The 70,776-nt window shown below is 38.0% G+C and overlaps 6 protein-coding genes and 4 pseudogenes across 10 annotated transcripts in view; 3 read left to right on the top strand and 7 right to left on the bottom strand.

The window, feature by feature from the left end:
- The window catches only part of LOC143576944 (spermine synthase-like), a 2,904-nt gene extending 1,797 nt beyond the window's left edge, over positions 1-1,107 (top strand). Inside the window, exons 7-10 of the mRNA XM_077060916.1 lie at positions 196-267; positions 381-576; positions 698-827; positions 947-1,107. Coding sequence (XP_076917031.1) covers positions 196-267; positions 381-576; positions 698-827; positions 947-1,006 — 458 coding nt within the window. The 3' untranslated portion in view covers positions 1,007-1,107. The remainder of the gene's footprint in view (positions 1-195; positions 268-380; positions 577-697; positions 828-946) is intronic.
- Positions 1,108-1,588: 481 nt separating this feature from the next.
- LOC143576943 (plastidial pyruvate kinase 4, chloroplastic-like) lies at positions 1,589-4,390 on the bottom strand (annotated as a pseudogene). The gene is made up of 3 exons (XR_013143028.1): positions 3,982-4,390; positions 1,878-3,484; positions 1,589-1,806 (listed from the first exon to the last, which is right to left on the bottom strand). The product of XR_013143028.1 is annotated as a plastidial pyruvate kinase 4, chloroplastic-like (transcript).
- Positions 4,391-9,541: 5,151 nt separating this feature from the next.
- Positions 9,542-15,037, bottom strand: LOC143576953 (cyclic nucleotide-gated ion channel 1-like; annotated as a pseudogene). The gene is made up of 7 exons (XR_013143029.1): positions 15,017-15,037; positions 11,564-12,115; positions 11,252-11,464; positions 10,849-11,150; positions 10,650-10,761; positions 10,316-10,552; positions 9,542-10,240 (listed from the first exon to the last, which is right to left on the bottom strand). The product of XR_013143029.1 is annotated as a cyclic nucleotide-gated ion channel 1-like (transcript).
- A 2,331-nt stretch (positions 15,038-17,368) lies between these two features.
- LOC143576954 (putative trehalose-phosphate phosphatase 6) lies at positions 17,369-19,006 on the top strand (annotated as a pseudogene).
- Positions 19,007-19,351: 345 nt separating this feature from the next.
- LOC143576955 (ATP-dependent zinc metalloprotease FTSH 11, chloroplastic/mitochondrial-like) lies at positions 19,352-25,071 on the bottom strand (annotated as a pseudogene). Its single transcript, XR_013143030.1, has 18 exons — positions 25,042-25,071; positions 23,969-24,267; positions 23,218-23,371; positions 23,032-23,124; positions 22,832-22,920; positions 22,173-22,296; positions 21,924-22,043; positions 21,752-21,802; positions 21,426-21,487; positions 21,175-21,232; positions 20,956-21,081; positions 20,796-20,876; positions 20,577-20,700; positions 20,317-20,465; positions 19,951-20,232; positions 19,777-19,866; positions 19,652-19,705; positions 19,352-19,534 (listed from the first exon to the last, which is right to left on the bottom strand). The product of XR_013143030.1 is annotated as an ATP-dependent zinc metalloprotease FTSH 11, chloroplastic/mitochondrial-like (transcript).
- Positions 25,072-26,387: 1,316 nt separating this feature from the next.
- On the top strand, positions 26,388-28,499 carry LOC143576945 (syntaxin-61-like). Of its 2 annotated transcripts, XM_077060917.1 has the most exons (7): positions 26,388-26,515; positions 26,810-26,923; positions 27,342-27,455; positions 27,536-27,702; positions 27,840-27,930; positions 28,029-28,094; positions 28,180-28,499. In XM_077060917.1, exons 1-7 carry the CDS (start codon positions 26,462-26,464, stop codon positions 28,288-28,290), a joined length of 717 nt encoding a protein of 238 aa, XP_076917032.1. In that variant the 5' UTR covers positions 26,388-26,461; the 3' UTR covers positions 28,291-28,499. The 2 variants fall into 2 exon arrangements, with proteins under 2 accessions (XP_076917032.1, XP_076917033.1); XM_077060918.1 differs by lacking the exon at positions 26,388-26,515 and having other exon boundaries at positions 27,337-27,455.
- Positions 28,500-29,207: 708 nt separating this feature from the next.
- On the bottom strand, positions 29,208-29,863 carry LOC143576956 (uncharacterized). The gene is made up of 3 exons (XM_077060925.1): positions 29,783-29,863; positions 29,470-29,721; positions 29,208-29,384 (listed from the first exon to the last, which is right to left on the bottom strand). The coding sequence occupies exons 1-3, from the start codon at positions 29,861-29,863 to the stop codon at positions 29,208-29,210; spliced, it is 510 nt and encodes a 169-aa protein (XP_076917040.1).
- A 7,719-nt stretch (positions 29,864-37,582) lies between these two features.
- Positions 37,583-39,510, bottom strand: LOC143576964 (RNA polymerase sigma factor sigE, chloroplastic/mitochondrial-like). The gene is made up of 5 exons (XM_077060931.1): positions 38,803-39,510; positions 38,576-38,722; positions 38,239-38,475; positions 37,899-38,156; positions 37,583-37,795 (listed from the first exon to the last, which is right to left on the bottom strand). The coding sequence occupies exons 1-5, from the start codon at positions 39,508-39,510 to the stop codon at positions 37,598-37,600; spliced, it is 1,548 nt and encodes a 515-aa protein (XP_076917046.1). The 3' UTR covers positions 37,583-37,597.
- An 8,794-nt stretch (positions 39,511-48,304) lies between these two features.
- On the bottom strand, positions 48,305-52,773 carry LOC143576965 (transcription factor SPEECHLESS-like). The gene is made up of 4 exons (XM_077060933.1): positions 52,390-52,773; positions 51,992-52,064; positions 48,447-48,850; positions 48,305-48,370 (listed from the first exon to the last, which is right to left on the bottom strand). The coding sequence occupies exons 1-4, from the start codon at positions 52,771-52,773 to the stop codon at positions 48,305-48,307; spliced, it is 927 nt and encodes a 308-aa protein (XP_076917048.1).
- Positions 52,774-68,146: 15,373 nt separating this feature from the next.
- The window catches only part of LOC143576966 (mitochondrial carrier protein MTM1-like), a 3,178-nt gene continuing 548 nt past the window's right edge, over positions 68,147-70,776 (bottom strand). Inside the window, exons 2-9 of the mRNA XM_077060934.1 lie at positions 70,118-70,207; positions 69,747-69,875; positions 69,596-69,655; positions 69,327-69,497; positions 69,082-69,184; positions 68,736-68,977; positions 68,557-68,615; positions 68,147-68,482 (exon numbers count right to left, since the gene is read on the bottom strand). Coding sequence (XP_076917049.1) covers positions 68,350-68,482; positions 68,557-68,615; positions 68,736-68,977; positions 69,082-69,184; positions 69,327-69,497; positions 69,596-69,655; positions 69,747-69,875; positions 70,118-70,207 — 987 coding nt within the window. The 3' untranslated portion in view covers positions 68,147-68,349. The remainder of the gene's footprint in view (positions 68,483-68,556; positions 68,616-68,735; positions 68,978-69,081; positions 69,185-69,326; positions 69,498-69,595; positions 69,656-69,746; positions 69,876-70,117; positions 70,208-70,776) is intronic.

The following is a 70,776-nucleotide window of genomic DNA, read 5'->3' on the forward strand; positions in this document are numbered from 1 at the left end:
AATTATTTGTCTTTTCTATATTTTGACCACATGCTTTATTCATCCTATTCTATGTTTAATACAACTTTAACTTTGTAATTTCATTATGGTTGATTTAATTATTAAGGATTCACATCCAATTTAAGTAGTGATCTATGTTCAGTGTGTTTTTATTAACATTCATCATTTTAAAATATTGTTTTCTAATTTGGACAGCTCTTGAGTTTATCCGGAACACTCCAAAAGGAAAGTATGATGCCATTATCGTTGATTCGTCTGATCCTGTGGGTATGTTCTGCAAGTTTCCCTAACATTTTCAAGATCTGACCGTGATGGTTTTTTAGATAATCAATACATTGAAAAAACTTTGTGTAGATTTAACTCATGTTCTCTGAATGCAGGTCCTGCTCAAGGGCTTGTGGAAAGGCCATTCTTTGAGATGCTAGCGCGGGCCTTAAGGCCCGGTGGTGTTCTTTGTAACATGGCAGAGAGTATGTGGCTCCACACTCATCTTATTGAGGATATGATCACCACTTGCCGTCACATATTTAAGGGTTCTGTTCATTATGCGTGGACAAGTGTCCCCACGTATCCCAGGTAGTATTCATTTTGTTGAAGATTTTATAATCTGGAAACATAATAAAAAAACAAAAAGCGAATCAAACAAAAGCCGGGATATAAATATAAAGAAAACTCAATGTTGGCATATTTTATGCAGTGGTGTTATTGGATTCATACTGTGCTCAACAGATGGCCTGCCTGTAAACTTCAAGGTTCCTGTAAATCCCATTGAGAAGCTAGAGGGAGCACTCAAGCATCACAGAGAATTAAGATTCTACAACTCTCAGGTAACAATATTTATATTGGTGCACCTATAATAATCATGGACTTGATATACTTGATATATTGATGTATTTAATAAAAAGTTGAAGTACCAAGTACTGATAATATATTAAATGATTTACAGATGCATAGAGCTGCTTTTGCCTTGCCTTCTTTTGTCAAGAGGGAAGTGAATTGTCTTTAAGGTCGTTAGCATTGTGTGACTGTTCCGTGTGAGCAGCTGTTGTGTGAGGTTTGGTTGCTTGTCTTCTGTACATGTTCATGAATCTTTCTTTTGAATTTCTGAATATATAGCGATAAATGTATTTTGTGTGTGTGCGCATGCGTGCACGCGCCGTCTTGCTTTCAGATGTGTGATTGTACACTTAAGAATAACAAATATGATTTAGATTTATGTTATTGAGCATATATTACTTTAATTGTTATTTATACAATAGTAGGTAGAAATTTGTGATACACATTCTAGATGATTTAGATGATGATGATGATGTGCAGTGCATCTTTAAAAAGAGGTTTACAATATTATAACATGGTTAAAGAGGATACAACAGATTATTATGCCTTGAAACTTGAAAGTTGCATAGTGTAACTATTTACCCTTAACATTTGTAATTGTAAAACTCTACAACTGTGAAAACATTAATTTAGGCTTGAAGCTTATGAAAGGTGGAAAAAGAAAAAAGAATAAATAAAACCAATTTAGCATTGTAAAAATATAATTTAGCTATGGTAACACCATACCAAAATGGCTACAGTCATCCATCCTCCACACCAAGAAAAAAAGAACACCAATACAAAATCTAGATAAAGTTTATGTACAGACTAAAATACAATACAATATAATATAATTAAAAGAGGTGGTTGGATAATACAAGTGGTTTTACTTCAGCCTTCACCTTTGTAGAGCTGCTTTTCAATATGGCATCTAAAGTGCCAATGGCTTCCAGAATATGCTTCCCTTTGTTCAACATTATGCAACTTGCCCTGCAGTATGTATAACACACTTCAGTCATGTCTTTTAAACTAAACATATAAAACAAATTCAAATAAACAACCTTCTTCCGCACGCCGCATCTGTTATCTCTGCTCTAGTAGGCACACCAGTCTTCACCAATGACTCGAGTACCTGTGTTGCCCAAATAACCGGGATATGTGCTGCGTTGCATGTTGACAGGATTTGTTCTTGAATATCTGCCAATAACTCCCACCCGCACTCAACTGCAAGATCGCCTCTAGCAATCATGACCCCTAAAGGATTTGGCAGCTTCATTGCCTCTAGAATCATGACAGCCAAGTTTTTAAGCCCGTCTTTAGTTTCAATCTTCAAAACAACCCCCAACTGCTCTAGCTTCCTCTTCTTAAGCTCTTGCTGAAGCACAACAATATCATTCACATTTCGGACGAATGAAATTCCAACCATGTCAGCATGTGTGCCAACAAAGTCAAGATCAACAATATCTTTTGAAGTTAAACCTTCATACTTAATTTTGCTCTCGGGGATGTTAATGGATTTCTCTGGACCGAGTTTAGTGCCACGTGGACCGGCACGAGTAATGGAAACAACTATTTTGAAACACTAGTCCCTTTGATGGCTCCCCATATTTTTCCATCATCAAAAGCAATAGGCTCTCCAGGTTTGACCGAGTCAAACAGATACCCAGACGAACAAGTGACTCTAGGAGTGCCCGTGCCAGCCATTGAAGAAGTTACTTCTTCGTTTGAGCTATCTCGTGTTATCACTAGCAAATCTCCAACTCTTAGTCTAACAAATGTCTCAGTAGGAGGCACATCCACCACACATCCAAATGAAGCCCTTTTTTTGTTCCCTTTGATATGCAATTCCGTTCTGTTCTCAACATAGCATGTCTTTGTACAATCCGCCATGAATCCAACACCGTTAAAAACAGGGAATTTCTTTGAAATCTTGAGCAACCTTTGTTTTCCTCTCGTGTCACTAAATCTAACCACATCGCCAATTTCAAGCTTTGTGAGAAAATCTTGGCCGTCCACATATAGGACCACATCAGGAGATACATGAGGCGGTGGCGGGCCTGCTCCCTTTTGGGCAATCCAAACATGGGCCGGGTTGATCACGTTTCCATGCACGTTCTTCTTAGGAGATATTTTCGTTACACATGGACCGGGTTTCATCTTGCCTGTTCGTAGCTTCGGCCCAGCCAAATCCATGAGAATCCGACATGGCTTCTCCAGCATCTGAGAGTTCATCTTCACTCTTCTGATGATCTCACTCCAAACACTTGGATCACCATGAGCACAGTTAATACGTATGATTGTGGCGCCTTTTTTAAGAACATCGTTAATAAATGTTTCATTGGATATCGCTTCTGTACCAACTGTGACCATGATATGACTTCTTTCATCTTGAAGTGGACCAATGAGCAAGTCCCGGTTGGAATTTGCCTTATTTGTCATCATACTTGTTGTGAACTGACTTTCGTTACCTTTGTCACTACTAACTAACGAGGTGGATTTTAGGTTTTCCAACATCTGGATTCCTGCAGAAAGGCTTGCAATTACATATGGATTGATTGTTTCCAAGTTCAAAAGTCCCACTGAAGATAGGTCATCTTTTATCTGGTCAACATCAAGGCTTTTGAGAACCAAATAGTGTATAAGGTTTGCAGCACTCATCGCATGCCGTCTGCAGATACAAGAACACACTCATATTATTGCATGCCAAAGTTTAGAAAGCCAATGATTAGTAAGGTAGCAGTTAAATCTTGATTTATGCAAAGAATCTCAATTTACTGTAGTTTTTTGCTTCCATGTGACTTGATCAATCATGCTTAACCATAGGGCTGGCAAAAGTGCAAGACAGGTCTTATCATGTTAAACAAGTTACAGACTACGCGCCTAACACTAGTATTAAGCATGAATATGACTCGTTTAACTACTATATATCTCATGTCTATAACACAGTTTTAAGATTAATGTACCAACAAGGATAAATGATGGAGCCTAGCCTCTACTAATTTCAATTATTTAAAAAAAATAAGAATTAAAAAATCACATGGTGTATTTTTTTGATTAACAGGTTTAATCGTGTCTTAAAAAGGTGCCCAATTAACAGGTTTAATCGTGTCTTAAACAGTTAACCGTATGGAATAGCATTATAAAGCAAAATAAATTAATGTAAACCTGTGACACTGTTTTAGTCGAGAAGCATTCCATTGTTCCATTGCTAAAGCATGCATGTGAATAGCTTTTAGTTTATCTAGAAGATTTCCATGGTTTCCCAGAACTTTAGCATGATCTTCACTCGGGTATAATGAAGCAGCAGCGGCTTCCTTTGATGTTTCATTAGCTTTGCGACTGTTCTTTGAGATTGTAAGTGATTGATCATCAGCGTAAGCACCAATGATGCTTTCATGCTCATCATTTCCCTTTCGAATAGCAGATACAATAAGCGTCAATGGAAATACCCGTTTATGTGCCCTTAAACTTTGGAACATCTCACTCCTTGAAACTAGTATTTTGGCATTAAGTCCACATGACAAGTGTAGAGGGTTCTCATTTAAGTTTGAGGGTACCATCAGCAATGCTTCAGTTGTGTTAATGCCCTGCAAATATTGGCCCCAAAACGATCTGTTAATTGCCAAAAAATAACAAGACATTTATGCTGCCATCAAAACTATAAACTGCAAAGAAAGACAAGTACAATTTGATGAAATAATAAAACTTGCAGGATTTAGGATTTAGGATCCGTGAACGGTAATAGTCTCATGCGCAGTAAGTAGATGTATAGAAGAAATATATCTAAGTTAACTTACATAATGCAAGCATGCAATTTCTTAATACAGGAACTTAAATATAAATTCGAGTAGTTCTGCCACAAGCAGGTAAGTGTCAAAAATTAAGAATGGGTCAAACTGGATATTTTTACAAAGTGTTGGTGAGGCAGGTGTCTAATGGGTTATTGATTGAACATGCAAACCAAGAGCAATCTTGTACCATAGCCGCCTTATCTTCATTTACAGTCGTGTGTTGTAGCCTCCTTCTATCACCATCTTCGTCTGCCACCTCCATCCACCGCCTTCTACTGGAGAGAGAGAGAGAGAGAGCGGGGCAAGAAAGTCAGAGACGTTGATTTTGAAAATGGAGTGGCCCGCAATCGATTGAACCAAACAGCCATAGAATCCTATATTTCTATTCGACGAATCACCCAAAAAATTAACATTTTGTTTGTTTTTTGTTTCTTGACCACCATTTGTGTGTGAAGGAGATCATTATTAGGGTTATGATCCTAAGTAGAGTGACAGAGTTGAGTAATATATTTGAAACATGCAACATTACAATTTGCTTTTTATCATATATATATATTTTTTGTAACTAACTATTAATATATTTAATATGTTTTAGTTGTTGATCCCCAAACACGATACCTTTTGAATTTTTTAAGTGTTTAAATTTATGTTAACTTTTTCTTTGAGATCACCCTACACGTTACCTTTGTAACTTATGCTAATTTTTTCTTATTAATTTGAAACTAGCCAGCTTTACCCACATGTTGCGGTGGGGAAGTTCGGTTAGTATCAGTCTGTTATGAAACGGTTATCGTACCAACACACGCAATACCAAGAAGGTTGATGCCTAAACTTTTATATGACAAGATTAAAAAAATTAAAATGCATGTAAGCTAGTTTGAGAACCAATAGGAAGAACTTAAAACTTTTATAACACCCTATAATTTTTTAGTAGTGATCAATTTTAATGGTTACATACACGTTAGCATAAGAATTCAGCCAACCATATATTGAGATACACTTACATAAACCATTCAGACTAACAAAAATTGAATGACACTTTTCGTAAACAATAAGAAACCAGGACCAAGTTATCATCACATCACTGATGCTATGTACTTTTATAACTTGAGGTTTTCATTAGTAGAGATATAAGTACACACACAAACATGCATTTTGACCCGTATTCATTTTGGCCAAAACCCGTTGTGAGTCGAAGTAAAAAAGATCATTTTAGAACAACTTAATCTATCCCAAACTTGTTAGCATGCCGGACCATAGGGATGAGAAATTTTGTAGTTAACCAATACCGATGTTATTTTGTTTTTCATGTCATAGGTATTATTCAATTTGGGTATTTTCATTAATGGTACTAGCGAATTGATAAGCAAAGCAATAAGTTAGATAGAGAGTGTGCTGTGCTGTGCTGTGCTTACATAAATAGAGGCATGGGCATGGTTGGTGAGTGCAGCAGCGAACTTCATCTACAAGATAAGATAGATAAATGGCTCAGCTGAAGGATTTCCAACCTGCTGCTGCTGCTGATAACAGTAATCATTTCAAAGACCCTCATGATTGTACATACATATTCTAGACATTTCATTTCAAGAACAAGAACGTTTTTATGTCTCAAATTGAATCGGGAAAAAATAATAAGAATCGATTAAGAATAATTATAATTATATATCCCAAGAAGAAAAGAACGATCAAGACATATGAAATGAATAAAATAAAAGATTTCACCTTTTTGAATTCTTATTATTATTGATTCAAGATGAAGATGAAGAAGAAGATTTGATGGATGAGAGAAGAGGAGTGTGGCTACCACGAGCCACCCACCCAGATTCTTCCTTTCTTTCTCTGGTCAACCTCACAAACAAACCTAGTACCGTTTTAAACCTAAAGTCATATTTAAATTAATTGACATGGGTGGAAATATATATAAATCGTCTAACAAACACATAATTTAAATAAAAAGATCATTTGTAGTATATTTTTTGGGAAGTCAACGTGATATTTATTACGTACGTAACTTAAATACACAAATAAATGTAATGTAAAATCATATAAACATGAAAAAACATATATATTTCACAATAAATGTGATAACAAATACCTCAAACACATAATATAAAACTTAAGAACTTAACATAAGAAATTATATTGTCAAAGAATATCTGAAACTTATCATGTCAGTCGTCCTTACGAAGCATCATGTTGGAAAATACGTACACGTTATATAAAAGTTACAATATAATTGGATTTAGGCGAATTAGATAAGTATTTATAATGGATCCAAAAAATGCTATCAATTTAAATATACGTTACTGTATTAAAGTGCTATAAATAAATTTTTATCGTTCGAAATGCTAATCAGTGGTTCTTTTGCCGTTGGCACTGTACTTGTATTAAAAAACAAACATTATTATATAGCATTTGAAAGGTAAAATAAAGAACATTAAAATGACTAACTATTTGAATTACTTCACTTATTGGAAAAGGATGATTGAACAAATTAAATTACGTTTCTTTGATTTTGAAGACATCTAATTAATATATTAAAGCAAAATCAATTTGTCAACTTGTCATTTTCCTAGGGTGTCCACCTAATGTTTCATGTCATCCATTTTCCATGCTTATAATTTTCACATAATTAATCAATTAATTTTAATCCTAATGCTAATTAACATTTAAAACAATATATAACACAAGCATTGGTCAAACTTATCATTTAAAGTTTTGAATTCATAACTTAAATTTTTTTAACCAACCTAAATATAAAAAATTTCAATGTTTAGATTACACCAAAACAGAAGGCAAGCGGGCAACAAGCTGCGCCTCTACCCCCTTTTGAATTGCAAAACCGAATCTTCTAAAAACTACATTTGCTGATATACGAGTCATAACATTACTATGCATGACTTGCTGAACATGGGTAAATAACTTCACAGCTTCAAGCACGAGGAAACCAAAAGTGTCAAAAACAAAAGGAATAAATACATGTTGGTTGCCAAGACACGCCTTAACATTTACTTTGACTTTAATACATCTAACTAATATATTAAAGGAAAATCAATTTGTCCGCTTGTTCTTCTCCTAAGGTGTCCACCTAATGTTCTATGTCATCCACTTTGCATGCTTATAATTTTCACATAATTAATCAATTAATTTTAATCCTAATGCTAATTTTCTTACTATACTATTAAAGCAAAAAAAGATATCCACATGGCCTTTAAATAGGATGCCCACATAAGCTTACAAGGTCGTTTCCATCTATAGATTTGCCACATAATTCACTAATTAATATTTTTTAGAATCATAACCTCACTAATTAATGTTTTCTAGAATCATAACCAACTATTTCCTTTCAAATGATTTAAAAACCGATTTTGACTACAATTAATTATTTATAACTAATTTTTGCTACCTTTTTTAATATGACTATTACTTTAGCAATTCAATGATTTTGAATATTTATACAGTTTCTCATTCACCCCATTTATACATATTTTTCCTACATCTTGTGGTTTTACAGAAAACAATGTAAAGAATTCTTATGATAGCTACACACACACACACACACACACACACACACACACATATATATATGACATTTGAAATTTTTTCCACCCGTGTATAACACGTGCCACTATCCTAGTTTGTAATATAATATAACAAGGTTACCATATGAAAATGAGGAACACCATAAATGTTGACAGAAAAAAACGTATATGGCGTGTTGTCTTATTATGTTGATGATTTAATGAAGGATTTTAATACACAAAACATAACAATTTGTAAAACGGGACAACATAGAGTATTAAGTTTAGTCACAATTGTGGCCTTTTCTATTGGATGTTCATAATGTAATTGAAAAAACATGGAAATTATAAACATTACCGGTAAACATAAATAACATACCTTAGTCTACTAGATACGAAGAATAACGGTTAACTTCAAACGACATAGAGGATTATAAAATCGTTAATGTAAAAGTGTCTAACCCATCAGCATTGTGCGTTGAATGTATATGAACAAAATGTGTAAATAGTATTCAACTTTTCACATATAAATTAGGAGTTACTATTTTATTTAATATCATAATCATTAACATTAACGTATTAATTGAATTGTTTACTTTTGAATAATATATTTATTTTTGAATTATTTAATTAGCTAGAAAATTTGAGAAGGCTTAGTATGAATGAAAACTATAGTAATGAACCAAAGGGTAGATGCCACTTGTCCAAAAAGCCTATTGCTTTAATAGTATAGGTAGATTAGCCGTTACACTTAGAACCCGATATATTTTTAATGGATGTTACGATTTGCTTCTATGGTTTGTTTGTAGTTTTTTGTTTCAAATATATCATAGGTTATGCATTACGATTTTTATGCTCATTGTGAAAATTTTTGTTTCATTGCACATGTATTATTCATTGTGTTTTTAAACAGATCCCTTAATAGATATTAACAAGTTAACACGGGTTCATACTTGAAAAAAATGACTCAAATAGTTATTGTGTCGTGTTCGTGTTTAGTATCACATATCATCATGTCTATCGTGCTGTGTCTTACGACAACCTTAAGGTTGTTGGAACATATACTACACCTTTCTTTCTTTCATTTTTACCGTCTTCGGTGGAACTATTCAAAAATAAAAATTAATACAAAAAACTTATCTATTTTTTATTAAACCACCCAAAAAAAAAAAGCATTAAGAAGACATATAAACCACCCAATAAAAAAAAATCATTAAGAAGACATGCGATGTGACAAACATATGTCTATTAACTTGTTCCTGACTCATAGTGCATGCTTAAGTTACACTTCAAGATGTATCTACAGTTTTACAAACGTGTTAATGGTAAAAAAATCACCCGAGATTCTTTTACTACATATGTCCTCCTTGTACAACACAAATAATTATATTAACATAAACCAAACTAATTTCCTTAAACTACTGCAGCAGTAAAATCAGGCTCTGCTGGCTTCTGAAGCATCAACGACGGTAATTTCTCAGGAACTCTCTTCTTCATTGCACCACTTCGCCTCACACGACGAAGCAAATTACCAGCAAACCGTGATGCATACATTGTTGCACCCAAACTAGGTGCATTCTCATCAAATCCACTCAAAGCATTTTGCAGCCTGTTTTCTTCTTCCCGAAGCGAATCTTCCAATTTCTTCCTGCAATGCCGCCTCCATGCAGCCTGTATGAAACAAGCCGCCCATGTCCTCCACTGCTGCGAGTAGAACCTGAACGTGTGGCGTAACTGCTTACTGTGAAGCCTTCTGAACTGAGATGCTACAAATTTTAAATCATCAGCCACCAATGCGAACGCCTCAACTTCTTCAAGTGCTTCAACGGTTCTGGTAGAAGTAGGGAGGTTGGATGATGTATGCGGGTCCAACGCCCATGTAAGAAGCTCCTCACCGCAAAAATCACCAGGTTTCAGATAGTCAGAGTTGAAAAAGCCCGTTCGACCACCGTTGGTTGTTGCAGTTAATAATTTGCCTCGCAATACAAAAAGCATCTCATCGACTGGGTCCCCTTCCCTCACAATGTAGCTGTTCTCTGTGTAAAGAACCAGTTTCAAACGGTCACACATTGCATCCATTAGTTGATCATCCATCTTTTCAAACATGGGCACCTAAAACAACCAACATCGTACTTTATCAAACACTCGGTTATGCAACTTGCAAACAAGGGAATGAAAAGAACTGACCCTTTTTAAAAGTTTCAAACAAAGATGGCGCTTTATATCCCTTCGGAGGTCCTTAGGAAGGTTCCGAATCAAAGTATCCTCGTCAACACCTCGTGTTTCCTGCCATCTATATTGTTCATACCTCCTAATTCGCTCCTTGAGAGATTCCGGAAGCATACGATGGGACATCCACTGCTCTGCATCTCGTCTTTTCACCCTCATTTCCTCCAATCTTATCGTTGTCGACTGCAAGTAAGTCTATAACACACACACACACACACCATTAGGCCATTAAAAAAATACCAGCTTCAAACATTATATAAAAAATATAATCAGAAGTTAGTTACCAACCAACCTGCATATTTCCAATGAGAAATGAGAATAAAACCAAACCGAATATAGATATGAACACTGCAAAGCAAATTTCCCACACATAGGTGCTTGTTTTCAGGTTTTGGCCTAATGAACTGCAAAGTTGACCAACACAACAATATTAGTATTAGTATTAGTATTATCTATGGACTTCAATGTAAAGTCAACCAGTTTTTGCAAACCTCAGATTTTGCAGGCCCCACCAAAAACAGTAAAAGAACTTTTGAGGAAAATCAGTTGTGCTCACAACACCAGATTGAAGTGCAGGAAGAAACATTCCAAAATCATAAGGAGGATTATCCATTTCCACAATAGGGCAACATTTATTCAAATATGCGGCTTTAAGTGACAGATCCTCCATATCATCACAAGAAAACGAAGCAATCAAGCATCCCAATGCACCTGCTGAGGTATTCCTGCACGTCTCTTGCCAGCAACTTGCGAAACGTTCAATAGAAAACAAGTACCAAAAGGCCCCTAACACCTAAACATCATCAAAAACATGTACTATATTGATGATATGTATGCATAAAGGGAAAGACTGGTTATTGGTTAGATATAAATATATATAATGCCACCTTTTACATGACTAGCCAACATGTAAAGAAAGAGATTGAAAGCAGCTCCAGCCCATGCGGTTTCAGTAAGTATGCCAGAAGTTTTCGTGACCTCATTGTACAGAGGATAGATTCGAAGCATCCTCGGGATGTACTGGAGAAGTACAACAAACTTCAACAAGTTTTTTGTGTGCATGGGTTTTGATCCTTTCATCGTCGGTATAATGATCAAAATCACAACCTGAGATAAAATTAGACACAAATGTTTATTTAGTCCTAAAGAGGCTGCTTACCTCCCTTCCTAACATTATTAATCTATATAAGCATAACTAATTCTGACCTGTGGCAATGGAAGAACAGCAAGAATGTCAACTAGAAAGTATGATGCCATATATCTCTTTGCAATCAACCAAGCATCTTCAACCCGAACACCTCTACCAAATACTCTAGAAGAAGGAGCGATAAAACCAGTACGGAACTGAAGTATGATATGAGCTATGTAGAAAATATCCATGAACGAACGCAAAACACTAGCTGTGATCTGCAACCCATGGTCCAAATCCAGGCACTTGGACATGTCATCTTTCAGTATTGGAATATACAAGAATAAAGGTCAACCGAAACAGCAATCACACATGACAACACAAATATTTTGTTCCACTTCTGCAAAAATTTCCCTTGTGGGTTAAGCACTTTCTTCCTGGAACCATGGTCTCTACTTAGAATCCTGTTTAATGAACGAGAACGCGATTGCATTGACCGTTTCAACCTCTCAACCCCTCCAGAACCATGTTCCAAGCCTTTCCGGAACCCACTGGAAACTGAACCTAAGGACGTTCTAAATCTGTTCAGAACCTCCATTGCTGTTTTTCTCTGATTTGCAGTCCTCATACTGGCCACATTATTATAAAGTAATATATGTTAAAGATAACTCACATGTTAGCAAAACTTAAATAGACTAATAATTCAAGTGAAACATTCTACACAAGGGCTAACCTTGCCAACTTTGGGGGAAATGATTAATTCATTGATATGCCAGAAAAGAGTTTAAACTACAACATCAAGCGCTAAACTCGTCAAATAAAAAAGGCACCTTCAACTGACTCAGAATGCTGAAAGTGCACAACGTACCTGAGATGCGCATAAAAAACTCATTTAGATCACCAGAGGTATTCAAAATTTCCCATTAGCATAATAACTAAACAAACGGAAACATCAACAGATACAAAAGCAAGTAGCACATGCAAGAGATAGCATGTATGGCGTATAACATACGTTTGAAGCCATAAACTAAACTGAATATCAATTACACATACAATCTGTGCTTCAACTAAAGCCTACGGATAGAAATGATGATTAGCAAGTTTTGTGTTAATATAAATTATAAAGTTCACATGCCCAAATGTTTATATTCCCAACTAGAACAAAGTTATATCAGTTTTACATATACATGAAATTTATCGTGAAAAAAATAAACAACTTATGTACCCCTAAAAGAGATTAATCTTAAACCGATTCAATTAGCAGTTAATCTGATGAACATAAACAACTTATGTGTTTATGGTTCACTGACTTGATAATTAATACTATGATATAACTGACACAAGAAACTAACTAAGTAGGCATAGATTTAACTAACCATAAACACAGAAACTACTAAAACTAATTATAAAATCACAGAACATAAAAGATCGTACAAGAACAGATGTTGAACAAAGTATATATGATGATGAACGATAAGTGACGTACACACAGAAAGATTAATTTTGAGGGCTTTGTATTGTAATGGGTATGGAAGGTTTTTCGAATTTATGCAGTTTACGACAAGTCACATTAATGCACAATATTGGATAGATTATAGATAACCATATGATACTTTTAAATTATATATAGTTTTGTTTAACAAGTACTTATAACTTAATAGTGAGAGATAAAAACTAACTGTCAATCATTAATTACGCATGTCAAGATGTCAAACTAATTCGTTGGTGTAACATGTCATGATTATAACTAATTTTTCAATAAACACATGTCTTGATGTTTAAGTAATTGGCCGATAAACCTATGTTATGATTATGTGGCCATAACTATATATAGGGACGACAAGACATGTATCGTCATGTTAAATAGATTGTATTGGGACCAATTTAGTCAAGTATGACATCTATTGCAACAAGATGCTTAATAAGTGTACATGTTAATTATTTCTATATAGTCTAATAAAACAATTCATCATGATTAAGCATGTATCGTCATGTTAAACTCGTTCACTACTATACAAAGGACTTTTAGCAATGGCAAAAAAAGTGTCACTAAAAACACACTATGGCATGGACATGAGATAAAATGGTTGATGCTAATACCTATTCGTGGCAAAAATAAACATATGAAAATTTTAGCAACAAGATATACGATTGTTGATTAGTTGCGGTTTTTTTACGACATACATTTAGCAAAGGTTATGTTAGGTGTAGTTAGTTATACTTGGTGATACAAGGTTGATTCATTATGATGAGGCTTATTAGATGATAATAAGTCATGTTAAGTGTTAATGAGTTGACTATGCTTGGTTATACGTCACCTTTTTTTTTAATAACAAAATTTTCACCTAAAATCCTTCAACCCTTGTAACCGAAAGAATTCGAATCAATCACCTCACATTTGAAGGAAGAATACTAGACCACTAGATGAATTCGAATCAATCACCTCACATTTGAAGGAAGAACACTAGACCACTAGATCACAAGGTCATGAGTTATTACGTATTGATGATACATTCCCTAAAATAGATGATAATAAGCACGCTAACTATTAATGAGTATGTACTTGATAACACATTACGCAATCTATAGTATGGGCCTTTTCAACTCAGCATTACTACTGAGACCACCAATTGCACCAAGACCACCCAATATGATCACATGTGAGATTCATATTTAACGTCGCAAGGAAATTTTTATGTGATACCGCATTCAATCTCTCTCTCTCTCTCCCTCTCTCTCTCTCTCTCTCTACACACACACAAACACTAGTATTTAGAACATGTGCTTTTGTGGAGGGGCCATTAAACCGAACAATTCATTGAGGTGAAAACCTTGAACCGCGCACGTGCATTGTAGCATGTTAACTCGTAAAACTAGACTGAAATGTAGAACTTGTATGTTGTTACGCATAGGGCTGTAAACGAACAGAACGAACACGAACAAGGCCTTGTTCATGTCCGTTCGTTAAGAAAATAATGTGTTCATGAACGGTTCACGAACACTTGTCGAACGAGATTTTGTGTTTGTGTTCGTTCATTAAGGAAATTAATGTGTTCACGAACACAAATAAAATCAGCAGAGCCTAGATATTGAGAGCGATGTATTCATCAATGTAAATAATGAAAGCTTGTAAACGAATCGAATGAACACGAACAAGGGCATGTTCGTGTTCGTTCAGTTAACTTTAAAAGACAACGGACACTTAATCGAACAAATATTTATGTTAATGTTTGTCTATTTAAAAAGGGACATTTGTGTTCATTTGTTTAAAATCTAAACGAACATACATGAACAAATGTAAATGAACACAAACAAACATAAACGAACTTAAATGAAAACACTTAAATGAACACAAATTAACAAATATAAAACCTTTAAGCAGACTACCTATCTAGATAATATTTAATTATTTTCTATTAATACATAAATGAACATAATTAAACAGACATGAACAAACTTAAATAAACGAACGTTCATGAACATAAATGAACGAACGGAACATGTGTTCATGTTTGTTCGTTTAATTAAACGAACACAATTTTTTTGTTCATGTTCGTTCGTTTATTAAATAAACGAACTTACTGCCGAACGGTTCACGAAAATTCACCGAACGTTCGGTTCGTTTACAGGCCTAGTTACGCACGATTCCATTTTGAATTCAAGCTACACCAAAACGTAGATAAAAATAAGTATATTACAACGGTATATTCAAATGTTTATAAAACATTATATTTTATAAGTTTTAACAAAATAAACAAAAATGCGTGTGAAATTTGTTAAAACATTAAAAAAACATTTTGTGAGAGAGATTAGATCATCATCATCATATTATGATACACTCATCTTAGACAGCCACGTCATGTTGTTGATCATCTCATCATTACCCATCACATACGTACTTATGATTATAATTATAATATATATAATATTAGCACAAACCAACCTAAAGGCATAAGGTACATTCACTCACCATTTGAACACTTTTATCTCAATTAATATTTGGAAAATGTGTGGATTGAGTCTTAGAAAAGTAGGGGCTCAAAGTTTTTGCTATAAATCTCTCGTGGGCCGGGCTACGTCTGATACGATTCAACTCTTTTTATGTGTTGCAAATCAAGGTTTAACTCAGAATGCTTACAATTAATTTGCTAATTGCGACTAATTTGAAATTTATTATCTATATATATATATGTGGACACCGAACCAGCCAAATACCTAAGTTGTGTTTGTGTAAACTACTTGGAGCGTATCTAGTGTTTTCTAAGAAGAGATATGGACCATTAGATATAAGGTGTTAAGGGTTGACACTTGTTAGAAAACACTAACTTCTTATTTTAATCATACTCGAATTTGGTTTGCTATAACGTGAGGCTTTAAGAAATTAATAATTAATAGGCTGCTCTGGCATTGTATTTCCTTTTCTTTAGGTCCACTAATTATCCCTATTTTCTACCAAACAATTACGGTATTATTGAGTATTGAGCGTCGAGTTATTTAGCTATTTTATTTTGAGTATATATGATTATGTCAAACTGACTGCTATAAACAAATTATCATGTCCGTGTTTGGTGAAATTACAATCAAAATACGACAAAATTTCCAACTAGCTAGACCTGTAAATTTATTGACCTTTATTTTAAGAATACTTATATATTGTTAATATATCAATATATATATTCTGGGTCAGTGACCTTTATTTTATAACAGTGCCACTGAATACCTTACACCTGTTCACCTCAAAACAGTTTAAATATTAAACCATATGCACATAACTTATTGTTTATTACTTCATTATCAGTTTAAGTATTACTTTGTCCCCTTGATCATTTAAAAATAGCAACAGATTATATTCGAGAATATAATATTTTATATTCGCAAGCTAAGTGATCAGCGACAATGACTCAATTCATTTCAGTGCATGAAGTCACACTTATGTTTCTTTATGTTCAATATTGTCTTTGGCAATTATGTTATTTTACTTTGAATACCGAGAGATTCTTAAGGGATACATTTGAACATCTTAAGTGGAAATCATAATTCAATGGACATGGAAAAAAAAAATAAAATAAAATAAAATAAAACTTAAGACTAGAAAGTCTTTTATGTTAAACCGATAGAGATTGAATTACTTAATTTTAAAAGTATTGGTTCCGTACCCAGTTCATCCTGCACTAACATAGTTATTGCTTAGGGAAATTAAATTAACTACTAATTGTTTTAAGTGTCAACTTTTCACAAAGTATTGCGTCGTGCATACTTGTTTTTTAACCTTTTTGAATTATCCGAATTAGATTTCGAGAATATATATCATCATCAGGACACTTTTGTTTGAAAGAGATTCACGAGACACCTGTAAATCCATCATAACACGAAACTTACATAAAATTAACACTCAATTAATCTCATAAAGAAACCATTTCAAATATGTATAATCAAACGATGGGCGGCAGCTATATATGTAATAATTAATGATACTAATGGCACATGCATGACCAACAGTACCATGCATATAATTTGTTCAATTCACAGACCAGACCACCCTAACATACATGATCAATTGATCAGTGTGGGGTCCCCTTTTAGTCAGTCAACCACATCCATACACTTGTAAACAGATATTGATACGTACGTGATCTGTCTTGTGGTTAGTGACAGCAGTTATATGCACCACCATTAACATTAATTCGTTAAACACCAGGGCCCCTTGTATATATGCATGTTGTTTAGAGTTGGAGTTCCTTGCCATATACTTCATTTCTCATATTAGATTGTTAGGTACGTTTGTTGTCTTCTATATTGGGAACTTTAAAAAGAAGGCCAACTTTATTAAATATGTACAAAGACATGATATTTTATTAGATATTTTCTTGTAATTTGTTTAGATGGTGCTAGTGGCCATTGCGGCTAAGGTTTACGAGGCGATGGGCATGCAAAGATGGCTAAAATCTGATTCTGAATCCATGTCCAAAGCTCGACATGATCATGTGGATGAAAACTATATTTCTTGGTTGGTATGTCAATTAATTTCTGTATTGTATATTTGCATTTATCTAATTATGGACTAGCACCTGATATAGATACTTGAATAATTAATATTTTGTTGGGTCTTAAATTGATAGAAAGAACATCCTTCTGCTATAAGCTCCTTTCAACAGATGATTAATGCTTCAAAGGGAAAACAGATAGTTGTTTTCTTGGATTATGATGGCACGTTATCACCCATCGTATGTGATCCTGATCGTGCCTACATGTCTGATCAGGTACTTTGATTAAACTGGTAATTTTTCCATTATAAAAACATATATTTATTCATCTCTTTATCATATATGTTAGTTTGATGTGTATATTAATTAATGGTTTGTGCTATCAACCAGATGCGTGCAGCTGTTCGGGATGTTTCTAAGCACTTTCCGACAGCTATTATCAGCGGCAGGAGTCGTGAAAAGGTATATGAATTGCATAAAATTAAAAGAATGTATAATATTAATGGTGAAACTGAACATGCTCTTTAATTCAGGTTTATAGCTTTGTAAAATTAAGAGAGGTGTACTATTCAGGGAGTCATGGGATGGATACCATGGGACCAGCCCAAACAAACAACTCATATGATGAAAAATATCATCATAAAACCATTGATGAAGAGGTACTTTAATATTTCATTTGCTATGAATTAAAGTGCACAGAAATCCTTTGTCTTACTTCTGATGGCTCAGGGAAACGAGTTCGTCGTCTTCCAACCTGCTAAAGACTTTCTGCCCGCGATTAAAAAGGTACGTACGTATATATGGCTAGCACAAATTCACAAAACACCATTGTTGTCATGTTTCATACAAATGAAATAACAAATAATAAATCGGATGGACAGATGTTAGTTGAAATAACGGAGAGGACGAAAAGCATACGTGGAGTCGTGATCGAGGATAACAGGTTTTGTCTTTCTGTCCATTATCGTCACGTTAAAGATGAGGAATACGAGAGATTAGAAGAGGAAGTGGAGTCGTTGCTTGTAAATTATCCAGAATTTCACATGACGAGTGGCAAAAAGGTGTTGGAAATCCGGCCTTCCATCGACTGGAACAAAGGTCACGCCCTTGAGTATTTACTCCACAACTTGGGGTTTGATAACGTCTTGCCTCTATATCGGAGATGATAGAACCGACGAGGATGCTTTCAAGGTATGCATACATACATACTTCTCTTGCCTATATATATTGTCATGTTTTACTCCCCAACTTGGGGTTAGGTAACGTCTTGCCTATATATCTGAGACGATAGCAATAGCGCCTTGCCTATATGTATCGTTGATTGCTTTTTCAATGAGTTATATAAACCGATGCAAGGTTTGAAGAAATAAGAAGTTAATGTTATTTCAGGCTTTAAGGGAAAGAGGTGAAGGATACCCGATTGTAGTTTCATCTAAACCGAGGAAGACAATGGCCTACCACTCGCTTCACGATCCATCTGAAGTACTCTCTTTCTTGATTCGCTTAGGTAGATGGGGTTCTAACAACGTACATTGATCACGTCCATCCAAGGCCAATGGCATTTGCATTGTGCATATTATTTAATGCTAGTATCCTAGCTAGCCATAAGCATGAAGGACGTTTTTTAAAAGCAGTGCTTCTCGCTAGGAATAGGAGCTGGAGTTTGTAATCTAAGTTATCTAGCCCTGTATATTCCTGTTGGTGTAAGTGTTTTTAATACCATTGTGCAACAAAAATCCTGACTAAAAACATATATAGAAACAAAGTCTACATGTATGAGCAATTGACAAAGGCAATGTTAGTGATATGGTAAGAATTGCAACATCTTTGAATAAATAATTGGTTTTTGTATACAAACACTGTACATAGTCCCTATCCCCATTAATTAAAAATCACAAGAATTACCTGTTTCTGTTATGCCAATACAAGTTCTCCTTCATCTTGTTGCAATACTTCATCAGATATAACCCCTTGCCCTTGTTCAAGAATCCGCTTTATTTCTTCTGCATTTAGTGTCTCGTATTCCAGCAGTGCGTTTGCTAAAGTGTGCAACGACTTCTCATGCTGGAAAACAAAACCAAACTTTTAGACTGCGATTAATATTATATCTATCTATGTAAAGGCTAGAATTAACGAAACTGATCAAAATTAGGACCATAGATGGAACCTTGATACACAAACCTTTTTTAGTAACGATTTCACTCGTTCGTAAGCGTCCTTTAGAAGTTTGACGACCTGTAAAACCATGAAAAGTTCAGTAATGAAAAAAAAAAGATCTTTAATGTATGAGGTTGCTTGAAACATACTTCTGCATCAATGCGCGACTGCATCTCAGACCCTGGTCTCTCTTTAATATGAACTGGACCAATAACATCACTCATACCACAAGATGATACCTTTCATACAGTAAAATATACATGCATAATAAGAATAACATGAATAAAATAAAAAAAGGAAAAAACATGAGATGAGTGAAATACCATATATTGAGCAAGTTCTGTAGCAGACTGAAGATCACTACTAGCACCAGTAGTAATATGGTCACGGCCAAAGATAAGCTCTTCTGCAACCCGTCCACCCATGCAAACATCAAGACGTGCCAATAATTGCTTTTTGCTTATGGATGTCTCATCATTTGACGGAAGCTGAGTAACCATTCCCAAAGCAGACCCACGGGGCATGATTGTTGCCTTATGAATTGGATGTGCGCCATCCGTATTCAAGGCAACTATTGCATGACCACTCTCGTGATAAGCAGTCAGCTGCAATAACCCACCATGTCATTATAAGAACATTAGAACCAAAAGTTAAAACAACATTAAAGAAAAAAAAAACAAAGGAGGTACCTTTTTTGAATCTTCGGATAAGAACATAGTTTTGCGTTCTGTACCCATAATTATTCTGTCCTTTGCAAACTCCAATTGGGCTGCGTTTAGTTTCTCGGCACCTTCAACAGCAGCCTTTATGGCAGCAACATTGACCAAGTTTGCCAAGTCTATTCAAGGGAAAAAAAACAGTTAAGATTCTCAATTAAGTACTAACGAATCAAGCATAAAGAATTTGATAGTAGCATTGTGAGTCAAGTTATTATAATGTAGAAGCATACCTGCCCCATTGAACCCTGGCGTACCACGTGCAATTGCCTTCACATCAACATCATCAGCAAGTGGTTTATCCTACAAATCCAGAATCTCCTGACGACCCTTCACATCTGGATTTTGAACAACAATCTGAAAACAATATCCATCATGTTAGAAAAAGAAAAGGTACATATATCATAACAAAAATAACAAAAGCTTTCATTATAGAATGTTAGCAAACTTACATGCCTATCAAATCTACCAGGTCTTGTTAAAGCTGGATCAAGAATATCAGGCAAATTTGTTGCAGCCATCAAAATAATGCCCTGAATAAAAACAATTTCTATAAGATAGAAAAAAAGGCTAAAGCATATAAAGAAAAGATATTGAGGTCGTTGCATGTACCTCATTTTGTTCAAACCCATCCATTTCCACAAGCAGTTGATGCAGTGTTTTCTTTGTGTGGCCTTCCCACTGCTTCCGAGTCTATCCAACAGCATCTATTTCATCAATAAAAATGATGCAAGGAGCCTGAAATAGTGTGAGCAAAAAACAATATTCGGTAACAATTAAAACATTTAAAGCAACCATCCTGAAGTAGAATTAGATTCAAAAAAGACGAACCTTTTTCTTTGCTGCTTGAAACAGGGATCTCACCCTCCGAGCACCAACTCCAACAAACCTAACATTGGCAAAGAAACATAAAAATATTCAGTATTCAGCAAATAGCCTTTATCCATCTGTAAAAAATAAATTACTGTTTATCAATTTAATACAACTGCTCATGAAACTTGTTATGTTGGACTTCATATTCCAAACTCTCAAATATACAAATCATGAAAAAACTACACACCAAAAAAAATAAAAATACTTACATTTCCTCAAACTCAGAACCTGCTCTGTAGAAAAAAGGAACTCCTGCTTCTCCAGCAATTGCCTTTAACAATCAGAATTTACAATTTGTGAAAAGAAAGTACTTAGAGAGAAAGTGCCAATCTATTAATAACATGCAGATTTATTAGAGAGGCACGCAAGAGAATGATGTGATTGTATCAAATGAGTACACAATTTGCAGATATGCAAATAATATGCCTGGAACTGGAACAGTTTACAAATACAGGCTACGCATAGTGGCATTACCAAATGGTCAAAGTGAATTCTTAAAAATCACCGCAAAAACGAACATCATGTACAAACTGACCTTGGCAAGTAGAGTTTTTCCTGTTCCAGGTGCGCCAGTCAAAAGTATCCCCTGCAAAATGATCCAGTAGAAGGCTTCTTATCACTAAAATACATCAACAAGAGACATATTTTAAAAGCAAAACAATTTTTAACACAAGTATCAAGTTTATATCATATATATATATACAAACCTTTGGTAACTTTCCCCCAAGTCGAGTAAACTTCCCAGGATTCTTTAGGTACTCCACAACTTCCTCAAGCTCTTGTTTCGCATCATCACAACCTTTGACATCCTTAAATGTTTTTACGCTCTGCACAAAACCATTTCATAATAAAGAGGTTACACATTTGTTAGCTTAATAGATGCAAATGTAAAAAAAGGAAAAAAAATCTACTACTAGAAAACATGAAACACAATATAACTGAAGGGATAGATAAACCTTCTCAGGTGCTATTTCTTTGTGTGACTCTTTTGGGGAGTAAGAAGAACTTGAACCAACACCAGAAGCTCCTATACCACCTAAACCTCCAACATACTTTTGAAGTGCAGCAGCACCCATTACCCTGACGAAGGGAAAAACAACTTTACTTCAACAATAATCCAACAGAAAATGAAACAAACTAGCATGCAACATGCTGTTACCAAGAGTATAGGTGGCAAAATGAGCAGATTTAGTAATGGACCAGAAAGGTCCAGACTAAAAATAGGTGGCACTGACCCGACTAACAGTTTTTTGTCCTCCATTGATAATTAGTATAGTAACTATGAATACAGCCTTTTTATAAAATTAATGATCCATTTTTCTTCAGGGAAAGTTGTGAGTAGAGTATGTAAAATTTATGAATACTTTTGTCAAAAATCATTTCAACATGATTATAATGTTTTTCAGCTAACTTTTCAAGGTTTACCCATTTGACCAGCTATCCATAGGCCCGTGCACAAATAAATGAGTTCAAATTGTTGCCAGTAATCAAGAGGTGTCACAATACTAGGAGATAAATAGAATGAGTCTATAGCCACTTCTCATAATCTATTCATTATCTTGAAACACTAAGCAAAACCATAAAAAGGCACAGATAATTGAGGAGAAACTCATACCACATTAAGCCAATAGCAACAGTGAATAAGATTGTTGATATGAGCTCCTGTGCAAAACGTGATGATCTGTTTGATGCTTTAGGATCAACCTACAAACAAGAAAGCCCTAAAGTCAAACAACAATCCCCCTTTATCATAGAAAAACAAGGATAGTGGTCCTGCGGAAACGGGCCGAAATTCATATACAAATGAAGTCTCACCATCATTACATGCAATGGCTGCCTCTCAGATATGCCAGGATTTAAAAATGACTCATCTAAATTTCCTGATGCCCGTTGCTTCAGTTCTTGTAACTGAAAGTAGATTGTAAAGCACACATTATTATGGACCACTTACAATATCTTAATATCATTATAACGGAATGCTTTACAAAAAGAAGTACTTACTAGCGCAGGAAGACCGGAAGGCTTTCCAGATTGCTCATCAGGAAGATAATCAGCAATGGCATTAGTGGCTACCAAAGCTCGAATATATTCTGCAACTCCTCTACTGTCTACTGCATACTGCCTTTGCTCAAAACGCCTTATAACAGACTCCGGGCTGAAAATAAAATTGATGTTGATGATGATAGTAATAATAATAATAATAATATACCTTCTTTTATGACTATCTATTTAGACATAAATGAAAGCATTCAAAAGTCACAAGGCGTCACCAACAGTAAAAGAAAATGTGTACATGTAAAACACCAAGATCACATTATTTCTGAAAAATCGTAAGGTCGGCCTACCTTTTAAAAGATTATCCATCGGTAACATCAAAAGATGACAGAATAATAAAGCATTATACAAAATCTATTTGCTTTATTCAGGTTAGCAGTGTAATGTGCCTTGAAGGAAAGTAAAAAATGATTACAGCAACATGAGTGTTAGGGCATAAGTGATTATAATTATGCTTTTATGGTTATTTGAAAACTAATTGTGAAGACAGATGTAAATTACATGATTGTCCCCAGCTTTAATCAAACAGTCAGTCTAATTATTTGAAGTAGCAATAACTAATCACTTTCAAACAGTAGACAAATACACCTAACATATCATAATCTTTCTCATTCCCAAAAACAGCAAGAAAATATTCAAGTCAATGAATTTATTCTTAAAAAGAATTATTTTTTTTATTTTTGAAGTTCATCATCACCTGTGTTTATTGAGCTCAACCAACAAAGCAGTCTGCTTGGCAGCATCCTTAGGATTCAAGTCAGCTTCAGAAAGCAAGAGCTCTAACCTCTTCTCTTGGCGCCAAAAAGGCCACCCATTGGATAAAAACAAGAGCTTTATTCTGTGAAATCCAGCCTTCATCCTTGCAAGCAATCCCATCAAAAACACAAACAATGGAAAGTTGGCATTTTTCTTGTCAGTTTCATTATTCTGGGCATCCTCCTCTGAATCCGGAAGAAGATTAGAAGAATCAAGATTATTTTGATCCAATGGCCGGTGCTTTATGCGATAACAAAAAGTTGAAGAAGAAAAGGCAGAATTGAAATTGAAAGAGCGAAGTTGTAGGGTTGTTGGGCGATGGAGTAGAGTGGATGCAATTGGGGGTTTACAGATGAGAAAGGCTTGAAGAGCAGACATATTAATTAATTAGGGTTTATTGTTATGAAAGTATTGGTGGAGCTGCAGATTAGTTTTGCCTTGCCGGACGGAAATTATTATTAAATTAAATAAAAGAGAGCCACCCGAAACAGAACCTTATCTCCGATGATATGACTCACCTTGGCGCTCTTGTCTTGTCTTCTGGCTGTTTTCTACTTATCCTACTCTTTTTTCAATTTATATATATATTTTCTTTCTTTCTTTCTTTCGATAGATTCATTATTTGGGAACGAATACGCGCTATGCATATTTTCTTTCACAAATTTACCTCACCACACAACTAGAGCTGCATACATCGATTTAAAACTCTGAACCGGTTTGGGTTAAAACTGGTTCAGTTCGGTTCGGTCAATAAAAGTCAATGGTTATGATCAGTTTCGGTTCTGGTTAAAACCGGTTTCTTGACCTGATTACGATCAGTTTCGGTTCAGGTTTTGATTAGTTTTGTCCGATCTTGGTCGGTTTCGCTTTGGCTAACCGGTTTTGGTAGAGAAAGTTACAAACCGGTTCAGAACCTACGGTTTCAAACTGGTTTCTACATAATCAGTTGAGTTTCGGTTCGTTTTTTGGGTTGGTTCGATTAATCATTTTATTTGCTCACCTCTGCTCACAAACCTCTTGACTAGTTGCATTCAAACCGTGCATTGCATTGAGGGTGTGATAGAAAACCAACCAGTACTAGTTTGAGTTAATCCCTACGATACTAGGATTCACTATAATAAATGATGTGCATAACTTATCTGGTTTAAACATTAGGAAGAAAAAAAAGCAATAACTTAAAATAAAATAACCTTAATTCATGTCACTTTTCTAGCTTGGTAATTATATATAATGAAACAGTTTGTGGCACGACATAGAATTTAACTCTAGGATTAATATATATCACAACCTAAAATAAGTTAGAAAAAACCAAAACACTATATTAGTTATCCTTTTGCTTTTCTTCATAAGATATAAATGTTTTTATATATAATCCTCGAGTATACATATTCGATCTTGTACAAAGGGGTCGAACATTCACATATAGGTCAATCAACCCCTCTTCTTAATAAATCTTCTCCGCAATAGAAGTAGTTCACATTAATGCAACCAAACTAGCTAACCACATAATAAGTAAGTACGTACGACATATAAGTGTACAAAATACCCGGTTCCGAACATGACTCAGAACCGGTTCCTACCCGTACCTGGCCCGTGGGTACGGTCTGGTATTGGGTTTCTCCCCAGACTTGTACAGGAACTCGACCCGCCGGAAACCGGTTCAACCTTTACCCCGATTAAAACCCGACCTAGCCTTACCCGAAACCCAGAAAATCCGGTCAAATATCCAACTATACTCGGAACCGATTTTGACTTTTGTTAACCATACCTAAAATTGGTTCCTAAAATACCCGGTCCGAGTGAACCCAAGGCCCAAAATCCAGTTACAAGGGGCTGTTTGTAATTTAGTTTTTCTCAAGAAACAAAAATTGGATTTCATTTCATTTCATTTCATCATCATCGAAATAATAAATAAATATCAACAAGAAACTGGTAAACAAGCAGATCGGGGAAGAAGAAAAGTCGGCATCGGTATAGATCGATCTGGTAATCGTCTCTCTTCTTATTTTCATTCTTTCTTTGTTGTTTAATTAGGTTATTCTGGAAGGAAGGAATATTAATCCCTATTTATTTCAATCACCTGTTTATTAACATATGCCTAGTGTAATATATTTATTGATTGCCAGCCACTTAGTTTTTCATCATCAATCATATTATTTAGATCTCATACATACTCCTTCTAGCTACAAATTAGGTTTAGTGTCAGTTAGATGGACCTGGCTGCCTTAGTTGAATTGTCATAGATATATATATCTATGCAAATTCTCCCTCAGCAGCTTCATATAAACCACCTACTCATTTCACTTTTGTAAACGACCGTCTAATTGTCTGTGTGTCTGTTTATTCTACTTAGGACTCCAAAGCAGGGATCATCATATCATATCTACAACTGAACACCCCAAAATTGATGATCTCATTCTAGTTTGCTTTAAACATGTCTTCAGCTCAGGATCCATTCTACATCGTAAAGGACGAGATTCAAGACTCTGTAAGTTACAATTTTTTTTTTTTTTTACATTTTTAAGGATAATCTCGCTTTACGCCTACCTGATAATAGATCCCAATTATGTGATTTGGATGCCAACGCCAACCTGTCTTCTTTTGAATATGACTCTTGCACTACTGCTAATAAAACATGAATTTATGTTAATAGGGAAATCCTTTCTGTTGTCTCAATATCTTGTACTAGAATCTGTTTACTTTTGTTTTTGTTGGATGGGCTACTGTCAAGTTAATTGGCAGTCTAATTATCTACCTTTTACTATATTTTTTTTGCTGTTAGATTGATAAGCTGCAAGCTACCTTTCATCAATGGGAACACATCCCTGTGGCAAGTGGTGAGCAATCCCGACTCACAAAAGAACTCCTTTCCAACTGTGAGAGCATTGAATGGCAGGTATGCATCTGAAATGCAATTAACAAATCATGTTTCTTGTTTTCTGAAAATCAATCGAGTGTTTCCATCTGAGTATCTCAAATAACATTAAAAACTTTATTGCGCATTTCAAATTATAGTGTTCTCTTTTCACCTCTTTCTGCACACAAGCTGTAGGGAATCAACTGAAATCAAATGACATTTCTGTAAAAAGTTGTTATACTGGTGTCTTTTGACTTTGAGGTTAATTGGTTGATGCTGAAACTTTAGTATTTACCAAATACCATAATCAGTTAGCTTGTGTATAGGAGATTAGTGGAAGATAGCCATGCTTTATATGGTCATTGTTTTTGAATATTGAATTTTTCATCTAAAAGCTCATGTCTGGTGGATAATTTTGTTTGTCCAGTACTGAAAATTGGTTTTCGTGATAGGGAAGGTGGATGAGCTGGAAAAGGCTATATCTGTAGCAGCCAGAGACCCTTCTTTGTACGGCATCAATGAAGTTGAGCTTGATAAGAGAAGAAAGTGGACTAGTACTGCTCGGGTTCAGGTAAGACACTTTCTTTTTATGAATGCACGTGTTTTATTTTGCAGTTGATATTAATGTCTAATGTCATATAATATAATTAGGTGGGCAATATTAAGAAGACAGTGAGCAGTTCAAACTTTGGTGGGATGCGCCAAGAACTAATGCGAATGCCAAAGAGTCATCAGCAGGATAGGACCACTACATATGCTGCTGTAGATAATGATGATTTCATATCTTCTGAATCAGACAGGCAGATGCTTCTCATCAAGTAATATTCTGTTTCCCTTTTCTTCATTACAGATCCGTTTGAAAAAAAATCGAAAGAAAGCATTCGTTATACTTCACATTAAATAACATTCTTTTCTGTCAATTGACTGATTTTTCCTTGTAATGGCGAACCTCCAGGCGACAAGACGAAGAGCTGGATGAGCTAAGTGCAAGTGTAGAAAGGATCGGATTTGTTGGGCTTACGATACATGATGAACTCATTGCACAGGTGATTGAGATCCTTCTCATATATATCTTTGTATGCATTTACATAATGGATCACTCATAATGAAACACACCAAAATTAAAAATGTTAATACTATGCAGGAAAAAATTATAGAAGAATTGGGTTCAGAGATGGATAGCACTTCTAATCGGCTCGATTTTGTTCAGGTGAGTTTTCTATTATTCAGAAACATTGGTTCCGCTAAATCAATCACATTTTAACGATAGGTTTGCAATTTTTGAATGCCTGCAGAAAAAGGTGGCTGTAGTTATGAAGAAGGCGAGTGCCAAGGGCCAATTTATGATGATTCTGTTTTTGATCGTTCTGTTCATCATTTTATTTGTTTTGGTTTTCTTCACCTAGACTTGACACTATTAGCATGATTCTACAGAGTATGTTGTGTGCTCAATAGACTTTTGGTCGGCACATTTCTTTGTGATATTGATATTGTAAACTCGGAACGCTTGTATTGTATCGGTTGTGCTTTCATTACTTGTACTTGGAATTGGTTTCTGAGGTTTATATTTTGAATACAGAGAGTAATAATTATGTCTTATACTGGCAGAAACTGATAGATGGTTTGTTTTCCATTATGTAAGATACCAATTGTTTTCTGAGTGACAGGCTTGTTTTCTCAACTCTTCACCTTTATGCCATCATCTTTTCGTTAACATTATTATTATGAACACGAAGCACATGTTGATCTGCATTCTCTCTTTATGAAACGCCACTATTAATTATAGAACTTGTCTGGCTTAGAGATCATCTAATCCACTCGATTTTGTTCAGGGAAGCTCTTTAAGCTTTTTATTATTAAGAAGCATTTGTTCAATTAAAACTGTCACATTTTAACTGTTGGATTGCAATTTTTGAACGCCTGCAGAAAAAAGTGCCTGTAGTTATGAGGGCGGCTGGTTCCAAGGGCCAATTTATGATGATTCTGTCCTTGATCGTTCTGTTCATCATTTTATCTGTTTGGGTTTTCTTGGATCTACGCAGTATGATGTCTTATATTGGAAAAAAAAACCAGGGATGTTTTCTTTCAGATTATTTTTGACATTTGTGACAGTTATTGTGTCTTGTATTGTTTGCAATTGCAATCATGCAGTAGTGACTAAAAGTAACTTCAAAATTTCAGTCACTGATCAAACAATTCCTACAATCTACGTGAGATAATGGAAACAAGTCGTCCTAACAGGGACAAGGCCGCACTTGATCATGAATCATGAATGATCAAGTAAGCAAAGAATGGGTTGGTTTGGTTTCGTTTGGTCCGGTAATTACAGAAGAAACCTCTCTTCTGCTTCTAGGACAAGCTGCTCTTGTGCTCCGCCTCGAAGCTTCTCCAAGTTTATTCCTCCCATATGTAACATCATCACCACTTTAACTACATTTGTTAATCCCCCAATCACCAAAAACGAACTCGCTGTCATCCCTATCCATACCCATCTATAGCTCTGCACATACCACATCAAAACCGATGTTAAGCCTCTTTCCTTTTCTTTCTATGTACCTGCAATTAAGAAGTATAAACAAACATACCAACAAGTTAAAACCATGATGTCTATGTCCAACTTGGTCCATAAAATTAACAACTGCTCCCGCCAAAAACAACAAACTGCTCATCAAGAAGGGTATTTGGACACTATGTTGCAATATTTGAACTTTCCCGTCTGCGTGCTCGTAAATCTGGCATGAATTATGTATAGAGCCTACTGCCCATAAGGAAGTGCCAGCAACAAGCAAGTTAAGAACATGCCTCTCAATCTTATCATAACCAAATCCCCTATCTACCTACGCACGAGAAATAAAAATCAGAATCATTTGGTAGAACTAAACAATGCGCAAAGAGTACCTGAATAGGAGTGTAAACGAGCTGAGCCAAGCCCGTGAGTGATTTTTTCAAGCTCGAGATCAGGCTCAACTCATGTATCATTTATTAAATTGTTTACATACATTTCTAATTATTTTTATATATTTAGATAAAAATCTTAACGATAAAATGCATTAGGCTTGTCAAGAGTCTAAGATGCGAGATTGTTTTTTAAAAGATAAAATGTATGCAGTTTGCGGCCAAAGATAAGCGGTTCGTTTCGAGGTTATTATAGCTGAAGGACGAGAAGAAGAAGCGCGGTGAAAAGTAAGAGGCCGCCGAACGCCTGAAGGGCGGGAACGGTGACTTCGACAAAGAGAAGCTGAGTATCGAGGTGCATCAGGCGGAAGCGGTAATGAATGCCGGCGAGATGTGCAATGAGATCATGTATGTTCACTATGACTATCAGCCCTAGTCCTGATTTGGCCTCCTTGGACAACTGCGCCACAAAGCCACACAGCAAAACGATCGTCGAGAACAAGTAAAGTCCGGCGTTCATGTACTCCGATCCCTCCCTTCGCCGCCGTGATCCGTACTTCCGGCTCTCTCGCGCCGTCGCCAGCTTCACCATTATAATAATAATATTATTAATTGATGTTTTTACGAACCGGCAATAGATCGATCTGAAGTGCAGAGAAGATCAGTGAGAGTGCGAAAGAGTCAGAGTCGGGGTTACGTGGCGACTGGTGTCATGCATCTCACACGTGGCACTTGCTGTTGCTTCATTTCTATATCTAGCATAAATCCATACCTCATTCATCCCCATTTCTCTCACAGTAAAAGGAAACCCTCAAAACATATTATTATTATTATTATTATTATTATTATTATTTGACCATATTTATGGGCTTTAAAGTGGGCGCCAAAGCCCCAAACACCATAGAGAGGGCATCTTTGGAGGACGGCATAAGGGTGAAGTAGTAATACGAAGACAAACGGTTTGAGAATTTTGATGGGTCATCCTCTTTTCACTCTCTCTCTCTCATATCACATACATATACGAAGAAGTTTTAAACCACAGCAGGGCGTCGTGGAGAAGGACTTTAAAGTTCTCTTTCTAATTAGGCAATGATGTGGAAGGCCGATGAAGCCCCTCCACAAAGAACGGTCTTATTATTATTATTTAAACAATATTTAGACGAGTTTTTTTGTATTTATATAAACAAATATTTTATCATCTGGTTTTTAATTCTGGTCCAACTTGTTCCGGAATATTATACTATATATTAAAGGAGAAACACTCCTACAGTGTTCCTTTAATCTAATATATAGTATAATTTTGCACCTTAGTCCTTGAATTTTATATTGTTTCAATTTAGTCCTCCCAAGTTTTAAATTATTTTATTTTAGTTTTGATCCATGGCATTTCTTTTTGCTAAACTTTGTTTACTTTTCACTTTAGCATCCCAAAATTTTCATGGTTTAGTATGTAACTTAACATGTGTTTTCCTTCCCTTATAGTTTTTTGTTATTACTTATACATTTAAGTTATTAATTCTTTGGTAATCTTTAGCATACGATATTTTATATGTCATGCCGTTAAATCGAAGTTGTATTCGCAACAAATTATGTAAGTTCCGACGAAAACGGAGTTTTTTTCGCAATAGAATATTTTTTTTGTATTGTAACCACATACCGACTGTCGGTACACATCAATGCCGTAATGAACCGAGCCAATACCAACCAAGTCCTTTTGATAGTTAGATAAACTTTTATTTTGTTGTGCCGAAGTGATATTAAATACGATGTGTTTGCGTATTCATGTTTTAATACGCGAGTCCGTTGTCGAGTTCCCCGCGCAAAGCGCGTCGGGAACACTCTAGTTGCTTATAAGTTAACAAGAGGAGGTGCTGGTGCATATGCAATAGAAATGTGAATGTGAGTTGAGATAGCTCTAAATGATTTGATTATAATGTTATATATTAATATTAACTAGGATTTAGACCCGCCGTAACAGATGTGTAACACTCAGTTTCGACCACTTTTTTATAAGTATAAAGCCCGAAAAAAAACACTTTTGATTACACTCAGTTTCGACCACTTTTTTATAAGTATAAAACCCGCAAAAAAAACACTTGATTGATTCGGAAATATGACCTGTGCATTACACGGGGTAGTGATGAGCTCGGTGGTGACTTAGAAGTGTGACGAAGGAAAGAAACTCTGGTTTTGGTATGGACTTGGTTTTGTATAGGTATTGACAAATTGCATCATAAGTCATTAATGTTAGTTACAAAATGATGTAGAGTTGGTTTGAGTACCAGTTACATAATATTATAGCCCTATGCTGCTTTGTATCAAAAGGCTGAGCATGTTTTCCTGGAGGTGGCTATCTATATACAAAATGTGACTTTAGTTTAGCAGCGTTTTGCGATTTTTGTTGCAGCCTTTGTCTACAGGATCGCTATTGCCTTGTGTTCGAGAAGCAAAAGAATTGTTGACTTATGCTAATCAGTTGCATTGTTTGCGACATTCTCTTATTGCCTTCCGCTGAACCTGTTTAAGAAGTGGTTCGGTTAGAGTGTGCTGGTAATTGTTATTATTTTGGTTTACTGTAGTGTATACATGTTGTAGTTGGAATTTGTCTCTTTAAACCTAATGTTTTGGATCAAGTGTTGCTTTAGGCATCACGTGAGGCGTTTCTATTTCAATGTCAGATATGTACTCTTGATTGTCATCCATGTTTGTAGCCTTGGTGTCAGTATGACTTTTAAAATGAATGGGTCACTACATGTTCAGAAGCAATTCATTTGTGATTCAAATAATGCAACTATGAATTTAAAAAGATATCAACAGTGGATGTGAGTTAAAGCCTAACACCTTGAACCAAAATTTACCCAATAGAAAATTCCCGAACTGTATATGAACTTTGTTATATTAAAAGGAGAATTAGATGCTGTTTACCTGCTAAGGGCTAGCGAAGCTGAAGTAGTGGCGTGGTATGTTGGCGTCAATAAGGGTTGTAAACTTTGCCTTTTTCCCAATTCGTGATATGATGCCTCCTGGTCCACTAGTTGAACCTTCTCGCTATAACGCAGACTTAGTTCGTTCGACCTTGATTATGTTGTCAAGGTATGCTTCCTCGGTTAAGTCAGCTACCTGCAAAAGTAAAGATGGATTTCAAACTTGAAGCCTACAAAAGAAACACCCAAACGATCGATTAAATGACAAAAAAATTACGGAATCATACCAAGGGCAAACACTGATAGCAAAACATGTAGCCTGAAAACAAAAGCTTATTTCTGACGACCAGCGACAGCTCAGCTACCTTTTCACTTTAATAACTTACTCTTAATACGTGGCTATTGACATTCTGCTCAGATATCCGTTTCGGTTGCAACATGTGTTGCCGTTCCAAATAACGAATCGTCATCATAGCGAAACACACAGACCAATTATAATCACTAAAGTACATCCAAGCTTCCATATATGTGCTCAAATCGGTTTCAAACCATCATCATAGCACAATAATCAAAGGTGCAAAACAAACAGACTCGGGTCCGGGGGCATCATATGTTGCCATGTCAGGGTACGATGCATCATAAACCATAGAGAATAAGAAATTAATCAACAAACATTGCCATTCGATTGCCACCACAGACCCCGCGACCAAAAGCCACCGGACTAAAGTTTTGAATATCCACAATTTCTTCATATGACAGATGTCAGAATTCACAATGATGAACAAAGCCCAAGTTATCTTTCATTCCCAAATTTAATAAGTAATTAATCAACCAAAATCCTACCCACAAACACAAAAAGTTAAAAAGGTGTATGGATATATGCAAGCCAAACATGCAGCAAGCATATCTTTGGGTATACAGATTTAAATGTAACACTAAAAGCTCAATTACAACTTCCACCAGCTTATTATGATAAGCAAATAAAAGTGTAAACTTAACTTAAACATCGGCAGGATAAGTAGTTGAACCCAGAAAAGTAAAAAAAAACCCATGAGTCTGACGATCGTCACCGCCACTGCCACCTAGGGTTTCAAAATCGAACCTGAAAACAGTAAGCGATGAAACAGAGATGAATCGGAGAGCATGCTCCTACCAGACCACCATCACACCCCACACTAGAGGTGTTCAAAAAAACCGGTTACGGAACCGGTTTGGCCGGTTCAACCGGAAACCGGTTTTTTAAAAACCGGTTTTTTTAAAAACCGGTTTGACCGGTTTACGTAACCGGTTTACGTATCGGTTATACGTTTTGGAGCCAAAACCGGTTTTATAACCGGTTATAAAAAAAACCGGTTTTTTTAAATAACCGGTTATTAAAAAACCGGTTAACCGGTTTTTAAAATAACCGGTTTATTACCGTTATAAAAAAAAACCGGTTAACCGGTTTTTAATAACCGGTTAACCGGTTAAACCGGTTTTCGAACGTTACCAAACGGCTTTATAGCCGTTTTTTTTTTTTTTTGACCGTTTTTTAGCCGTTTTTTTTTTGTTTTTTTACCATTTTACCCCCACAAACATCTATATATAGTTTAGGTTGGGTATTGGTTAGATCACACTTGATTATACAACTCCAAACGCTCTAAACGTTTATTTCATACGCGATTATACAACTCCAAACGCTCTTCTTTCGTAGTCGTTTATTTCATACTCGAGTATACCACTCTTAATTCGTAGTCGATTATCATGGCCTCCCAAAGTGCTGCTTCATCGGTCAACATGGGTGCCTCGAACACGGGAGAAACCGTCGTTCGGGTCATCCCCACGAAACGAAACCAAGATATTTGGCAACATTTCGACCTATGCGAAATGTCTAACGGAACCCAAAAAGCTAGATGCAAACATTGTTTGAAGTTTTATAACAAAGAAGCAAACTCCAGTTTAAGAGCTCATGTAGAAAAGCCCTCTTGCAAGGTCTTGAAGGACGAATCCGGAAGTAGTTCGCAGCCGGAGATGACGAATCAAGGAACGGTGTTTACGTACGACCTTGAAGCGGTACGTCAACAGTTTGGCAACTTTGTGATTCAACAATCACTTCCTTTCAACCACTTCGACAACCCTCAATTCACGGAGATGATGCAAAAGTATGTTCAACCACGCTACCAACACGTAAGTCGTTCGACCCTTAGAAGAGATTGTCTTAAAGCATGGAAAAACGCTAAGTCCGAACTAATTTCATACTTTTCAAACTTACAAACTGGTGTGAACTTAACAACGGATGTGTGGTCGGTACCTAATGGTTCGCCCGACTCATACATTTGTGTGACGGCTCATTGGGTTGACCCCCGGTCGTGGCAAATGATGAAACGAACCGTTGCGTTTCAATTGTTTGATTACCCGCACACGGGTAGAAATATTTTTAAACTCTTGGATAAAGTCATTCGACAATACAAGATTGAAGATAAAATCTTTTCAATATCGTTTGATAACGCGTCCAACAATACGGCCGCGGTTGGCCATTTAAAATTAAAGTATAAACCTATCTGTGATGGAGCGTTTTTTCATAGCCGATGCATTGCACATATTATCAACTTGGCCGTGCAAGATGGGTTAAACGTGATCGAAACGCAAAGAAACAATTTTAAAAGAATGTTACGAGATGTTTTTAGCAACAATTCAACATTTTCAAGATACAAAAAATTTTGTGAAGAAGCTAACTGTCAATGGTTGGGGCCTAATTGGGATTGTCCAACAAGATGGAACTCGACTTGTGAAATGTTTGAGAAAGCCATCCAACAAAAACAATCGTTAATTGCGTTTCATCAAATTTTGTCAAATAGGGGTAAATGTGCACCGTACGATCCTAGAAACTGGTTATTGATTGAGATCGTTACGGAGGTTCTTCAAATTTTTAAATCTTGCACAACTAGTTTATCCGGGGTTTACTATCCAACAAGCCCCATTGCTTTACCAAAAATTGCTGTCATGTGCACAAAGTTGACTGAAATTCATTGTAGGGGTGCACCTTATTTTGATATGGGTGCAAAAATGAAAGAAAAATTTAGAAAATATTTTCAACAACTACCCGCTGTTTTGACCTGTGCGGCTGCGTTAAACCCTTGCATCAATGTTGGTGGTGTTGAAGCTTTAATAGAAAAAATTTGTGATGAGCTAGAGTTAAACGACGATCAAAACCCCCATTATAACCAAACTTTAAAGAATGCTTTCAACACCACCTTGGCAAACATGTATGATGTTTACCTTACAAAACACGGGTCGTCTTCCCAAATTCATGACTCGTTAAGAGCTGTTGCCCAATCCCAATCCCAAACCGACCTTGAAATGGGGATGTACTACATGATTTGGGAAGACGCCGGTAAACGTCAAAGGGTAAACACCCCAAGCAGTGAACTTGGAAGGTATGGTGGTACCAACTTTGTGAAACACATGACTCCGGATGAATTTAGAAGTCTTGATTTGCTGGCTTGGTGGAGAGGTAAGGAGGATGAGTTTCCGATCCTCGCCGCCATGGCCAAAGATTTACTAACGGTCCAAGCTTCCACGGTAGCTTCGGAGTCTGCTTTTTCTGTTTCTGGCAGGGTTATATCGATTAGGAGGACTCGACTCACTCCACCAGCTGTAGAGATGTCGATTTGCTACAAGGATTACTTGGACTCTTTAGATAGGGCACAACATCAACGCTCACTCGAGGGGGAAATGGAGTATGAGGCGGCCTTGTATGAAGACGAGGTCAATCAAGGACACACTCAACCAATGACCGATGAAGAAGCCGCGTACGACGATTACCTAAGGAATAGCTCGGGATCGGGTAGCGAAGAAAATGAGTAACAAACATCAACTTGTTAATGTAATCGTGTCTAAGCATTCTTTAATGTTTGTATTTTTGAGTTACGAATATGCGATAACGATTTAATGTTTGTATTTTTAATGTAAAAGCTATAAATGAAAGTTATGTGTTTTTAATCTTCCAAGCAAAGAATGCTAACAACGAAACCCTAAACCCTAAACCCTAAAGCAAAAAAAAAAAAAAAAAAAAAAAAAAAAAAAAAAAAACCGGTTAACCGGTTAGACCGGTTATTAAAAACCGGTTATAAAAAAACCGGTTTAATAACCGGTTCTAACCGGTTTCTAAACCGGTCCAAACCGGTTTGGCCGGTTTGAGTTTTCATTGATAAAAACCGGTTAATAACCGGTCCGGTTATTAACCGAACCGGTTTTTTTCTGGATAAAAAAAACCGGTCCGGTTAATAACCGAACCGGTTTTTTCAAAAAAACCGATTTGTGCACCTCTACCCCACACCACCAGGGTTTACAAATAGAACCCGACAGCAGTAGGTTAGCCGGAAAACACCACCAGACAACCACGGCGACCTAGATAGAACCTGGCAGCGAAGAAAGAGAGTTGTCGATAGAGGATTAAGTAAATGGTGGCGGTGGTTTATCTTGTGAAATAGGCACGTGTCAAGAGAAAAAGGACGTTGCAATTGCAGCATGTACAGCCATTTAAACACAATTTACAACCAAAGAAGCTGAAAAAACAACCAATAAAGCACGTTTTTGGTTAACATAGTTCTCTTTTAATATATACATATATAATTAATAATAAATAAATAAATTTCAACCCTTTAAGATCAGCTTTATAGCACGTTTGGTAATGAGTCACAAGATTTAGGATGCATAAATCGTACATCTATCAACCATAAACACACTATGAACTAGAAACTTATACCATCAAACATATTCACCTGCCCCAAATGTTGTGTAACCTGGAACTACAATGAGGCTGTTCTTTATGTTTAGTTTTAGCTCATGACCATGATACAGGTATCGCCTATACACACAATTATATATCCATGTAAAAAGATAAAACAAATTATTACAAGAGATAATGACGGAGATACTCGACTCGAGCTGGATGTTTGAGCTTCATCAGAGCCTTCACCTCATGCTTCCTAACCATTTCTCTTGATATATTCAAGTTACCCGCTATCTCTCCCAGTGTTCTATTCCCTTTACCATCTAGTCCATATCTTTGTCTGATCACCAAGCTCTCCTTCGGTTTCAGTGAATCAAGCTGCACAATTTCAAATTCATTTTATCAATGTATCTACAAATCAAGCTGGCTTTATTGAACAAATATGACCAAAAAAAAAAAAGGATGAAAATTTGGAATTTACCACATCATCGAGTGCAAGCCTGAGAAGAGCAGGCTGTCGTCTCTCATCGCCATCATCATTATCTGCAATCGTGTTGATAAATTCTTCTTGTGTCACTGGATTTTTTTTGTTGAGAGAGAGAACGGGTCTTGATGCCTTCATTACTTCACGGTATCTCTCAACGGATATTCCAGCTTTCTTTGCTATCTCTTCTTCAGTTGGAGGTCTCATATGGTCAAACCACAGCTTCTTTTTTGCCTTTTGTATTTCTATTCTGACCTGCATTCATGTGTCAATGGTTTTAGCATCATTGGTTGAATGCCATATATCTGTTAACTGCAGTTGTATGAAGAATACATACAGATTCAAGGCCAAAGGGTACTTTGAAGAAACTTGAGAGGGTCATGGACCGTATGATGGCATGTCGAATCCAGAATAAAGCATATGTTGAAAGTTGTAATTTTCTTCTTGGTTCAAACCGATCAATGGCTGTGATCAGACCCTTTACTCCAGCCTGGCACAAATCTTGGAAGTTTCGCCCATTTGCAAACTCTTGAAAGTATTTGTTCATGACAAATAACACCAGTCGAAGATTATGCTGCAAATGCATATCATGATAATAATTTCTTAGTTAAGACTCCTAATGCCTATTACTGCTGCAATATTTGCTTGAAAAAGTCTACTGGCTATTGTCACACCTTAATCAGTTTGTTTCTGGCTGCTTGTCCACGTGCGATTTGTTGCCTCAATTGTGAAGTGCTCATGTTTGTTGCCTCTGCCAATTCACCATCTGTTGGTTCTCTTTCCAAAACTTCCCACAAGTCCTCTTTCACTTTAAGGGTTGCCTGTTATAGAAAAACAAAACCACTAAGAAATGATCTTTAATATAAAAGAAACAAATTTAGGAAACACTTGAAATTTTCACCTTCATAGTTTGTAATAGCTTAAATAGCCTGGTATGTTCTGAAGAAGGAAGAACTGGTGGGATCTTCATTCTCTTCCAATCTAAGCTGCCTAAATCTGTAGAAGCCGAGTAATCTCTAACCAGCTTGTTAATCTTTTCATCCTCATTGTCCTTCACATTCTTTCTCTTCTGACTTGAAGTAATAACCGCAACATCTTTCTTACTTTTCAGATGAACCCTGTTTTCAAGGGTCAATCTAGGGGACATTTTACGTTGACTCCTCACGATATCAACTGTTGTTTTGATTTCTGGCTTCTTACTATCATCAGAGATCTTTTTCCTCCCCTTGCGAGCCCTTTTCACTTGATGATCATGGTTTTCAGTATCAGAGTCCGTAATAGTGGGACTTAGCTTGTATAACCTATTAAGTTCAGCTGCAGCTTCAAGGTAATCCAAATCTAACGAGCAATAAGGAGCTTCAGCGGTTGATAACGCATGAACTCGTTCTGAAGGCTTTTTGCTCCGTCTAAGTCTCTTTGGGTTCTCTTTTGATGTGTCGACTGATAAGTTTGCAGATTCTTTGGATGTAACCAAAGCTGTGTTTTTGGTTTTATCTGTTTTGAATGCAAGTATTGTTATTCTCTTAGTTGGAGATTTATGAGTTGACAATCTTGCACCTAATCCAAATGGGGTCCTTGCAGCAGTGCTAGATGCAGACACAACTCCCATGCCAAAAAAGTATATAAGCAAGAAATTTGAGCAATGGAAGAGCTTGTACTTAAGATAACCCCTGCAGAAAAACAAATAGGTGAGTTCATATTAAACAAAAAAGAAGTAACTGCATATCAATTCCCAACTCCATTGCATATGCTTCTATTCAGATGTGATAAACACAACAATAAAACTCACACAGTCCCTTGCAGACAAGTTTTACACGTATCTAGTTATCTGTATACAAACTTACTTTTGCTCCTGATCAATTGACAAATGATCACAAGGAAGCATGCATAATTCTCGATCAATTACAAGGATTTGAATTAAGTAAGAACTGTACCTCACTTACAGAGATAGAAATTGAAACAATAGAATATAATATGAAGAAGAAGAATTAATCCTCCTGTAGGATTTTCAATAATAATGGTGGCCACAAGCAGGAATGGACGGTTGAGATCGGAGGGTGGTGGTGAGGGAAGACGTGGCAATAGGCGTAGCAGAATAATGTCGTCATGGCCATTTTTGAGTGGTGGCAAGATATTTGTGTGGATCATGCTTTTTGACACGTAACTTACTTATGTGGCACCACAACAACCACTCAATTTGTGATATCACTTGGTTCACGTGCTTATTTATATTCTAGCTACATTTTTTTATTTCTTCCTTTGATTAAAAACTGAATCACAACTTGATCAATAATTGTTTAAACTAAAACCATTAATTATTTTTATTTTTTTGTTGTTTTAGACTTAAAAAACAAGGACGAAACTGTGAGAAAATCTTAAATAACGAAATCAGAGCTTGGTAATACTAACTTAGCAACATATCTATAACACGTGTTGGCACCTCTAGCTACTTGCACAAAGGTAACTAGTTATCGTCTCCTCCGTTGTTTATATGCATAAGCAATGAAAAAATGGATAAATGTGACGGGATTCTTACCTCCGATTGTCAAGCATGCGTTTGATTCTATTTTAGTGGGTGTGACAACAACCCGCTTCCCCTCTCAAATGAAAATGTACTTCATACATAGTGTGCTTTCCTATGGAAAATAGGCCCATGTGAGCCTCCTTAGCCTTTTTCTTTGGCCTGCAATGGTAATCCAACAAGTATCAACTTAGGCCACGTTTGTATGCCAGCCATATCAGTCCACCTTTAGCGTCGTTTCTTTTTACTAATATGAACTCTTCGTTTTACCCATTTTCTTTTTAACTTAAAAAATAATAAAAACAAGTATTATATTTTATAACAATATTGGTATATTTAATAAATTATTAATTAACTTTTTTTTAGAACGGCGAGTTTCTTGTAATTAGGCTACCGCTAGGGATGAGCGTTTTCGATACGGGTACCGAATTAGGTACCGATTTGGTACCATCGGCCAGACTATGTTGTCTTAACCGGGCCCAGTTTGGCTTGGGCGTTCCCCCGGAAAACCATACCGCCGACTACCACTTGACAGCCGTTGTGCCACCACAAGAGTAGAACTCTCTGGCGTAACACACGGTGGGACAAAAACCCGGGTGGGCTCGGGATTCGAACTGACAACCTTTGCACAAGGCCTAACTCAAATCCATCATTGCCAATATCCACCCAAATATGACACAAATGAGATTTGAACTTGAGTCTCCATTGAAGAACCCAAGCCTCCTACCACTAGGCCACAAGTGAATGATGAATAATTAACTTACGCATGATATTTAATTATGTATGTTTCTTGGAGTTTTTTTTTCCAAAAATAGTGTTGTGGAGAAAATATTTGCCAATATAGTGTTCCTACAAAAGTATTTACCAATTTAGTATTTTTAAATTTCTCTCTTTAAATATCATTGGATAGCCTATAACTTTAACTTTTTTTTTTGAAAATTACCCTATAACTTTAACTAAATAAATTATTTGAATATTTTTAAAAATGAGATTATGTTTTTTATTAATAATTCTGTGTTTTTTTCCTTGTATTAGATAAACATGTTTTTTTATATAATAGTAATAGCATATAAAAAATATATAAAATAACAAAAGTAACATATGAAATATGCTTTTCGATGTGTATAACAATTTAAAAAGAAGAAATATGATGCAAATAAACTTATAATTCACTAGTTAAGAAATTTTGTTTTATATTATGCGTATGCTAAATTTTTTAATTTAATTTTTGTCTGTTATATATAATTATTGTAAAAAGAATTAACAAGCTAGCTCGATGAGCCACGGGCTGGCTTAAGCTTTTAACAAATCGAGTTTGAGCTTAACTTTTCAACTTGTTAAAATAAACGAGCCGGGTTAAGCCGGTCGTTTTTCAAGTGTAAGCTCGAGCCTTGGTTCAGCTCTTAATCCTAATAAAATTGTTATTGGCAAATTTATTTTTCTCTCTATGCTGAATTCAAATATGATGATTCAAACAATATATTTCATGTGCAACCTTATCAAACTAAAACTTAAATATTGCCATTATCTAAAAATATTATACCTTCTTTTATCTTATTATACAAAGTAATGTATTTAATATTTACTATAATCGCAATGGAGATTATATAAAGAAACGAAAGTGCATAAAAAACAACTATAGGCATAGTAGTAGAATTTAATATTTACTATAATCGATATGGAGATTATATAAAAAAGTGAGATTATTAAAATATCAAAAGTTAATATAAAAAAAATATATCGAACCAATCAATTCCAGTATGCTATTCGATCCCCAGTTTGATCAAATTTCATATCGGAATTTTTGTAAATTGTACTATTTCGATCTCATCCGTAATTTACCTAATCTTTGTGTAGTCTTCATATTATTATTATTTTACAAACGTTTCTAATAATAATAATAATAATAATAATAATAATAAATCTCTCAATGTTTTGATATTTGCAAATTAAAAAAAATGTTTTATCTTATTACGAAAAAAAACACACGCATGTATTGAATAAAAAAAGTAGTTCACATAAATATTAAGCCTACTTTGTTTTATTAAAGTTATAGGTTATTCAATTAGAGCATGTTTGGGATTGAGTTTGAAAAATACTTATTGGTTTATTGGCTTTTCTAAAAAGTCATTTTAAAATGTCAAGATTTGAGGCTTTTGGAAACTGTTTTTCAACCCTTTTAAAAATCTAAAATAAGAAAGATTTTTGTGATTGTCAAACACATTTTAATTTATTGGTTTTTTAAAAACACCAATAAGCCTATAAACATTTTTCAAACTCAATCCCAAACATGCTCTAATAATAGGAGGGAGAAAAGCTAAAAACACTACATTGGTAAATATTTTTGCAGGAACACTATTTTGGCTACAACCCTCTTTTGGGAAAAAAATCTCATGTTTCTTGTCGCTCACATATGTATTGCTATTTTTTTTGTCACCAAGATCTACATTTTATTATGATACATGAACAAAAGATGGTTGCATCAATATATGGGGTTTTCTTTACAAGATGGTTTTTATTCGCCTTGTTGAGAATAAAATCGGATACACAAACAAATTTAAACTACGCGGACATGAATTAATATGTGTATGGCTTGATTAAACACTTGTTCCGTTTTTGGTATGGCCACAAATGTGTTCACACATTTTAAGATTATAATAGATATAGAAAACTAGAGTAAAAAACCAAGGTAGCCCTAACCCAATTGTTAGAGCACCCCACAACATGGCCTGAGTTGTCATGTCCGCGGACGATGAAATCTTATAGTATTGTGAGAGAAATTAGTGTTTTTAAAAGATATTTGAAATCTGAAGTACTAGCTATGTGACGATTTGACCTTGGATAACGTTATGGATGCTCTTAGCTGCTCATATCATATTCTAAGAATTAACAGACACAATTTGAGAACTTGAAATTTACAAACTCAAGTGTAGTTTTCATTTAAAATGTTTGTTCATACAAAGACCATATTTGTTATTCCTTGAAGGCCTCAAGGACCGGAATTTTCTTGCCAACATATATATATATATATATATATATATATATATATATATGAAGAAACGTGGATCTACTCACTGGTAGCAGATCTACTTTCCTCGGGTATGATTAAACTATTTCACCGATGGTTCCTTTGAATCCGTGTTCTTCCACCTACAAAATGAACAGCGCCGTTACTTACCCCTCAGAAAGGGACAGAGGGGTCCTCTTTGGGGTAACCCTCCGGCGTGAGAATCAGTATCTTTGTGGAGAAGATAATAAAGTGTGAGTCAGTGAAATCTCAAGAGTATTGCTGAATCGCTGAATACTCTTGATTGTGTGACTGTGTGTTTTTCTGTAACTGACTGTGAGTGAATATAATTCAATATGATTGAATGTGATATCACTGCTTGTAACTGTCAATGATTGAGTGTGAATGAATGTGTCATCAAAGTGGAGTTGATGCTGTATTTATAGTGCTAGGGTTTCCACTGGCTGGGCTCAGCCTCGTTGGCCTCCTCCAATCGCACTGCGCCACGTGTCCTCTGGGACACCTGGCGCTTTCTCGTTGGTTGAAATCATGTGGTAGCACATGTGTCATGCTGAGTTGTCGACCTTTCATTTGGCAGCTGTCAACATCAGCATATTCTTACTCCTTAAAAAGATGCCTTCTAGAAGAGTGTCTGACGTGCACAATCAAGGTTGCCCTGATCCTGATTTGGATAAGGACGAGGTTGATTATGTGCACGTGTGATATGCGCCCATCCTGAGGATGCGCGAAGTCTTCTTTTTATTCTCACGCGCAGATATTTCATGCGCAGGTGTGATATGCACGAGCGTGTGATATGCGCCGCGCGCTGGTGCGCCACGCGCATATGTGACACGCGAGCATATGTGATGTGCAAGAGCATGCGATATGCGCCGCGCGCATATGTGATGCGCGAGCATATGATGCCTGAGCATGTTTTGTATGCGCGATGCGCCTGGGTTTTGGCTTTGTGCCTTCATAATGTCTTTATCTTGTGGGTTGACCCGCCTTGCTTGGTGTTGAGGCGGGTACATACCTCTTCAAGCCCCCCCAGTCTAATGTGTGTCTTATCTTGCGCGAGCGTGGTAAGATAGATATTAGACTCACTGAATTGTCCTTTTATAGGGGGTTTTGTCGTTTTCTTTGTTGTTTCCATCGTCGCGCGAAGTTCTATCCATTTGGTTGAAAACGAAAGGTCCAAACACGTGGTTGGTTGGTGATGATGTGCGCCGTAAACGTGTCAGACGTTTCGTGTGCTCGAGGTGCTACAGTTGCCTTTCACGTCCCCTCACACAGCTGTCTTGAACACGTGTCGCACTCGCATTGGTTAGTACCTGCGAGTGGGGGCGCGTCTCTGTTCCGTGGCAGGTCGGTTACATCTTTTTGTCCCCTCACACAGCTGTTAGGGACACGTGTCGCGCCGTCGTTGGGTTGCCCCTGCGAGTGGGGGCGCGTGAAACCCGATCAGCTGCCACATTTCTCTCTCCTGGGCCTATAAAAGCAGGCCCTTAGGAAATTTTTATCTTCATCTTCATTGTTGCTAAAATTCAAATTTCTGCTTTCACATTCTGATTTGAGTGTTTACATCGATTCGAATCCTCGATTATCGGCTATTACAGTTGTATGTCTGATAGTTCATACTCGTCTAGCCCTTCAATCACCTCCGTTGCCTCTCGAAGACGCCGTGTGAAATCTGTGGTGATGTCGACATTGAAGCAAAAGGGGAAGGGGAAGAAGGTTGTTGAGACCACATCGGAGGAAGTAGGGAGGACCAAGGCCACCAAAAGGTGGAATGAAATCCCCTGCAAATTGAAGCAGGCAGATCTCGACAACCTGATCACCTCTCAGGGCTTTCCTACCCTGTTTGGCTGCATGTTGCCTAGGTCCGGGCAAACGGCGGCGGACCCGCCTGCCGGCTATATATCCCTATATAGCCACTTTTTCTCCCACTGCAACCTTCGTCTCCCGATGACAAGGTTTGTGGGTGCACTGTTGAAGTTCTATGGGATTCACATATCCCAAGTCCATCCGTTTGGACTCGTGCGCGTGACTCACTTTGAGTTCATGTGCAAATCCCAGCGCGAGGAACCCACTCCTCGGCGCTTTCAATATTTTTATAAGGCCAAGATCCAAGACAATTGGATCTCTTTTATTCCTCGCAGTCAGAAAGTGAAGTGCTCCACTGTTTCATTCAAGAGCCTTCATGACTGGTCTGAGAGGTTTTTTTACATTAAGGCCGGTGTGATCCCCATCCGTATGACCATGCGCTCTATTACTTCTGCGCCTGCGGATGAGGGTGTCCTCAAGAACCCAACTGGCGCATGGGTTAAGAAACTGACCGCCGAACCATCCCCCGCGAAGAAAATTTGCGAGGAGGCGCTGGTTGGGGTCGGCATGAGCAGGCTCTGGGCCGACAGCGCGCTTGAGCCCGTTATCCAAGTCGACGGGTTGTGTAAGTTTTTTTTTTTTTTTTTTTTTTTTTTTTTTGTTTTTATATTTGCGCGCGCATCGTTCTTTTGCTGATATCATTTAACTTGGCTTTGCGCAGTCACCAAGGATTACATCCTTGCCGCTTATGATGAACATGTGGAGGGCGGCTCCGTCGAACTTGGCGCTGGGGAGGTTGGTTTCCCGGATCGCTTCGATGACCTGTTCATCCCAGTAGATCTGGATTTTGACTTTGACGGTGACGCGCCTGGTAAGTCTTCGCACTGCTGCTCATTCCTTTAGAATACCCAAGTTTATTAACATTTCTGTCGCTTGTTTTTGTAGATGCGCTTGAAAACTACGAGCTAGAGCTCGCGGAAGAGGAGGAGGAGGAAGAGGAGGCGCCTTTACTAAAGCGCAAAGCTAAGGGGAAATCTGGCGCAGGGGCCTTAGGCGTTTACCATGCTCAAACGAAGGGACCTAAGGAAACCCAGGTGTTTACCACAAAGGTTTCTTTAGCTTCTCTGCCTGTGAGAGTGGGCAGACCTCCTGTCCACTTGAGGTATGGTGGCGTCGCCTCCTCCTTTCGCGCGGCTGAAGAGAGAAGCAGTGCCGCGCCTGCAACAGGTATACTTTATTTATCTTCATCTGGCTGAATTGTTATTAAACCTTTGCTCCTTTAAATGTTTGCAGAGGCAGCGACGGTAACAGATCAGCCGCAGGCGCCACAAGGTGCCACGGCTGCGCCGGGGACTCCATCGAAGTCCCCTGTTCTACCCTCTGAAAAGGGTAGAATGGATTTTATGGCGATGTTCGATGCGCGAACAGAATTGCGCCAAGGTAAGTTTTGCACATATGTCTTCTAAATTTTTCCCTTTGGAGTCAGTCATAAACAATTTTTCCTTGTTTATTTGTTCATAGGAGTTGTAGCTGGCGCAACAGTTGCTGGTGATACTCCCGGCGGCACTTCCGGCGCCGCTGGTTCTGGTCCTGCTCCTGCTAGTGCTGAATCTCCCCTTATTGGGATTACCAAGGAGCAGGAAACCGTATTGCGATGGTTAATGAAGAAACGTGGATCTACTCACTGGTAGCAGATCTACTTTCCTCGGGTATGATTAAACTATTTCACCGATGGTTCCTTTGAATCCGTGTTCTTCCACCTACAAAATGAACAGCGCCGTTACTTACCCCTCAGAAAGGGACAGAGGGGTCCTCTTTGGGGTAACCCTCCGGCGTGAGAATCAGTATCTTTGTGGAGAAGATAATAAAGTGTGAGTCAGTGAAATCTCAAGAGTATTGCTGAATCGCTGAATACTCTTGATTGTGTGACTGTGTGTTTTTCTGTAACTGACTGTGAGTGAATATAATTCAATATGATTGAATGTGATATCACTGCTTGTAACTGTCAATGATTGAGTGTGAATGAATGTGTCATCAAAGTGGAGTTGATGCTGTATTTATAGTGCTAGGGTTTCCACTGGCTGGGCTCAGCCTCGTTGGCCTCCTCCAATCGCACTGCGCCACGTGTCCTCTGGGACACCTGGCGCTTTCTCGTTGGTTGAAATCATGTGGTAGCACATGTGTCATGCTGAGTTGTCGACCTTTCATTTGGCAGCTGTCAACATCAGCATATTCTTACTCCTTAAAAAGATGCCTTCTAGAAGAGTGTCTGACGTGCACAATCAAGGTTGCCCTGATCCTGATTTGGATAAGGACGAGGTTGATTATGTGCACGTGTGATATGCGCCCATCCTGAGGATGCGCGAAGTCTTCTTTTTATTCTCACGCGCAGATATTTCATGCGCAGGTGTGATATGCACGAGCGTGTGATATGCGCCGCGCGCTGGTGCGCCACGCGCATATGTGACACGCGAGCATATGTGATGTGCAAGAGCATGCGATATGCGCCGCGCGCATATGTGATGCGCGAGCATATGATGCCTGAGCATGTTTTGTATGCGCGATGCGCCTGGGTTTTGGCTTTGTGCCTTCATAATGTCTTTATCTTGTGGGTTGACCCGCCTTGCTTGGTGTTGAGGCGGGTACATACCTCTTCAATATATATATATATATATAAGAATAAAACATCATTAATTATTAAGAAATGTAAAGACACTTACATGCACTTCATCACCAATTTATAAACAAGACCCATGATATGGTGAGAAGATATATAACAAATAGAACATAAATTAAGACCAATTATGTAAGATACAAGCTAGAGTTAAAACTAATCAACTGTGATATACAATTGACAACTTAATTGTCTAAACTTACATTACATCTGTTAAATTAATTAAACTCCTCTTACTACTGCTGCTAATCAAAGAGATAGTTAGATGTATTGGGTATATGTTATATATATATGACCTCAAAACAACATCAACACAGTCCCAAAAAGGCACATTTACGTATGTAAACGAAGCGGATTGAATCGTTGTTACTAACTAGCTAGCAGAATGTCTGTTGGATGTGTTGAACCAGATCCTCTGCACTTAGCCGACATTCAATGCCAATCTGTTAACATACATCAATCAAAACAAGATCACATTTGTAAGCTTTCATGACTGAAAAAGGTCTATAAATGGCTGACCTTAATGGTGAAGGAATTCACCATAGTTTCATCAGCTGCAGTGTTAATGCCAGCTTGCAGTATTTCAAGAGAGAGGTCTTCAAGAACCGAAACTATTTTCGTTGTTTGGCCTGGCAAGCGCAGTGAGACAGTCTTCAGAACAAGATTAGAGCCTGAAAACTTCACCTCAACGTCAGCAAAGGATGATTTGGAATTTGCAACGAGCTCGTTAACGATGTCTGAATTTGATGAAGAGCTGGAAGGTGATGGGGCGAGTACTGTCATGTTAGCCATTGATGATGGTTGCTGCTGCATTATTAATCTATGTCCGTAAGGGCTTACTGATTGAGGGGTCCTTGGGCTAATTGGCAAGGGTGGTCTTGGGCTCAATACATCACTATACACTTTTCTTTGCTTCTTTGCCTGAAGAGGTAGGTCCCAGCAGAGCCCAGTTGGACCCGCAAGACTCACCTTGAAGAGGGACGTTTGCGCAAAGACCAACTGGTTCCGCAGAACCCACCATGCTCAGAGATGAAGACCTTACGCGCAGTACGCCAGCTGTTCCCGTAGGGAAAGCCTCCCAATGGTGAAGTACCCCGCCTGTCCCCGCAGCTGCGGATACAAGCCATCAGGGAAGGCTACCCGCACTAATAGCAAGGTTACACGCACAAGGCACTAACTCAATAATTCAGTGTCACCTGAAGGAATGAGCAAGGCGGGAATACTCCCGCCCAAATGAGCCAGTCCGTATGCTTCTGGAAGATCTTTTGTACTATACCTGCCAAGGTATGGACAAAATAGACAAGATCTGACCAAAGCAGCCCATGAACCAATCACAGGGTGACAGCTCACCGACAAACAGTACGAGGAGCATGCTCTAGTACTGTTTGTCACTATTAGCCGCTGCCTACTCACCAACCCTTGTCGTGGCACGCACATAGCCTGCAGTTGGTGGAAAAGGAATAGTACACAGCCGGCCTAGTCACTATTAGCCGCTGCCTACCCACCAACCAGCATGGCACGTGCGTAGCCCGTAGTTGGTAGAACAGGAATATTATACAGCTGGCTGTACCTGCTTGGAAACCTACCTTCGGCTATAAATACTCCAACACCTTGGAACGGTATGATCATCTGGTATTTTACCTTCACTAGCTATCTCTCTCAATATACACTTATATTCAGAGCAATCTAGTCTGATTCTCACGCCGGAGGGTGGTCACAAGGAGGAACCTCCCCCTTCTCAGTGACGAGCTCACGGTGTCTGTTTTGCAGGTCATCTGAAGAACATCCTTCTTTGCCGGACCTAACCCTCGTGGGAAACATTACTTAACCTCCAGATTATCCATAATCTACTCGGGGTCGATTAGTGTTTCTTCATTGGCGCCATCCGTGCATAAAAGCTAGAACTAATTCAGTTTTTTCAAAACTTCTGAAAAAATGGTTAACGTTACTCCGGTCCCAAGGCCAGTAAGTGACCAAGAAACCCCGGAAACTACAACACCAGCTACTGGGGGGGAACACCGGCGGTTACACAAATTTTACGAACACTACCCCGGTTACCCAAGCCGGGGCAAGTGCAGTAAACAATATTTCACTGGGGTTCACTGATGCCCAGTTGGAGAAACAGACGAGGCTCCCTCGCCAAACACTCGATCGAGTTAAGGCGTGGGCCGAAGCACGTCAAAATGAATTCCAAGCTGAGTTGGATGAACGCTTGCGTTCACTCCAACAGGCTGACGAGTTCGGGAGCACTCGACAACAGTTCAACATGAACAGTGAGTGCGAGTATTCGGACGATGATCGGGAGGAATCCGACACTGACGCAAACCCTCGCCATAGGGCGAAAGGGAAGCGTAAAGAAACGGACTTCCAACCAAGAAGGAATTTCGGAGAAACCTTCAAACCAAGGAACGCGGGGGGAAACCCACGCGACTTCTCCAAAACCTTTAGACCAACTGCTGCAAATGCGGGAACATCCAAGTTTGCAAGGGACATTGCGGAAGCAATCGCCCCGAGAAGTGCCAAACAGATGTCCAACATCGGCACTTATGATGGTCTATCCGACCCAGACGATCACTTGAACAGATTCATAGCGGGGGCAACCGTCAGTAACTGGACGGAACCCACGTGGTGTTATATGTTCCAGATGACGCTGGTTGGAGCGGCCAGGGCGTGGTTTGATCGTTTACCGGTCCACCACATCTATGATTGGGCGGACTTTCAACACAAGTTCAGCCAACACTTCAGTCAACAGAAGAAATATACTGAAGAGCAGTGGACGATCCTCAACTGCGTGAGAGAGGAAGATGAATCTTTACTAGACTTCATCACTCGCTTCAACTCCAAAAAGCTGAGTCTGGGCAACATAAGTGAAGATCTTGTTCGCGCCGCTTTCATCTAGGGCGCCGAATACCCAGAGCTTATCCGCACGTTGACGGGTAAGGAAGGCATGCCATCCACATGGGATGCCATCATGACGGCGGCCAAGCGCTTTGCCGAGACGGAGAAGCAACTGGGTAGGGACCTTCCCCAGAGTACACATCTCTACACGCAGAGGACCAGAGAAAACAATGTTCGGATCGCCCGGCAGAACAAAAAGAGGAAGCTAGGTATTTGGCAGTCAAGGGTAAACTTTGACACCTCATCCAGCTCTCGCCCTCTTGTTGGCGGAAGGGATAACACGCACCCTTCAAGCCGAAAACACCGGTGGACGCCACTCACCAAAAGCGTCACGGAGATATTTGCCACCGAAAAACTCCCATGGCCAAAAGCTCCAATGATCCGGCAACGACCTAATGCGGATCAGAGCAAATTCTGTGACTTCCACGGGACAAAGGGTCACAGTACAGAGGAGTGTACATCCTTGAAGGATATTGTTGAAACATTCGTCAAGGATGGAAGACTTGCACACCTTGTGGCATCAATCAAGAATGGAGGAAGGAATGATAACCGGTATAAAGGCAATGGACGAAAGCCCGTTGACATCAGCATCCACATGGTTCATGGCAACATCAGAGGAAGAAAAAGACGAACGACAGAACCATGCGAATGGAAGGAAGCTGAGGTGCGCTTCCCGCGAGTGTCAGGAGGACCCAGCAAGGAAGGCCCTATCGTCATCAAAAGCCAGCTGGGGCATTACATAACTTCCCGCACTCTTGCTGACAACGGCGCCTCGTCAACGGTTATGTACAGGCAGTTCTTCGACAAGCTAGACGACGAAGACAAAGAACGCCTGGAAACGGTTTACGCCTCAATGGAAGGGTTCGACGGCAGCACAAACACCCCCTGGGTATCCTATCTTTCCCCGTCATTCTCACGGACGGGAAATACTCCCGCACAGAAGACGTGGACTTCGTCGTAATGAGGAAGCCACATCACACATACGACATTCTCTTCGGGAGAGACGGGATGGCAAGATTCAACGCCGTGGTATCTTCAGTCCACGGCATGATGGGATGGCCAACTGCTGAGGGTGTAGCGATGATCACCGGTATCCCCCAGGTATGCATCGCATCCGTCTCATCTAAACCCAAACCAAATATGGGTATGCATCGCATCCGTCTCATCTAGTGATTGAAGAACTTGTTGCAGTTCGGTGATGTAGTCGACTACCACTTCGATTATTGATGCTTGATCACTCTGCACTTGATCATAATATTAAGTAACACAACACACACACACACACACATATATATATATATTATTAAAAGAAATCTAACTCTTGAATATTCTTTCAAATAAAACTAAGGGGACAAAAATTTTCAAAGTTTGACTGTTTCATGTGGTCAAAACAGCGATCCAAATATTAACTAAACAGCCGTTCTGACCAACAATTTTCAAAGTATGAGTCACGCAATGATCACAACGGTCATCCAAACATTGATCAAACGGCTTTTGTGGACGGCCGTTGGATGGTGTGAAATCAAGGTGGCGTAGCCATAGCATGACCATTCAATAAACGTACCCTTTTGACATAGGAGCGAGGCAATAAGGAACGGAGAACAGCTAGGTGCTCGTTCATCTGCTTCCTCCGGTTGCGCTCCACTGCGATATGTGCCACTTTCTGCTGTCCATCTGAGTTTGAAACACCATCTTCCACCTGAGGAAGCTTTGACCGCTTCCTCTTGAGCAAAGTATTAGACTTCTGAGAGACCGGTAAATGATCATCAAATTCTTTAGCATGAAATGGACTCTTAAATGGCGCGGCTTTGGATGTGAACTCATCTGAAACACCTTCAAGAACCTCAAGTGTACTGAAAATGTCATCGGGTGATATGAAGTTGGTGTCTGCAAACTGCTCCATGTAACTATCGAAGACATCAGTCAAAGAGGTACTCTCATCACCCATTTTCATCACTTTTCTTTTATTTTCTTTTTTTTTTAAACAAATTTTGATCACTTTTCTTAAACAGGGAAGACATCAAGAGATATAAATACACGAATCTTAACATAAATGTTTTTTTTTCATTTTTGTTTTTCAACAGCCATAAATATGTTTTTATCATATTAATGTTTTAATTTTATTTTAAAACATCAGTAGGTGAGAGTTGTATGGCGAGTTGGACGATTCTCCTATTTTCCGCATGGCATAACCACTATCAATTAATTAAACCTAAAACGTTTACTTTTTATCATTCATAGTGGTTTCATCATTTGAAATGCCAAAACATAGGAAAATTGTCAAAGTCACGGGACGAGTATTGATACAAACAGCATATATTTTAGGTTTCTCCATTTCAAATAGTGGACGGCCTAGAAATTGAAAAACTTTACGTCTCTCCTAAAACCATTTGTGCATGCGTGTGTTTTTATCTCAATTTGATAAAAATTTCTTGTAACTTAATAAAAAAGTTACACACCATGTGGATTTTATTTAAATGGGTAAAAAGATAAGGAGAAAATCATAAGTCAGAAGTATAGAATGAAAAAGCTGATGTAACTTTTGTTTGGTAAATCTCATTTTGTAGGTATACTTGCTAGAAACTTATTAATAAGATTTGGATGTGATTCACATGTACACCTCCAAATTAATCTTATTTGGACTCTTGTTTAGACTTGGTGTAGATTATATAGGACCAACTTTTCATTCTTAATTTAGGTTAATTAATTGTTGTAATTTTACTTTATTAACTATCCACATTTTCTGTTGTGCACACTTTTACTAACGAAAATATTATCAACCGTTGAAATATATAAACTCATTTTTTAGATCTTTTGTTGGTGTTTCAAAAGAAAAGCTCATACAGTAAATTTAATCATAGATGTGATATGATTCGCTACAAGATTCGACAGCGTCCCAGAAGAATCGAATCACAAATTTCCCCCTTTTTAGCCGATATATGATCATTTAATACCCTGAATGCATTAGTTGCTTTGGAAGTTAAATGTGGGCATTTAATGGATCATGTCTTAACCATTGGATGCAGACTTATTAAATTAATTTCAAACTTTTTTTCTTCAAATTTCCAATCCGGTCACTCGTTAAGATACTTTTTTAATCAACTTCAAGTCATTTTTACACGTTATTTATCTTAAAATCACGTGTAGTACTTAATAGGGATCGAGCTAGGTCTTCATGATCCAAATGATTCCAACAAATCCTAATTATATATATGTGAAGAGGTATGTACCCGCCTCAACACCGAGCGAGGTGGGTCAACCCACAAGATATAGACAAGAGGCTTGAAATCAAGATATTACGAGGGCACAAAGCCAAAACCTATGCGCATGGCGCATATCACATATGCTCACGCATATCACATATGCTCATGCATCACATGCTCAGGCATCACATATGCTCATGCATCACATATGCTCAGGCATCACATATGCTCACGCATATCACATCTGCGCGTGACGCATATCACATGCACACGCATATCACATCTGCGCGTGGCGCATCCGCGCGTGGCGCATATCACATGCTTGTGCATATCACATCTGCGCATGAAACATCTGCGCGTGAGAATAAAGAGAAGACCTCGCGCATCCTCAGGATAGGCGCATATCACACATGCACATAATCAACCTCGTCCTTATCCAAATCAGGATAAGGACAACCTTGATTGTGCACGTCAGACAACCTTCCAGAATGTATCTTTTTAAGGAATAAGAATATGCTGATGTTGACAGCTGCCAATGAAAGGTGGACAACTCAGCAAAACCCATGTGCTACCACGTGATTGCACATGGGTCAGAGAATAATCAATGAAAAAACACCATGTGTCCAAAGGACACGTGGCGCGAAGCAATAGGAGGAGGCCAAAAAGGCCCTAATTGGGTCTCAGCCCAATCATTGGAAACCCTAGCACTATAAATACCACATCAACTCCACAAGGAGAGGTAGGCCCTATTACACAGTATTACACATTATTAAGCAATACATTACAATTCCTTACCCTCAGATTATTATCTTCTCCTACAATCTCTTATTCTCACACCGGAGGGTTACCCCAAAGAGGACCCCTCTGTCCCTTTCTGAGGGGTAAGTTTACGGTGCTGTTCATTTTGTAGGTGGAAGAATCCAGATCCCAGAGAACCATCGGTGAAATAGCATAATCACACCCGAGGAAAGTTGATCATCTACCAGTGAGTCGATAGTCTGACACGTCTCCATCACTGACGCATGTCAGCAACAACCAACCACGTACAGGGACGATTCGTTTCAACCAAAAGGATAGAATTTCGCGCAAGGATGAGTAATAAGAAGAAAAAGACAAAACCCTACTAAAAGAGCAAACTATTAAGTCTAATATCTATCTTACCTCGCTCGCGCGAGACAAGACACACATTAGACAGGGGGGCTTGAAGAGGTATGTACCCGCCTCAACACCGAGCGAGGCGGGTCAACCCACAAGATATAGACAAGAGGCTTGAAATCAAGATATTATGAGGGCACAAAGCCAAAACCTATGCGCATGGCGCATATCACATATGCTCATGCATCACATATGCTCAGGCATCACATATGCTCAGGCATCACATATGCTCACGCATCACATATGCTCAGGCATCACATATGCTCACGCATCACATATGCTCACGCACCATATATACTCACGCATATCACATCTGCGCGTGACGCATATCACATGCTCACGCATATCACATCTGCGCGTGGCGCATCCGCGCGTGGCGCATATCACATGCTTGTGCATATCACATCTGCGCATGAAACATCTGCGCGTGAGAATAAAGAGAAGACCTCGCGCATCCTCAGGATAGGCGCATATCACACATGCACATAATCAACCTCGTCCTTATCCAAATCAGGATAAGGACAACCTTGATTGTGCACGTTAGACAACCTTCCAGAAGGTATCATTTTAAGGAATAAGAATATGCTGATGTTGACAGCTGCCAATGAAAGGTGGACAACTCAGCAAAACCCATGTGCTACCACGTGATTGCACATGGGTCAGAGAATAATCAATGAAAAAGCACCAGGTGTCCCAAGGACACGTGGCGCGAAGCAATAGGAGGAGCCCAAAAAGGCCCTAATTGGGTCTCAGCCCAATCATTGGAAACCCTAGCACTATAAATACCACATCAACTCCACAAGGAGAGGTAGGCCCTATTACACAGTATTACACATTATTAAGCAATACATTCCAATTCCTTACCCTCAGATTATTATCTTCTCCTACAATCTCTTATTCTCACACCGGAGGGTTACCCCAAAGAGGACCCCTCTGTCCCTTTCTGAGGGGTAAGTTTACGGTGCTGTTCATTTTGTAGGTGGAAGAATCCAGATCCCAGAGAACCATCGGTGAAATAGCATAATCACACCCGAGGAAAGTTGATCGTCTACCAGTGAGTCGATAGTCTGACACGTCTCCATCACTGACGCATGTCAGCAACAACCAACCACGTACAGGGACGATTCGTTTCAACCAAAAGGATAGAATTTCGCGCAACGATGAGTAATAAGAAGAAAAGGACAAAACCCTACTAAAAGAGCAAACTATTAAGTCTAATATCTATCTTACCTCGCTCGCGCGAGACAAGACACACATTAGACTGGGGGGCTTGAAGAGGTATGTACCCGCCTCAACACCGAGCGAGGCGGGTCAACCCACAAGATATAGACAAGAGGCTTGAAATCAAGATATTATGAGGGCACAAAGCCAAAACCTATGCGCATGGCGCATATCACATATGCTCACGCATATCACATATGCTCATGCATCACATGCTCAGGCATCACATATGCTCACGCATCACATATGCTCACGCATCACATATGCTCAGGCATCACATATGCTCACGCATCACATATGCTCACGCATATCACATCTGCGCGTGACGCATATCACATGCTCACGCATATCACATCTGCGCGTGGCGCATCCGCGCGTGGCGCATATCACATGCTTGTGCATATCACATCTGCGCATGAAACATCTGCGCGTGAGAATAAAGAGAAGACCTCGCGCATCCTCAGGATATGCGCATATCACACATGCACATAATCAACCTCGTCCTTATCCAAATCAGGATAAGGACAACCTTGATTGTGCACGTCATACAACCTTCCAGAAGGTATCTTTTTAAGGAATAAGAATATGCTGATGTTGACAGCTGCCAATGAAAGGTGGACAACTCAGCAAAACCCATGTGCTACCACGTGATTGCACATGGGTCAGAGAATAATCAATGAAAAAGCACCAGGTGTCCCAAGGACACGTGGCGCGAAGCAATAGGAGGAGGCCAAAAAGGCCCTAATTGGGTCTCAGCCCAATCATTGGAAACCCTAGCACTATAAATACCACATCAACTCCACAAGGAGAGGTAGGCCCTATTACACGGTATTACACATTATTAAGCAATACATTCCAATTCCTTACCCTCAGATTATTATCTTCTCCTACAATCTCTTATTCTCACACCGGAGGGTTACCCCAAAGAGGACCCCTCTGTCCCTTTCTGAGGGGTAAGTTTACGGTGCTGTTCATTTTGTAGGTGGAAGAATCCAGATCCCAGAGAACCATCGGTGAAATAGCATAATCACACCCGAGGAAAGTTGATCGTCTACCAGTGAGTCGATAGTCTGACACGTCTCCATCACTGACGCATGTCAGCAACAACCAACCACGTACAGGGACGATTCGTTTCAACCAAAAGGATAGAATTTCGCGCAACGATGAGTAATAAGAAGAAAAGGACAAAACCCTACTAAAAGAGCAAACTATTAAGTCTAATATCTATCTTACCTCGCTCGCGCGAGACAAGACACACATTAGACTGGGGGGCTTGAAGAGGTATGTACCCGCCTCAACACCGAGCGAGGCGGGTCAACCCACAAGATATAGACAAGAGGCTTGAAATCAAGATATTATGAGGGCACAAAGCCAAAACCTATGCGCATGGCGCATATCACATATGCTCACGCATATCACATATGCTCATGCATCACATGCTCAGGCATCACATATGCTCACGCATCACATATGCTCAGGCATCACATATGCTCACGCATCACATATGCTCACGCATATCACATCTGCGCGTGACGCATATCACATGCTCACGCATATCACATCTGCGCGTGGCGCATCCGCGCGTGGCGCATATCACATGCTTGTGCATATCACATCTGCGCATGAAACATCTGCGCGTGAGAATAAAGAGAAGACCTCGCGCATCCTCAGGATAGGCGCATATCACACATGCACATAATCAACCTCGTCCTTATCCAAATCAGGATAAGGACAACCTTGATTGTGCACGTCATACAACCTTCCAGAAGGTATCTTTTTAAGGAATAAGAATATGCTGATGTTGACAGCTGCCAATGAAAGGTGGACAACTCAGCAAAACCCATGTGCTACCACGTGATTGCACATGGGTCAGAGAATAATCAATGAAAAAGCACCAGGTGTCCCAAGGACACGTGGCGCGAAGCAATAGGAGGAGGTCAAAAAGGCCCTAATTGGGTCTCAGCCCAATCATTGGAAACCCTAGCACTATAAATACTACATCAACTCCACAAGGAGAGGTAGGCCCTATTACACAGTATTACACATTATTAAGCAATACATTCCAATTCCTTACCCTCAGATTATTATCTTCTTCTACAATCTCTTATTCTCACACCGGAGGGTTACCCCAAAGAGGACCCCTCTGTCCCTTTCTGAGGGGTAAGTTTACGGTGCTGTTCATTTTGTAGGTGGAAGAATCCAGATCCCAGAGAACCATCGGTGAAATAGCATAATCACACCCGAGGAAAGTTGATCGTCTACCAGTGAGTCGATAGTCTAACACGTCTCCATCACTGACGCATGTCAGCAACAACCAACCACGTACAGGGACGATTCGTTTCAACCAAAAGGATAGAATTTCGCGCAACGATGAGTAATAAGAAGAAAAGGACAAAACCCTACTAAAAGAGCAAACTATTAAGTCTAATATCTATCTTACCTCGCTCGCGCGAGACAAGACACACATTAGACTGGGGGGCTTGAAGAGGTATGTACCCGCCTCAACACCGAGCGAGGCGGGTCAACCCACAAGATATAGACAAGAGGCTTGAAATCAAGATATTATGAGGGCACAAAGCCAAAACCTATGCGCATGGCGCATATCACATATGCTCACGCATATCACATATGCTCAGGCATCACATGCTCAGGCATCACATATGCTCAGGCATCACATATGCTCACGCATCACATATGCTCAGGCATCACATATGCTCACGCATCACATATGCTCACGCATATCACATCTGCGCGTGACGCATATCACATGCTCACGCATATCACATCTGCGCGTGGCGCATCCGCGCGTGGCGCATATCACATGCTTGTGCATATCACATCTGCGCATGAAACATCTGCGCGTGAGAATAAAGAGAAGACCTCGCGCATCCTCAGGATAGGCGCATATCACACATGCACATAATCAACCTCGTCCTTATCCAAATCAGGATAAGGACAACCTTGATTGTGCACGTCATACAACCTTCCAGAAGGTATCTTTTTAAGGAATAAGAATATGCTGATGTTGACAGCTGCCAATGAAAGGTGGACAACTCAGCAAAACCCATGTGCTACCACGTGATTGCACATGGGTCAGAGAATAATCAATGAAAAAGCACCAGGTGTCCCAAGGACACGTGGCGCGAAGCAATAGGAGGAGCCCAAAAAGGCCCTAATTGGGTCTCAGCCCAATCATTGGAAACCCTAGCACTATAAATACCACATCAACTCCACAAGGAGAGGTAGGCCCTATTACACAGTATTACACATTATTAAGCAATACATTCCAATTCCTTACCCTCAGATTATTATCTTCTCCTACAATCTCTTATTCTCACACCGGAGGGTTACCCCAAAGAGGACCCCTCTGTCCCTTTCTGAGGGGTAAGTTTACGGTGCTGTTCATTTTGTAGGTGGAAGAATCCAGATCCCAGAGAACCATCGGTGAAATAGCATAATCACACCCGAGGAAAGTTGATCGTCTACCAGTGAGTCGATAGTCTGACACGTCTCCATCACTGACGCATGTCAGCAACAACCAACCACGTACAGGGACGATTCGTTTCAACCAAAAGGATAGAATTTCGCGCAACGATGAGTAATAAGAAGAAAAGGACAAAACCCTACTAAAAGAGCAAACTATTAAGTCTAATATCTATCTTACCTCGCTCGCGCGAGACAAGACACACATTAGACTGGGGGGCTTGAAGAGGTATGTACCCGCCTCAACACCGAGCGAGGCGGGTCAACCCACAAGATATAGACAAGAGGCTTGAAATCAAGATATTATGAGGGCACAAAGCCAAAAACTATGCGCATGGCGCATATCACATATGCTCACGCATATCACATATGCTCACGCATATCACATATGCTCATGCATCACATGCTCAGGCATCACATATGCTCAGGCATCACATATGATCACGCATCACATATGCTCACGCATATCACATCTGCGCGTGACGCATATCACATGCTCACGCATATCACATCTGCGCGTGGCGCATCCGCGCGTGGCGCATATCACATGCTTGTGCATATTACATCTGCGCATGAAACATCTGCGCGTGAGAATAAAGAGAAGACCTCGCGCATCCTCAGGATAGGCGCATATCACACATGCACATAATCAACCTCGTCCTTATCCAAATCAGGATAAGGACAACCTTGATTGTGCACGTCATACAACCTTCCAGAAGGTATCTTTTTAAGGAATAAGAATATGCTGATGTTGACAGCTGCCAATGAAAGGTGGACAACTCAGCAAAACCCATGTGCTACCACGTGATTGCACATGGGTCAGAGAATAATCAATGAAAAAGCACCAGGTGTCCCAAGGACACGTGGCGCGAAGCAATAGGAGGAGCCCAAAAAGGCCCTAATTGGGTCTCAGCCCAATCATTGGAAACCCTAGCACTATAAATACCACATCAACTCCACAAGGAGAGGTAGGCCCTATTACACAGTATTACACATTATTAAGCAATACATTCCAATTCCTTACCCTCAGATTATTATCTTCTCCTACAATCTCTTATTCTCACACCGGAGGGTTACCCCAAAGAGGACCCCTCTGTCCCTTTCTGAGGGGTAAGTTTACGGTGCTGTTCATTTTGTAGGTGGAAGAATCCAGATCCCAGAGAACCATCGGTGAAATAGCATAATCACACCCGAGGAAAGTTGATCGTCTACTAGTGAGTCGATAGTCTGACACGTCTCCATCACTGACGCATGTCAGCAACAACCAACCACGTACAGGGACGATTCGTTTCAACCAAAAGGATAGAATTTCGCGCAACGATGAGTAATAAGAAGAAAAAGACAAAACCCTACTAAAAGAGCAAACTATTAAGTCTAATATCTATCTTACCTCGCTCGCGCGAGACAAGACACACATTAGACTGGGGGGCTTGAAGAGGTATGTACCCGCCTCAACACCGAGCGAGGCGGGTCAACCCACAAGATATAGACAAGAGGCTTGAAATCAAGATATTATGAGGGCACAAAGCCAAAACCTATGCGCATGGCGCATATCACATATGCTCACGCATATCACATATGCTCATGCATCACATGCTCAGGCATCACATATGCTCAGGCATCACATATGCTCACGCATCACATATGCTCAGGCATCACATATGCTCACGCATATCACATCTGCGCGTGACGCATATCACATGCTCACGCATATCACATCCGCGCGTGGCGCATCCGCGCGTGGCGCATATCACATCTGCGCGTGGCGCATCCGCGCGTGGCGCATATCACATGCTTGTGCATATCACATCTGCGCATGAAACATCTGCGCGTGAGAATAAAGAGAAGACCTCGCGCATCCTCAGGATAGGCGCATATCACACATGCACATAATCAACCTCGTCCTTATCCAAATCAGGATAAGGACAACCTTGATTGTGCACGTCAGACAACCTTCCAGAAGGTATCTTTTTAAGGAATAAGAATATGCTGATGTTGACAGCTGCCAATGAAATGTGGACAACTCAGCAAAACCCATGTGCTACCACGTGATTGCACATGGGTCAGAGAATAATCAATGAAAAAGCACCATGTGTCCCAAGGACACGTGGCGCGAAGCAATAGGAGGAGGCCAAAAAGGCCCTAATTGGGTCTGAGCCCAATCATTGGAAACCCTAGCACTATAAATACCACATCAACTCCACAATGAGAGGTAGGCCCTATTACACAGTATTACACATTATTAAGCAATACATTCCAATTCCTTACCCTCAGATTATTATCTTCTCCTACAATCTCTTATTCTCACACCGGAGGGTTACCCCAAAGAGGACCCCTCTGTCCCTTTCTGAGGGGTAAGTTTACGGTGCTGTTCATTTTGTAGGTGGAAGAATCCAGATCCCAGAGAACCATCGGTGAAATAGCATAATCACACCCGAGGAAAGTTGATCGTCTACCAGTGAGTCGATCCACGTTTCTTCAATATGCATGCAATTAATTAATTAATATTGATGTATGATGTCAAGTGATGATGGACATAAATACACAAATTAATTTAAATTGGTGTTGTGTTGGGTATCAATCCTAGGAAAGAAGAAAACAACAATACATGCTAATACAAACAAAAAACAATATATTGTGATTGCCTGATTGGAATTAAAGCTAGGTTGCATGAAATTCAGTATCTTATTTGTTTTTGTTTTTTAGCTTATGAATGTACATCATCGATCCAAGCCAATGAGCCATAGGTTCTTAACTCCCTCCCAACTACTTCCAATTAATGGTGGTTCAGCAAGTGGTCGACCGGAACAAATGGCCGCCGGTGTCTGATTAATTATAAATGGTTGGGATGATGATGATGATGTGTGTGTGTTTCAGTGCATGAATTGGAAGTAAGAGTAAATTTCAAAAGTTAGTTAAGTAACAGTACTGTAAAAAGTCTTATAATTATATATATGTAGTACGTGCACACCCTGCATGCAGACTGCAGAATAACATGGTAACAGCAGCTAGTTAGCCATCTATCTATACATTTGCTTTACAATATATCTATAACTTACATGCATTTACTATTTTACTACATACATCATGCACGCATGCATACATACTTAATCTGCGTTATAAGTTTTTATTAATTTTTGTTCCAGGGTTTTGTATTTTTGTAAAAAAAAATACAGTGTTAAATAATTATTCATATCTGGTACTTGATTATATATATAACATGCATGCATACATACATATATATATATAGATATAGATACACACATATGTATATGTGTATGCTAAATGTTGTATGTACGCAGGGCCGTCTCCGATAATTTATATACCTCGGCCGAGCCGAAATAAAGAGGCCCGTAGGCTTTAATGAATAATGAAATATATAAGCTAATTTTTGTAAAGGACGGTTACTGTTATAACAATAAACATAACAAAAATATAGTAGTAATATAATACCTCAATTTTCAAAACCCTAAAATTTAATGCTTATAAGAGTTATTAATACATAATTTATGAGAATTAATATAGTTAGTTTAATAAAAACTTAAGTTTTGTAAACGGTTTAAATGATTATAGAAATGATATGTTGTTGAAATAGAAGTTATTAAGTTAAGGGTGGAGTATAACTAAAACAAAACTAAAAGTGGTTAGTATGTAAATAATAAATTTAATTATGAAATAAAGAACAAAGACTATTTTTGTCATTACTTAAAACTTGATTTTGTAGTCATCCCTACCTCGATTTTTTTTTGGATTAGTAGGTTTAGGAAAAAAAAACTTATGGATAGGTGTACGGATGCGTTAATGATGGGTACTTCGCCATCTCAAATGGTGGAATTTGACAATTCATCACGTTTTAATCTTTTCATACTAGTAATGTTGGTAAAAAAAACTATATATTAATTAAAATCATCTCTTAATTTATAAGACACAATAATTACACGTCAACTGGTTTCAAATGTCATCCATTTTAGCGGTGGATTTATATGTAAATATTGATTATAAATTTATTTTTTTATTTCTTTTAAACCAAGTACAAGGGTTAGTTAAATAAATTGTAAAACTTGTAGGTTAAAAGTTTTGTTTGTTTAATTAATATTGAAATAAGTTAGGGGCCAGTCTTGCCATATCCCAAAACTTGATTTGAAACACATTCTAATTTCTAACTACACATGGCCACCATCGTCTCCGGCCCTCTTAGGGGCTGTTTGGGATTCCTTATTTCACTTTCTTATAACTTATAAGGAGAAGTCATAAGTTACAAAAGTGTAACTTATCAACATTTCCTCTCACATAATAAGGAAACCCAAACACTTTTTTTTAAGGAGGCAAAAATAAGCAATCCCAAACAGCCTTTTAACATTCCAGTCGCATATGAACTTCTTTTTCCGGCGAGCTTTAGACTCCCCAAATCGATTAATTGACGGCATTGTTTGACTCAGAATCATTTACCGATAAATATATATGCACATAAATAAGTTTTGGCCCCCAAAAATTACGTACCTCGGCCGAAGGTCCGGCTCGCACACCCCCCGGGCCGGTCCTGTACGTACGTATTAGTAGTGTGTAGTGCAATAAAGTTGTCTGATACATATCACAGCAAATCTGCAAATGAAATGAATATGAATGTGAATGTAAATTAAGAAGCTTCAATGCCCAGACAGAGCATGATTTCTCCGTGTACGTCTGCCCCCACACCTCAATAATTCTCATTCAAATTATTTTTGGTTTTAATTCTCGTCCCCTTTTATAAAACTTTTTATCATACTACTGAAGTTAATTAATTAATTATATGATAAATTATACAAGGATGAAAATGCAAAGGAATAAGAAAAAAGGGGAAATTCTCAAAATAGGTATTTATGAAAAAGGATTTCAAGTTTTAAACATCTTTTCTATACAATTCTAAAAATATGTATTATAAACTAGTCAGGACGAGTAGGCTTTTAAACGAAACAAGTAGTTTACAGATTCAATAAAAACACGTCACGTGCATGGCCATAAACTACCCTAAACGAGCGCGTTGCATTCCCGTTTAGTCGCCATGAGCATGTTCCATGCATGCCTCGTTTACAACTCACGACTGATGCATAAGTGTTTTAATCGTGACTAGTAGTTTGGCACGCGAAATATATCGGCACGAGTAGTTTTACAAAAAAAAACTAACTAGACCAACTATTTTTCAAGCTATATGAGTAGATCTTGGTCAACGGCTGATCCTTCTGGTATACATGCAAAATTCGAGTAGTTTGTTGATGTTTAACTCACTTGTACTACTTTGTAACACAATTCACGCGTGCCTACTAGTAGCTACTCGCTTATTTCGGTTATGTTACACCTTTTAACTTGTTTCGGTTATGTTACATGTTAAACCAGTCATACTTGTTTATTTGTTTTAAAATTTACCTGCGATAGTCAATGTTTTTGTTACTTTACTCGGCTCCTTACTTTAATAGTATAATCTACTTGTTGCAATATTTTTTTGCCAGCCAACTCGTGTTAACTACTTTGACATTACATTATAATTAGTTTTTTTTAAACTACTCGTGCCGATGTATTTCACGTGCCAAACTGCTCGTCGCGATTAAAACATTTATATAGTGGTCGTGGACGTTGTAAACGAGGCATGCATGGAACGTGCTTGTGGCGACTAAACGAGTATGGAACGTGCCCGTTTCGAGTAGTTTATGGCCACGTAACGCGTTTTTATTGGTTCTGTAAACTACTAGTTTAATTGAAAAACTTACTCGTCCAGACTAATTTAGAATACTTATTTTTAAAATTTTTTTTTTATAAATACCTGTTTTAGGAACTTTTCCGTGACAAAAACCATGTTTGGTTTAATTTTCTCATGCCGATTTATATACTAAATTATTAAAAGACTTATTTTGTTTTAACACCAAGTAATATTTAAGAGTATATATGTATGACTTGTGTGTATAGATGTGTGTTATATAAGGTTTTAAAGTACTATATCAATATATTATGTAAGTACGTCATATATAAGTGGTATATATATGAGTATATCTATGCTAAGATATATAGTTGCCTTCGTTAAACTTTGTAACTACATTAATTTTAAAATATATGTCATATGTATATGTATGTATTTAAATATTATTATTATTATTATTGTTGTTGTTGTTTGGGCGTAACATGAAAATTTGAAACTGGCGTCTAATATTAAAATGGGGACAAAAGAATTGATGGCGGTTCTAGGATGTTCCAAAATGATAATCATGTCGTATCAAAATATGATTCGTTTAAATAAGTTAGGGAAAAGCAATTGGGATTTTACATGAAATATTTTTACCTTAGGGTGATGTTGTCATAATATTGATTTCTATCTTCTATATTTTATAGTTATTTTAAATACTCACTTCTACTTTGAATCAACTCTCATATTACTAGTACCTTTTCTATAAGAGCATCTACTTGGATGTTTTAAAAGAGTTTTTTTTTTTTTATATTTGGGGGGGGGGGGGGGGGGGGGTGATGTTTTAGCTCATTTTGATGATTGTGAGTGAAACAACATTAACATATGTCGTTACTTACATGAATACTTCTTCTAAACTCGGTCGCTACATTATTATTATTTTGTGTTAATGCCCCAACAATGGCTTGTTGACTGAGTTTGTTTTATTATTGTTCATTTCTTCTTAATTTAAAATATATTAAATCAATTTAGTCTTTTGTTTTTCGCATTTTGAAATTTATTTGTATTTTGTTTTAAATATATAAATTTTCTTTAGTATCTAACTTTTATGTATCTAAACAAAGATCATTTCATGCGATTAAAGTAAAAAATATATATATCATAATTAAAGCAAAAAATACAAGTTATTTGACGTAAGTAAAACTTAAAAAGACAAATGATATTTGATTAAGCAAAAAAGATATACCATATAAAATGCATTTTCTTTGTCGGTGGAAAATATGGATGTACTTTATTAATTTTTTTGTTTGAAAGTGTTTCGAATATGACTTTTATATATGTTATTCAAGGGGATCAGGATTGAGGAAATAATTCACTCACTTGAATAAATGAATGAAGGTGAATACTGGTCGAAAGTATATTTTTAAATTAGAGGTTTACATATTGTAATAGTCGGTTTTGAATTATAAGATCATGTAGTGTGGAGAATGAAAACGTGAGTATGAGATGATATGGTCATGCATGAAACACCACATTGTCCTGACCGCTTATAATAGTGATTGTTTTTCGTGGAGAATCCATGGGCATGGAAACAGGATCAAAACATTTAACAATCACAACTCGATCTTATGAAGACATCAGTTTGGTCTTTTCCAACTACTTACGATTATTTATTTTTAAGTTGCGAGACATGTACATGCAAATTGACTATTTCTCAAAAATATATTGTGGCCTCCCTTGTTCCTCTTATCACCTCACATTCAATATTTGGCTTGTTAATTTTATAAACAAGCTAATCATAACCATCACCTTTTCTCTATCACCCAAACATTACTCTAAACGTAACTTTGCTTGCTGCCTCTCTTGTAGAAACATTTGTAGAGCTACAACAAATTCATTACAAAGACCCTTAGACCCATAGAATGGCACCAACCAAAATTGTAAGGTTCACTTCTGATACTATGGCCCAGTCCTCTGATCTTGATGAAGAGACTAATGATGGTTCGTGTCTTTTTCACTTTGCGTATTTTTGTTTGTGTTAATACATACGGATTGATGTGCGATTATGAAACAGGATTAACAATTGATCAAGGGATCCCGTGTGTATTAATGCTGGTGGCTTTGTCGCTAACGTACCTAATTCACTGAATTGGACTTCTTTATCATCGTCCTTTGCTCTTTTGAGAAAACGAATTCTGGAGTATCGCAATCAAGATTCAAGAGAGTGGTTGTCTAGATAGGTCTTGGGATCTTGTTCCTTGTATAGTTGAAGATTTTGACTTCATAGATTGCTAAAATTTTGATGTTTGTACTCACCTTAAATAAGATTAATAACACAATTTATGATGATTGATTGAACCATCAAACAAATGACCAAACAATGTTTCTTTTATGTTCCAACTCACACTAAAAACAAAGCATTTTAACCAAACATGTTTTTCCCGACCCATTTGTCACCACTGACTTGGTATCTTCCTAAAAAAACCTAGTAAACCAAACCGTCATACTTGCCACACGTTTACAGTCGTTCAACACAACAATCAATAACTTGAACATTTCTCAGTTACCAAAATCAAATAAAAAATTATAACTTGAATGTAACCAGTTCGACTATGTTTGTGGAGAAAAAATGCAAATAACAAAAAGAACCGAGATTAGTTTTGTTATCCTGATTGGCAATGCCGCGAGCATCTAAATCTACCAACTACCAAAACTGCGTATGATGTATAATTATTCACCTCCTCCACCACCATCGAACCACAAGTCAGAAAGTATAATGGAATGAACACTGCTTATTAGTCATAATTCATTAAGTTGCATGTTGTTGACGATGTAGAGCATATTTCACAACTTCATAAAACGATACCACAATTCCAACCGAAGGTCCAGCACGACCCACACGTGGACCCACCCCTGTAAATAGTCCCCTCATTCCCCCATCCCTGATCATTCAACAAACAAAAAGGCTATTAGTTACAACTTACAAGATGGTATTTGCCGTTAAAGACAAACATACCTCCAAACCTCCATCAGAGTTTGCCTAGTTGTCATCCTTAATGCTCTAATAGGATCCTTCTGCAATAACATAAAAGTGAAGCAAAAAAATTTAAGTAAAGACATAAATTGATGATCATTCATGATCTTCAAGTTTTAAAAACCGTAATGAAAAAAAATATGCAAAGTTCAAGAATACACCTCAATTTGTCTTCGAGTTTTTGCAACATCAAGTGGACAGGTGGCGGCGGCAGCAAGGCTGCCTGCAACAAAACCTGCAGAGAAATTTGCTCCAAGCACACTAACAGCATTGGCTTCATCACCAACCAAACTCAGAAGCCTTCTTCTTACCGGCTCAAGAGTAGACCAACAGATGGCAGAAAAAGGTACATCACGAGCAAGCTGGGCCCCGAGACCTGTCCAAAGCGCTCGGTAACTTTGCACTGCAGTTAAGACAACCCAAGTCAATTATAATAAAATACCATAAAAAAAATCCCGTTATCATTAAGAAACATGCAATTTTAGATTTATTAGAAAATTAGCTTACCGTTGTTCTTCATATTTTCAGATGTCTTGACGCTAGATAATACATCCACCAACGTCTTCCACACCCCAGGATATTTTTTACCACTGTTAAAGTCTTTGAATGCCTGTGTGTACACATATTCATTTTGTCATTTATAAAACAATAATAATTAAAAAAGCTACTTCATTAGACCTTTCAGGTTTGAAAATAAAAATATGTTTGATAAAATGTGGTCACTAAAAACAACTTTTAATTAACAAAATCACCTGCATGCGGGTTCTAGCAAGTTCTATAGGATAGCAGGTAGTGCAAGCCAATGAGCGTGACAATGATCCAGCCAGTAAAGGGGCATACGGGGTCAAGCTTGGGGCATTCTGAGCTGAAAACTCTTCAAACCAAATACGGAATATGTCATAGCAGGGGAGATAGATCCCCACCTGTTCAAACAAAATGTTGATAATATATGTTAGCTCTAACCATAGTGCAGTTTGGCTTTTACTAATGAGTAATGACTCAACACCATCATGAGACTTACAGTTGGTATAGCTAGTGCAAGACCAGCATTTGTGCCTCTCCATAATCGTGCTACTCCCTCCTGCAAAGACAGAGTAGTTATCTCAATAGTCAATACAACTTTAAAACCAGCAGTATGATACAAAGAAGAAACAAGATGAGAAAATGGCAACCTGGCGAATAATTTTGCAGAAAACATCCAGCGTTCCTTTGTACTCGAAACAGTCCGGTGGACAGATTGACACCGTACCATGTACTCCAGCACGGGTGCATGTTGGTGAGCATCTCAGATCAGCAAACATCTAAAAAAGCCGGAATTTATAAGAAAATTTAAAATAAGATGATTACGAAGTATTTAGCTAACCCTGATACACAAATCAGTTAAGTCAAAAAATGTTATCTTGCTCATATTACACCCATGGAGAATAAAAACTAAAAATTGCCATATAACTAGAACACCCTGTCCTCTTAACATATTATTAGCTTCTTGGGGAAAAAGATTACAGAACAAGAGCATGCTAAAAATATTGCATAGTACACATACCATGTTTGGTCCAAATACTGCCATTCTACTTGTATGATTAGTCATCGGATGCGAGTAAGCAACACCAGCAGCCTGTGCTTGCAACCTTGTCTGTAAAATCACAAACATACAAGAAGATTTAAGTCTCATTACCTTGGTCCTGAACACCAAACATATACCTAACAAAAAAATACTCCCACTGACCAGACACTGCAACCTTATATACGGACACCACGCGTCATCCATAAGACTCGTATAGGGCTTTACAAGTCGCATAGGTTCAGCTTTTTGTCAGACATTGTTGACCGTTATAAACACGAGTCGTATAAATGTATCTGAGTCATATAGACCAATACGTACCATATAGTTCATCCACGAACAATTGCGTGAGACATAAAGGGCATATACACGTAGAACTGTAAACGAACATGAACAAGGGCATGTTGGTGTTCATTTATTCAGCTTTAAACAAACATGAACACTTAATCAAACACATGTTTTGTGTTTGTGTCCGTTTATTTAAAAAAGGAACATGCTTGTGTTCGTTTGTTTAAAATCTAAACGAACGGTTCACAAACATAAATGAACATAATTGAACAAACATAAATGAACACAAACAAACATGAACGAACATATATGAATACAAATGAACAAATATATAACCATTAAGTAGATGATTC

The sequence above is a fragment of the Bidens hawaiensis genome, unplaced genomic scaffold (genome assembly GCF_021521415.1).
Source record: "Bidens hawaiensis isolate Kalapana, Puna unplaced genomic scaffold, B.hawaiensis_p1.1 tig00028432_1, whole genome shotgun sequence".
In the NCBI taxonomy this organism is placed as follows: domain Eukaryota; kingdom Viridiplantae; phylum Streptophyta; class Magnoliopsida; order Asterales; family Asteraceae; genus Bidens; species Bidens hawaiensis.

What these genes read in the sequence shown, in the direction of transcription:
- LOC143576945 (XM_077060917.1), top strand. Translation starts at nt 26,462, where the DNA reads ATGTCTTCAGCTCAGGATCCATTCTACATCGTAAAGGACGAGATTCAA. An exon ending in AGGACGAGATTCAAGACTCT is followed by an intron (nt 26,516 to 26,809) that starts GTAAGTTACAAT and finishes TTTTGCTGTTAG; the next exon opens with ATTGATAAGCTGCAAGCTAC. An exon ending in ATGATGAACTCATTGCACAG is followed by an intron (nt 27,931 to 28,028) that starts GTGATTGAGATC and finishes AATACTATGCAG; the next exon opens with GAAAAAATTATAGAAGAATT.
- LOC143576956 (XM_077060925.1), bottom strand. Translation starts at nt 29,863, where the DNA reads ATGATACATGAGTTGAGCCTGATCTCGAGCTTGAAAAAATCACTCACG. An exon ending in TCGTTTACACTCCTATTCAG is followed by an intron (nt 29,722 to 29,782) that starts GTACTCTTTGCG and finishes TCTCGTGCGTAG; the next exon opens with GTAGATAGGGGATTTGGTTA. An exon ending in ATCATGGTTTTAACTTGTTG is followed by an intron (nt 29,385 to 29,469) that starts GTATGTTTGTTT and finishes TGGTATGTGCAG; the next exon opens with AGCTATAGATGGGTATGGAT.
- LOC143576964 (XM_077060931.1), bottom strand. Translation starts at nt 39,510, where the DNA reads ATGGGAGTTGTGTCTGCATCTAGCACTGCTGCAAGGACCCCATTTGGA. An exon ending in TACCCTTTGGCCTTGAATCT is followed by an intron (nt 38,157 to 38,238) that starts GTATGTATTCTT and finishes ACATGAATGCAG; the next exon opens with GTCAGAATAGAAATACAAAA. An exon ending in GGCTTGCACTCGATGATGTG is followed by an intron (nt 37,796 to 37,898) that starts GTAAATTCCAAA and finishes GAAATTGTGCAG; the next exon opens with CTTGATTCACTGAAACCGAA.
- LOC143576965 (XM_077060933.1), bottom strand. Translation starts at nt 52,773, where the DNA reads ATGGGTGATGAGAGTACCTCTTTGACTGATGTCTTCGATAGTTACATG. An exon ending in CTCGCTCCTATGTCAAAAGG is followed by an intron (nt 52,065 to 52,389) that starts GTACGTTTATTG and finishes GATCAAGTGCAG; the next exon opens with AGTGATCAAGCATCAATAAT. An exon ending in TGAATTCCTTCACCATTAAG is followed by an intron (nt 48,371 to 48,446) that starts GTCAGCCATTTA and finishes GTATGTTAACAG; the next exon opens with ATTGGCATTGAATGTCGGCT.